The 71,023-nt window shown below is 42.6% G+C and overlaps 2 protein-coding genes across 4 annotated transcripts; one reads left to right on the forward strand and one right to left on the reverse strand.

Annotated features, from left to right (window-relative positions):
* Positions 1-38,275: 38,275 nt before the first annotated feature.
* FLVCR1 (FLVCR choline and heme transporter 1) lies at positions 38,276-60,550 on the reverse strand. Of its 3 annotated transcripts, XM_061625246.1 has the most exons (11): positions 60,235-60,550; positions 59,221-59,530; positions 56,665-56,809; positions 54,421-54,561; positions 51,269-51,336; positions 49,129-49,232; positions 47,014-47,124; positions 46,604-46,709; positions 43,959-44,070; positions 41,990-42,054; positions 38,276-41,397 (listed from the first exon to the last, which is right to left on the reverse strand). In XM_061625246.1, the coding sequence occupies exons 1-11, from the start codon at positions 60,315-60,317 to the stop codon at positions 41,323-41,325; spliced, it is 1,320 nt and encodes a 439-aa protein (XP_061481230.1). In that variant the 5' UTR covers positions 60,318-60,550; the 3' UTR covers positions 38,276-41,322. The 3 variants fall into 3 exon arrangements, with proteins under 3 accessions (XP_061481230.1, XP_061481229.1, XP_061481231.1); XM_061625245.1 differs by lacking the exon at positions 60,235-60,550 and having other exon boundaries at positions 59,221-60,016; XM_061625247.1 differs by lacking the exons at positions 59,221-59,530; positions 60,235-60,550 and adding an exon at positions 59,602-60,010.
* Positions 60,551-65,617: 5,067 nt separating this feature from the next.
* Positions 65,618-69,410, forward strand: SPATA45 (spermatogenesis associated 45). The gene is made up of 2 exons (XM_061626446.1): positions 65,618-65,858; positions 69,341-69,410. The coding sequence occupies exons 1-2, from the start codon at positions 65,618-65,620 to the stop codon at positions 69,358-69,360; spliced, it is 261 nt and encodes an 86-aa protein (XP_061482430.1). The 3' UTR covers positions 69,361-69,410.
* Positions 69,411-71,023: the final 1,613 nt, after the last annotated feature.

Below are 71,023 nucleotides of genomic sequence, written 5' to 3' on the forward strand. Positions count from 1 at the left end.
AAGAGCTTCCTTGACTTTGCTTGTTAACCATGCTGGCATCTTCTTGGCCCTGGCGGTACCTTTTCTGATCTGCGGTATGCTCTCCAGTTGAGCTTCTAATATAGTGTTTTTAAACAACTTCCAAGCATTTTCGAGTGATGTGACCCTCTGGACTTTGTTTTTCAGCTTTCTTTTTACCAATCCCCTCATTTTTGTGAAGTTTCCTCTTTTGAAGTCAAATGTGACCGTGTTGGATTTTCTTGGCAATTGGCCATTTACATGTATGTTTAATTTAATAGCACTGTGGTCACTGCTCCCAATCGGTTCAACAACACTTACATCTCGCACCAGGTCCCGGTCCCCACTGAGGATTAAGTCCAGGGTTGCCGTCCCTTTGGTCGGTTCCATGACCAACTGGTCTAGGGAATAGTCATTTAGAATATCTAGAAACTTTGCTTCTTTGTCATGACTGGAACACATATAATAATAATAATAATTTAATTTGTGTGTCGCCTATCTGGCCTATGGCCACTCTAGGCGACGTACAATTCAGTTGCAAAATGCATCACAATAAAATACAAATAAAATACAACATGACAGTAAAATAGTAACAGTTCAGAGTAATAGGCAATTTGTACTAAAAATTAACCCTCCCCGGAAGTCCCAAAGGCCTGTCTGAAGAGCCAGGTCTTCAAGGCTTTGCGGAATACGTTCAGGGAAGGGGCATGCCGAAGATCGTATGGGAGGGAGTTCCAGAGAGTGGGGGCCGCCACTGAAAATGCCCTCTCCCTAGTCCCCACCAACCTAGCTGCTTTAGTTGGTGGGACTGAGAGAAGGCCCTGAGTGGCTGATCTTATCGGACGGCATAATTGGTGGCACTGGAGGCGCTCCATCAGATAAACTGGGCCGAAACCGTATAGGGATTTAAAGGTTAATACCAACACCTTGAATTGAGCCTGGAAAATAACTGGAAGCCAGTGCAGATCGAACAACACTGGGGTGATGTGTTCCCGGCGGCGACAATTTGTGAGTAGTCGAGCCGCAGCATTTTGTATAAGTTGCAATTTCCGGACCGTTTTCAAGGGTAACCCCACGTAGAGCGCATTACAGTAGTCTAAATGAGAGGTGACCAGGGCATGTACTACTAGTGGGAGCTGATGAACAGGCAGGTAGGGTTGCAGCCTACGAATGAGGTGTAATTGATACCAAGCTGCCCGGCTCATTGCCGAGATCTGAGCCTCCAAGGACAGCTTGGAATCAAGAACAACCCCAAGGCTGCGGACCTGGTCCTTTAGGGGTAATCTCACCCCATTGAACATCAGGTCAACATCACCCAGCCTTCCCTTGTCTCCCACAAGCAGCACCTCAGTCTTATCGGGATTCAGCTTCAACCTGTTCCTTCCCATCCATCCACTCACGGATTCCAGGCACTTGGACATGGTCTCCACAGCCAATTCTGGTGAAGATTTAAATGAGAGATAGAGCTGAGTGTCATCCGCATATTGGTGACACTGCAGCCCAAATCTCCTAATGATTGTCCCCAGCGGCTTCATATAGATATTAAATAGCATGGGAGAGAGGATAGAGCCCTGTGGCACACCACAATTGAGAGGCCAAGTGTCTGAAACCTCCTCCCCCAATTCTACTTGTTGATGCCTATCGGAGAGAAAGGAATGGAACCACCGTAATACAGTGCCTCCTATTCCCAATCCCTCCAGGCTGTCAGGCCCAGGATGTGACTCAGGAACCAGACCAACAATTGTAGTTAATTTGTGTTTTATTAGGGTAATGTCCAAACAAAGACTGCGTTTTCTCATGAAGCAATACAGGGATACAGGTCCTGCGGCATTGGGAGAAAGTTGACAGAGCAAGGGACTTCTTCCCGCCTGTTCTTTAAGAAGGGGCCAAACGGGCGCGCAATCTTTCGCTCCTCCTTAACTGCCCCTTCAGGTACTGCCCGCCTTCCCCCCCTTCTCTCCTGTCTTTTCAGCTGTCTGCGTGTGCGCGGTGAGGGGGGAAGCATCACCCCCTCCTCTTCTGAAGTTTCCGATTCCAGGATGGGGGATAGGGGAGGGGCTGATGGTAAACTGCCTCCCCGCTTTTTGGCTGTGAGCAGCCCTCCCTCTTCCCCCTCTTGCTCTGAGCCTGAAAGAGGGGGAGGCGTGAGAATGTCCAGGGAGGGCTCAGGCTCCCCGTTGCTAAGCGACCTTATCACTGGCAGTTCCTCTGTTTCGTCTTCGCTCCAAAGGGGGGAAGTTCCTCCCCCTTCCCTCTGCCATCCATCCGAATACTCTTATCCCAACTCTCCGGGATCCAGCTCCCCGGAATTGGGACCCCAGCTCTGCCTTCCGACACCATCCCCCCTCCCAGGCTGTGCCCCCCTCCCCTTGTCTGGCTTGGGACGGTGGGGAAAACGCTGATGGAAAAGTTTTACCAATTCTGGAGCATGCACATCAGCTGCATCTTCCCATGATCTGTCAGCCGCCCCATAGCCTTTCCAGTGAATCAAGTACTGCAGCTTGTGGCGTCTGATCCTGGAATCTAAGATCTCCTCAACTTCAAACTCAAGCTGCTCATTTACCAGGAGTGGAGCTCCGGGAGGTTCCTCCAGTTGTAACTCACTGGGAGGGGCAGCTTTCGTTAAGAGGGATCGATGGAACACAGGATGTATTTTAAACGTGTCAGGCAGCTTCAGTCGGTACGCCACGGGATTGATTTGAGTTTCTATTTTGAAAGGACCCACCCTCTTGTCTTGTAATTTTCTACATTTGCCTGGCATCTGGAGGAAGCGGGTGGACAGCCATACCTGGTCTCCCGGTTGAAGGGGGGGGCCCTCCTTCCTGTGCAGGTCAGCAACTCACTTGTACTCCGTTTTGGCTTCGTTTAACTGCTGTTTCAGTGTCTGTTGCGCCGCTTGCAATTCCTTAAGGAAGTTCTCAGCTGCCGGTACCAGCATTCCTTCTGAGCTGCTTGGAAAGACTTTAGGATGGAATCCATAATTAGCAAAGAACGGGGTTTGTTGAGTGCTGGAGTGCAGAGAATTGTTGTAGGCGAACTCTGCAAAATGCAAATATGATACCCAGTCAGTCTGTTGATAGGACACATAACTTCGTAAATATCTTTCCAAAACGGCGTTCAAGCGTTCCGTCTGCCCATCTGTCTGGGGGTGATGGGCGGAGGAGAGTTTTAATTCCGTCTGCAACTGTTTCCACATTGCTCTCCAAAATTTGGCTGTGAACTGAGTTCCTCGGTCTGAGACTACGCTGTTTGGCAATCCATGCAGCCGGTAGACTTCTTTGATGAATAACTTGGCCGTTTCTTTAGCCTCTAAGGCCCCTGCACAAGGAAGAAAGTGTGCCATTTTGGTAAGTAGATCCACCACTACTAAGATGGCTGTCATTCCTTGGGACTTGGGTAGATCAGTTATAAAATCCATGGAGAGGTCCTTCCAGGGTTCGTGTGGGACAGGCAACGGTTGTAACAGTCCTGCTGGTGTCCCTGTTTGTGTTTTTGTCCGCAGACAGACAGAGCAGGACTTTACATAACTCTCAATATCCCGACACATTTTAGGCTACCAGAAGTCCTTGGCCACGTTCTGAATGGTCTTGTAAATCCCAAAGTGTCCCGCTGTGATGGAATCATGACACTGGCGTAGGATTCTGAGCCTTAATTCCCCTTCTGGCACATATCTGGCGGTTTTGAACCATAACAGTCCATTTCTCCAGTGAAAGGTTACTTCTGAGTCTTGACCTTGTCCCGTCTCCTGCTGATATTTTAGCATGTCTGCATCTTCTTGTTGTGCCATTTTGAGTTCCTCTTCCCATGAAGGCTGGCATACTCCCAACGTTAATTTCTCTGGCGGGATTATGTACTGAGGCTGGTCCTCGGATTCACTTTCTTTGTATTGTGGCTGTCTGGATAAGGCATCCGCTCTCTGGTTTTTGGCTTGGGCATGGTAAGTAATCTGGAAGTTAAACCTAGTGAAGAACTGGGACCATCTTATCTGTCTCTGGTTCAGCTTTCTGGCTGTTTGGAGGCTTTCAAGATTCTTGTGGTCGGAGCGCACTTCAATTCGATGAGAGGTCCCCTCTAGGTATTGTCTCCAGTTTTCAAAAGAGTCCTTGATGGCCAGCAGCTCCTTCTCCCAAACTGTGTAGTTCTTCTCTGCAGGCTTTAACTTCTGAGAGAAGTACGCACAGGGGTGCAGCTCCTTCCCTTCTTGGTCTAATTGTAGCAGGACCCCCCCCTGATGGCAAAATCTGAAGCATCTGCTTCCACTACGAAAGGGCGGTTCGGATCAGCAAAGCGCAGAATGGGCTCAGTAGCAAACCTTCTCTTCAGCTCCTCAAAGGCCTTGGTGGCGTTCTCTGTCCATTGAAACTTCTTCTTCCCCCTTAAACAGTCAGTCAGAGGAGCTGTTAATTTGGAAAACCCTGGAATGAACTTTCTGTAATAATTGGCAAACCCCAAAAACCGTTGTACATCCTTTTTGGTGACAGGTTGGCCCCAGTCCAATATGCAGCTTACTTTCCCTGGGTCCAACTCCACGCCTTCCGCTGAGATTCGATATCCAAGGAGTCTAAAGACTTGAGGTCCAATCCACATTTCTCTAATTTAGCATACAGGTGATTTTCTCTCAGTCTCTTCAACACCGTCTTCACATGCTGGTCGTGGTCTTCCTGGTTCTTTGAGAACACCAGGATATCATCTAAGTAACAGATTACATATGTGTCCAACAAGTCTCTAAACACGTCGTTCATGAATTTTTGAAAAATTTCTGGACTTCCACAAAGCCCGAACGGCATGACCAGGTATTCATACTGTCCGTAAGCGGTCAAGAATCCTGTTTTCCATTCATCTCCCTCCTTCATTCTGATCAGATTGTACGCTCCTCTCAAATCCAACTTCGTGAAGATTTTTGCAGAGCACAGTCGGTCCAGCAACTCTGAGATCAGGGGCAGCGGGTAGCTGTTGGGGATGGTGATCTGGTTCAATGCGCGATAGTCGTTACAGGGTCTGAGTTCCCCCCCTTCTTTTTCACAAACAATAGTGGCGCTCCAGCAGGGGATTGTGAGGGGCGTATGAATCCTCGCCTCAGGTTTTTATCCAGGAATTCCTTCAGGGCCTCCCTCTCATTCTCTGTGAGAGAGTAGATTCTCCCTGATGGGATGCTGGCTCCTGGCACTAGATCAATCGCACAGTCGTAAGGGCGGTGGGGGGGTAAAGTCTCTGCCTCTTTTTCATCAAACACATCTTTGAATTCTTCATACTTTGGCGGCAGGGTCACTTGCTCGATCTCTTGCACTGCCCCCGCTAAGGTGTTCTTGATTCCTTCAGGTTGACAGTTCTCCTGGCAATACTGTGAGGTGAACCACACCACCGCCTCCTTCCAACTTATTTTGGGTTCATGCTTTGCTAGCCAGGGCATTCCCAGAATCACCTCAAAGTTCGAGAGATCTGACACGTATAGCGAAATGAACTTTTCGTGCCCAGGGATTTGAAGTTTCACTTCCTCCGTGGCTTGTGTCACCCCTCCTGACTTCAGGGGTCTCCCACCAATAGTCTCCACAGCTAGGGGAGCATCCAGTTTCCACCGGGAAATTCCATGACACTTGACTAACTTTGCATCAATAAAATTTGTGGAGGCTCCACTGTCAATTAAGGCAGTGGAATTAAACACCACTCCTCTGGAAGTTGTAATCCGAATAGGCAAGACCAACACCCCCTTTGAGGGAGGTTGGATCGTTGGGGGGCCTTTATACAACGCTGCCCCCAGTCCACCAGCCTGCACGTGGACTGGGTGTTCTAGTTTCCCAACGGCTCGGCTTTCCCCCCTTTCAGTCCACAGTCTCTGGCCACATGGCCCGGCTTTGAACAATAAAAGCATAAACGTTCCCGGCGTCGTCTTTCCTTTTCTTTTTCCCATTACTACCACATTTCCTAGTTTGGATGCTTCCTCAATTTCATATCTCATCTCAAGGTCTCCCTGAGCATTCTGATCAGGGGAACGATAGATCGTTCCCAGTATTAAGTCCCTCCTGGGGCATGGTATCACCACCCACAACGATTCTGTGGAGGAGTCCGCCTCTTTTGGGGTTTCCAGCTTGCTGGATTCAATGCCTTCTTTCACGTATAGAGCGACTCCGCCACCAATACGTCCTTCCCTGTCCTACCAATATAATTTATATCCAGGGATAACCGTATCCCACTGGTTTTCTCCATTCCACCAGGTCTCCGTTATGCTCACTATATCAATGCTCTCCTCTAAGACCAAGCACTCCAGTTCTCCCATCTTGGTTCGGAGGCTCCTAGCATTAGCATACAGGCACTTGTAAGCAGTGTCTCTCTTCAAGTGTCTTTGGCACTTGTGGTTTGGCCTGTGGTAATTTTGCTCTTCTGAATTTATATCCTGTGCCCCTGCTCTCACAATGCCTACTTCTAGGCCTACCCCTTTTAAAATTTCATCATTTCTTTGGTTTTTATCCCAGGGGGGAGGTTTATTCCGAACCGGACCTTTCTCAGCTCCTGTCGGGTTTTCCCCCTCAGTCAGTTTAAAAGCTGCTCTGCCACCTTTTTAATGTTAAGCGCCAGCAGTCTGGTTCCATTCTGGTTCAAGTGGAGTCCATCCCTTTTGTACAGGCCCGGCTTGTCCCAAAATGTTCCCCAGTGCCTAACAAATCCAAACCCTTCCACCCGACACCATCGTCTCATCCACGCATTGAGACTGCAAAGCTGGTCCTGCCTGGCTGGTCCTGCGCGTGGAACCGGTAGCATTTCAGAGAAAGCCACCTTGGAGGTCCTGGCTTTCAGCATCCTACCTAGCAACCTAAATTTTGCTTCCAGAACCTCACGGCTGCATTTCCCCATGTCATTGGTGCCAACGTGCACCACGACCACTGACTCCTCCCCAGCACTGTCTACCAAACTATCTAAACGACAGGCGATATCCGCAACCTTCGCACCAGGCAGGCAAAACAGTCAACAGCTTTCCTACCTTTTCAGCTTTTTCTCAACTCTCAGATCTCCCAGCTTAGCTAGATCTTTTTTTTTGTCTTAATATTGATTAAATTTCAGTATTTTCAACAACACAGCAAATAAAGCTGACAATCCTAGTAAGATATATAGACCCAATAAGTAAAAACTAAGGTAAAGAATACAGGAGAACTAATTTTTTAAAAAATGCTAATGTTTTAGATTTGGGTAAGGACCATTGCTCAACAGCAGACCTTGTGCTGTGCATGCAAAGGCTCCCATATGCAATTCCTGGCTAGGTAGCCAGGTAGGACTGGGAAAGACTCCTGTCTGAAACCCTAGAGTAGGGTTAAAGAATCTCCAGTCAGTGGGTTGGTCTTGGCCCACCCGGGGGGGGGGGAGTCCCAAGCTGGCTTGCTAGGTCCATTCACCAAATCAAGCCCACTTATCAGCTGACGTCACTGGGTAATGTCAGTTGATGGGTAGAGGGCAGGCTTCAGTCCTGTTGTATATTGATGAGCAGGGCCTTTACCTTCGGTTGGTGTTGCTGCTGTGCCTCGCTGTGCCTCTGGTTGCTGCCGGTTGCTGTTTCCATCGCGGCTTGGGCGGGTGCTGCTGAGGCCGCCGCTGCCTGCCGGGCTGCCTGCGCGGCTCCCGCTGCTTCCAGCGCTGTGTTTCTTTCTGTGGCCTTCGTCGCTGTTGCCGCGGCGTTTTTCGCTGTTGTTGTGCTGTCGTCGGCGCTGTGTTCCTATCGCTCTCCTGTCGTCGCTGTCTCTGTCGCTGGGTTTTGCTTCCGGCTCCGTGGCTTGGGCCGCCTTGTCGCTTGCTGGGGCTGTGGCCGGTCATTGCTGGGTGGCGGGTTCTTTCCCGCTGTCATTGCTGCAGCTGGTGTGTTCTCCATTGTGGGCGTGGCTGTGCCCTGCTGCTGCTGTTGCTGCACTCCCTTCTGTTGTGCTGGTGCTCCATCCTTGCCGCTGCGATCTGTGTCCTGCCTGGCAGTCCTCGCTTCTTCGCCACTGTTAACATCTGGTGACGCTCCTCGTGGAAAGAAGAGAGGCTCAGAGTCGGCGTTTGTGCGCATACCACCTGGATGCAACTAATATGGTTGAATGTGTATTATGTATGAATGATTGAGTTGGTGGTGTATGTGAGTTTTTGTTTGGAAGTTTTGTAGTTATTTTAATATTGTTTGGTTGTATTATATGTATGCTTATTGTAGTGTGTGATTGATTAAGTGCATGTGTGTTTGTGTGTGAATTTTTGTGTGTATTGGTATGAATGTGCATTGTGTGGATGAATGTGACTTGGTGTGTGTGTATATGTGAGTTTTATTTGTTTTAATATGTGCCTGGGAGAGAGTATTATACATCGACCGGGAGACTTTCGGGGGCCCCAATTGGCGTAGTGACGGGTAATGGGAGGTACAGTGTTGTGAGGAGAACGTGCCAGGTAAGGGGAACTCGTCCCAGACAAGTAGTGTCTGTGACTTGTTCCGGTTCTCCTCACATCCCCAGGACTGCTGGTTGTTCCATCAGTCAGCCTTCGGATCTCCATGTGCTGTTGTTAAACGCCAGGTCGGTTCACCATAAGATCTCCCTTGTTCATGATTTAATTGTGGAGGAGGCTGCCGACCTGGCGTGTATAACTGAGACCTGGGTGGGCGATCAGGGAGGAGTTGCTCTTTCCCAGCTCTGCCCACCTGGGTATACGGTTCAGCATCATGGTAGAACCGAAGGACGGGGAGGTGGGGTTGCTGTGGTCTATAGGAGTTCTTTCTCACTCACCAAGCACCCTGTCCAGGTGACGACTGGTCTGGAGTGTCTTCACCTTATGCTGGGCCAGAGAGACAGACTGGGAATTTTGTTGGTGTACCGCCCGCCCTGCTGCCCAATGAATTCCCTAACTGAGCTGACAGAGGTAGTCTCGGAGGTATTGTTGCAGTCCCCTAGACTATTGGTACTGGGGGACTTCAACGTACATGCCGAGACTGCTTTATCTGGGGCAGCTCAGGACTTCATGGCCTCCATGACAACCATGGAGCTGTCTCAGGTTGTTACTGGCCCAACGCATGCGTCGGGACATACTCTTGATTTGATCTTCGCCACTGGGCATGGAGATGGTGATCTGGTGGTTGGGGGTTTTTCATCTACCCCATTGTCATGGACAGATCACTGCTTGCTGAAGTTTAGGCTCACAGCGACCCTTTCCCTCTGCAAGGGTGGGGGACCTATTAAATTGGTCCGCCCCCGGAGACTAATGGATCCTGAGGGTTTCCAAAGGGCTCTGGGGGATTTTCCGACTGAGAAGACTGGCGCTCCTGTCGAAGCCCTGGTTGAATTGTGGAATACGGAGATGACCCGGGCGGTTGACACGATCGCTCCCATGCGCCCCCTCCTATGTAGAGCTCATACAGCTCCATGGTATACCTCGGAGCTGAGAGTGATGAAGCAAGAGAGGAGGAGGCTTGAGTGCAGATGGAGGCGAACTCCCGACGAATGCAATTATGCCTTGGTAAGTGCCTGTTCTAAGCAGTACATAGTAGCGGTGAGGGCAGCAAAAAAGAGATATTTTGCTGCCACAATTAAGGCATCTCTTTCCCGCCCAGCGGAGCTCTTTAAAACTGTACGAGGGCTTTTACATTCTGGCCCTCGGGATATTATAGACTCATCTGTAGCCCGCTGTGAAGAGTTCGCCAGGCACTTCCAAGATAAGATCGCATGCATTCGTCGGGACTTAGACTCCAATATTATAGCAGCTGGTCCTAATGAAGCATCCAGATCATGGTCTTGTCCTCATTTATTGGATGAGTTTCAGTCGGTGCAGCTCGAAAATGTTGACAAGATTCTTGGACTGGTGCGGGCGACCACATCTGTTCTAGATCCTTGTCCCTCTTGGCTGGTGAAAGCTGGCAGGACCGGAACCGCCGGCTGGGCCAAGGAGGTAATAAATGCCTCTTTAAGAGAGGGAGTGGTCCCTGACTGCCTAAAAGAGGCAGTGGTGAGACCACTCCTGAAGAAACCCTCCTTGGACCCAGACAACTTGAACAACTATAGACCTGTGGCGAATGTTCCGTTCCTGGGCAAGATCCTGGAGCGGGTGGTTGCCGGCCAGCTCCAGGGGCTCTTGGATGACACTGATTATCTTGATCCATTTCAATCTGGTTTTAGGCCCGGTTTTGGCACCGAAACAGCCTTGGTCGCCCTGTATGATGACCTTTGTCGGGAGAGGGACAGGGGGAGTGTGACTCTGTTGATTCTCCTTGACCTCTCAGCTGCTTTTGATACCATCGACCATGGTATCCTTCTGGGGAGACTCACGGAGTTGGGAGTTGGGGGTACTGCTTGGCAGTGGCTCCGCTCCTACTTGGTGGGTCGTCACCAGAAGGTAGTGCTTGGGGAACACTGCTCGACACCCTGGACTCTCCATTGTGGAGTCCCGCAGGGATCGGTACTGTCCCCCATGCTTTTCAACATCTACATGCAGCCGCTGGGTGCGGTCATCAGGAGTTTTGGGGTGCGTTGTCATCAGTATGCTGATGACACACAACTCTATTTCTCCTTTTCATCCTCTTCAGGTGAGGCTGTTAACGTGCTAAACCGTTGCCTGACCGTGATAATGGACTGGATGGGGGCTAACAAACTGAAGCTCAATCCAGACAAGACCGAGACGCTGTTGGTGAGTGCCTTCACTGCCCAGATGGAGGATGTTCATCCTGTTCTTGATGGGGTTACACTCCCCTTGAAGGAACAGGTTCGTAGCTTGGGAGTCCTTTTCGATCCTTCCTTGTCTCTCGAGGCCCAGGTGGCCTCGGTGGCACGGAACGCTTTTTACCATCTTCGACTGGTAGCCCAGCTACGTCCCTATCTAGACAGTGATGACCTCGCCTCAGTTGTTCACGCTCTGGTAACTTCTAGGTTGGACTACTGCAATGCGCTCTACGTTGGGCTGCCCTTGAAGATAGTTCGGAAACTACAGCTAGTCCAGAATGCAGCGGCCAGACTACTGACGTGGACCAGAAGGTCCGCTCATATAACACCCGTTCTGGCCGTCTGCACTGGCTTCCTATTTGTTTCCGGGCTAAATTCAAAGTGCTGGTTTTGACCTATAAAGCCCTACATGGCATGGGACCACAATACCTGGTGGAACGCCTCTCCCAATACGAACCTACCCATACACTGCGCTCGACATCTAAGGTCCTCCTCCGAGTGCCATCCCATCAAGAAGCTCGGAGGGTGGTGACCAGAACTAGGGCCTTCTCGGTGGTGGCCCCCGAATTGTGGAATATTCTCCCCGATGAGGTACGCCTGGCGCCGACGCTGCTATCTTTTCGGCGCCAGTTGAAAACCTTTTTATACTCCCAGGCATTTTAAAATGTATCTTAATAATTGTTTTTATCGTGTATTTTAAACAGTATCTTATTATTGTTATATTTTGATGTTGCTTGGTTGTTGTTGTTTGTTGTTTTGACTTTTGATTCTGTTATATTTACTGTATTTATATATTTTGCTTGTTTTATCTTTTATGTACACCGCCCAGAGAGCCTTTTTGGCTTAGGGCGGTATATAAATTAAATTAAATTAAATTAAATTAAATTAAATTAAATTAAATTAAATTAAATTAAATTAAATTAAATTAAATTAAATTAAATTAAATTAAATAAATAAATAAATAATATTGCTTTGCTAGCACATTCTCTGCAGGGAATGCACTGGTGAGGCAGACCCCCTGCAGGCAGCAGGACTGAACTCTCTGCTTATCAGCTGGTAAGTAGAGGCTTTAATTCTGGGTGGTTCAATCCTGCCAGGTGCTGCTCCACTGCCCTTCACTCTATGGGTGAACTTTGACAGGTGGGTGGGACTACCCAGCTATCAATCAACTGATGACATCATGACATCAGATAATGGACAGGTGGGTGATCCCACCCACCTGTCAAAGTTGGCCTGCAGGGATGGGGAGAGATAAAGATCTGGCCCACTAGCCCAAAATAATTCCCCACCAGTGGTCTGCCTCAGTATACAGCAGCTTCCTGTGTTCTAATAGATAGCCCTCAGTCACCTTGAAGAGTATCAAATGATGGTCCATAGATCAGCAGTAGACCACATTCTTGGCATACAGGAGGTCCTAGATTCAACCTCAGGCATCTCCATATAAAAAGATTCAGGTAGCAGGTGATGGGGAAAGACTCTGAGACCTTGGGGAGCCACTGCCAGTCAGAGCAGATTATATTGAGCTTGAAGGACAAATAGTCTGATTTGAGACATAGCTTCTTCCTATGTTTATAAGAAGTGAGTTTACAGTCCAGACCACAACACTTTTAACACTAGACAGAATCAGTCAAGCAATATAACTGATTCAGTAAAGCAATATAATAGTGATTGGGTGGGCTAACTTTCTGGGGAGGGTTGTCTAAGACGTGAAAGACACTAGGTTGTGAGGAAAGGAGAGGGGCCTCTAGATTGGCTTGTGCTTTGCCAAGTGTGGGAACCCTTTGGCCACCCAGATGGTGCTGAACTTCAACTCCCATAATTGGCTATGCTTGCTGGGGCCAATGGGAGTTGTAGTTCAGCAACATCTGGAGGGCCAGTGGGTCCCCACATCTGTGCTATGCTATTCAGGTGAATCAGTTTTCCCATTATTAAAAAGTCCCAGATTCTCCAATACTATGAAGTGTCCGAGCGCAAGGTTGACCCCTCTCAATATGCAATCACATCTATCCTGGCAATAGAGAAGGGTGGGAAACCTGGCCCTCCAGATGTTGCTGGATTCCAGCTCCCACCATCCCAGGCCATTATCCATTCTGGATGATGCTGATGGGAGTCCAGCAACATCTGGAGGGCCACACACGTTCCCTCCACCCCTGCAGTAGAGAACAAATGGGAAACCAAGTCATTGTGGGATGGATCATCCAGGTGCTGGAGAAATATGCAGCAACACTTTGGCAAGGTCTTTAGAGGGCAAAGCTACATTTTACCTCTGTCAGCTCAGGATTAGGAATGTGCATTTGCTGAGATAATGTGAAATTGGAGGCACACTGGTATTTATAAGGGAGGAAGGGAGATGTAAACTTTGTCATACTTCTGCCAACTCTCCCCCTGAAAAGCTCTCTCTCCCCCCCCCCCTTTGGCTGGTTTACTTTAGCTCTTGGAACTCGGCTGGGAAAAATAAGCTTGTGGGCATTTGTGGGGAAAAACTGGCTGGAAGGATTTCTATTGTTCCAGACGGTAGAATCCGTGCCAACCCATTCAGATTACAAGAAGGGAGATTTTGACTAAATGTTAGGAAGAACATCCTGACCATACAAGCTGTAAAACAGCGGAACAGCCTTAGAAGGTGGTGGCTCTCTTTCATTAGAAAATTATAAGCAGAGGCTGCCTGGCCAACTGTAAAAGTTGGCAGACGGTTGGACTAGCTGACTTTAGAGGTCCTTCCAGCTCTACAATTCTATTCTGTGATTATTAAGCAATTCCTGTTCCAGCTATCAGTATTACAAAGCAAACACTGTGAGCTGGATTCCAAGGTTTGCTTTGTCCCGCAGGATGGACAGAGCTTTCTCCAGCACAAGAAGTCCTCCGCCAGAAAGAGTTCTTCCACTGATAGAAGCACTCCTCCCATCAGAGGATGATGATGATGGGAGACTAGTCACCTGGGCAAGATGGGACAACACTCTTCCCATACTTTTACTAATACATTACTTAAGTGTCCACAGTATTTTTGAAAGGGAGGATGAAGAGAAAACCAGAACAAATTGGCCCTATCTCCTACCAGGTCCAGTGGTTACCAGCCGTCACTGCTTTGGTTTCAACGTAGGGTTAGCAACCATGTGGTAGCCACATATGTCATTCTGCTCAAATTCAAGCCCCGTGGTGGTTGGTCATGTCATCACCTACCCTGTTGACATTCGCCATGTTGATCTGAAGCAGGAGCATGGCTTGGCTGTTTTCAGCAGTGGGAGCCCAAAATGGCCATGGTTAAGCAGCACAGGACATGCCTTCAGCACAAGTCCTGTTTTAGGCTTTGAGACATGGAAAGAGCCACTTTGCACAGTGCATGTATTTTACACACACCCTGGTGAGAGAAATGGTCAGCTATACAGATATTACATCTTGCTCTATAGCTATGCACAGCTACATACATTTCTGTGACAGATAAAGGTATTGCCACAACAGCCATGTGGTTCCAGGAGACAGAAAAAGCTTCCCTCCGTGTTGAGCCTCTGAAGCTATTTTCCCAACACTCAGGCATGATTTTGTGTTTTCTGTTTAAATTGAATTCTCCCTACAGCTCCAATCCCACAAGTATAAGAAACTGCTGTGAAAGTGATAGCTGGGTGATTATCATGATCCCCTGACTGGCTAGTGTCTGTGACATCACTGTTACCAAAAGGAACACTTCCCCTTGCCAAGCCCAAACAATTCTTAGCATTTCTGACTTTTTTAAAAGTTCTTCACAAGGTGAACAATTGCCCACTGTAAGCTCATGCAGACCCCTTTTAAACACAAGACAGGGTTATTCACTGCTGTTCCTTGCTAAATGAAAAACATTTTTTAAAAACCAGTTTGCTGGATCTGCCCTTTACATACATTCCCTATTTGCATTTTTTAAATGGGGGTGGGGAGGGTTTTGTTTTTGTAAACTTACTACCAGCTGAGGTTTCGGGCTTTAGCAATGGAAAGGATAGGAGGGAAGCATTCATATTGCTCTTTCAAGATTACCATCCAAAATATAGCCCAATAGCCACCGACCTTCCCCTCTTCATACACTGACATGTATTCACTCCTCAATCTTAGGCCTTGGGATCAGCATTCTTACCACTGCGAAAATGGCTGGACTTGTGAAAGCAATGCAGACTATGATAATTCCAAGAAGATGGCATTGTATGATATGCACAATACAAATTATTTGAATTTTATCTGATTTTTATCCTATTCTACACCACTTTGATGGTTTCATACAATTATGCAGTTTTTAAATTTGTAAAATAAATACAGAATGAACAATGGCATAGAATCATGAAATTGTCCGTAGTTTAGAGCCAAGCTAGACACGCTGTTAAATGTATCTCTTCATTAAGCATGCAGATTAAATGAAAATTGCAGCCAGCTGGGAGGAGGGGAACCTGATAATTATTAGACTCACAGAGGGAGGAGAGAGTTTCACCCTTTTCTCTCCACCTTCAATGCTAAAGAAAATGCTTCCTCTGAAGCTGTGATTCGCATTGAGTAGAAATCCCCCCCTAGTGCCTACAGGAGCTTTTTTCCCAGTGCGAGGAGCAAGGAGCAGCTTTGGATGAGTGACTTTGTCAGGATCGTAGCAAGGGAGGAAAGGGTTAAATACCTCCTCCCTGCCTGCTAGATTGCAGTAATTACCACCCCTGCATATGCAATTGATGTTTTGTAGAAGCCTCCATTCTATCACTTAGAAGCAAAACCTGAGACAATGATCTGCTTATAAAAATGTTTTCATGGGATGAACCGAGCCACCTACTCAGCTTCCAGTCTGCAGAGGCTAAATGTCCATCTCCTCCCACTTGCTTTTTCCCATTAATGCTCTGCTCCAGCAGCTCCTCACTGACGAGAGTTTACTGAATTAGTGAAAGTGGCAAGGCAGCAGCAATTATTTCATTAGCAACTTTCATCTGAGGCTCTCAAAGCACTCTGTAAATACTCATTTCACTTCACCCCACTTACTAGTGTCTGGGCAATGGGTGAGTCAGATTTGCAAAGGCCCATGGAATATCATTACAGCTGCTGAAACTCTTAAGGATGCGGGCAGATCACTTTGCCATCCATGGAAGTTCTTCAGTTTGAATTGATAGCCAAAATACGCCTTGTAATGTACGCATGCACATCTAGTTTATTAAATGCTTGCTGTCCTTTTGGGACTTGAACCAAAGGGTGGGTCCTAATCTGAGTGTGTGCTCCTGCCTCTGAGCCCACAAACAGAGAAAAAGGTGTGCAAGTTACATCCACCCCTGTGATTGTCAGACAGTATGAAGCTTCTGGATTGGACAGGTCTACTACAAGTACTGAGAGACTGACCTCCAACTCCGGACTGGTCAATAGAGCACTGCCAACAATTGCTGCTGGCCACAGGAACTGTGAGTTGTAGGCCACAGTGTCTAGGTCTAGATTCAGGTGCTGTGGGTGTGACAATAGCCCAACACAAACACACTCTTAGACAAGGGTCACATCCACACTGTACTTTTAAAGCACATTCAATGCATGTTTAAAGCACATGGGTTTTCCAAAGAAACCTGGGAACTGTAGTTTGTTAAGGGGGCTCAGAACTGTAGCTCTGTTGAGGGATAAACTACCATTCCCAGGATTATTTGGGAGCAGCCATGTGCTTTAACAGTATGGTGTCCATTTGTGCATTTCACATTAAAATGCATTCTTACCATCACCCATGACTATACAGAGACATGAAATTGTTACACTACTTCATTTTCTGTTCAGAATCACTCTGCCCAGGGGATATAGCAATGGATTTGAAGTTCACCGCTCTATTCAGCCATGGATTCTTTGTCTAACTTCAGCCAAACTACAGACTTGGTTTTCCATCTAGCAAATGGGCATAATCATGAACTACTTCTCAGAGCTCTTGTAAATACAAGATAAAGACTGTTAAGAACTTTGTCCATTAAAGATATAAAAAATGACATTTCTCCTTTTAAATGGTTGAGGGTTTTTTAAAAAAACAATCTGCTGTTTGACCGGGGTGGGAGCACATTCCTGACACTTCGGGTGCTGAATGCAGAAGAGTTTCTCTGTGAGACAGCCTCGTAGCACCCAGTAGATCTGATTTATATGTGGAAAGCTATTTCCACATGCAAATAGTCTTGTCTGGATTGATAACACAAGCTGTCAGAAGGAGATGCTACCACCTACTGAATAAAGTGCCTACATCATTACCCTTCCATGGCCACAGCTTGATTCATCTGGGAAAAGTTGCAATATACAGTCCCAGCACAAGATCAATATAAAAGTCCAGGCTAATGTGCTCCTCCTAACATTAAAGGCACCTCTTCATTTGTGCCACTCCAGTGTGCTGTCAAGTTTTGCTGGAGAATCACCTTGATCCTGTCTGTATGATTTGTTGTTTCCCCCCCATAACCATGAGGACTGGAAAGCTTAGAATCAGCAAACTGTCTACCCAGGCCAGAGCTATCACCTATAAAGAAAGAAATGGAGGTGGTATCCAGCAGCTGGTTGCTGATATTTTTCATCAGAGGTGATACTTACCCGTCAAAGGTAACGAATGTCTCAAAGAAGCCCTGAATGGATGAGTCCTCTGTAATACATATGTGGTTTCACATGCCTACCTTTTCCAAACTGTTTTCCCAAATAGTCAATTTGACTCTTTTTTTTACTAGGGTTCATTAGTACAATTAAGACAACATATGGACAATTGCTTAATTGTTTCATGAAGGAAAATCCAGATTTCATAGTTACGTAATATGGCAATTTTAGTGCATAAATCAAGATGCACAACCCATTAGCAATCCCAGAATTTGGTTCTGAAAAAGGGAATTAAAATCAGCAGGAGAGTAAAGATTAGGAAAAACATACAGCAGCCATAAACATCGTGCCAGCCATTTGCCTCTCTAAATCTGGCATCTTGCCATCACTCTAAGGACTTTGTGGCTAATTTGGTTTGCCAGTCCTTCCTTGAGGTACTTTCTTCATTCTGGAATGTCTGCTCAGAAGTATGTCCCACTGAGTTTAACGGGATTTAGGCTCAGGTAAATGTGTATAGGATTGCAACCTGCAGCAAACGTTTTCTTTTGCATTCACCTATGGTTCCCAATTGTCAGGTTTTGCAATGCTGTTGTCCATACATATCCCAACATTCTTGGGTGGGTGACGCAACATTTATGATAATTTTTCATTTCCCAGCGTACCATAAATGCAGCAGAGAGGACAAGTATCTCCAACACAACAGACACACAGCACCATTCAAGCATCTTTTGATTTAAAAAGTAGATTCATTCCAGATCAACCACCTTTAACCATGAAAGGTACTAGTTTTTAAACGGCAGTACTATGCACACTTACTTACTTCTGAGTAGACAATTCCTGAATGTTTGGATATCCATTAGCATTATCCCAGCCTGTGTCTGTGTTTCAATTGTTTGTTAAGATGCTTTTAAAGCTGTTGTTCTTTTTAAAAAGATGTTTTGTTTCAATATGTTTTTAAAGATGTTTTGTTTGAGTATGTTTTAGTCTTTTGTTTTTAAGATGTTTTAGAGTGTTTTTAGTGTTTTGGTTTGCCACTCTGAGCTCCTTCTGGGAGGAAGGGTGGGATATAAATTAAATACTGTAAATAAATAACAACCCACAGTTTTTCAACCTTGAGTCCCCAGATATTGTTGGACTACACCTCCCATCATCCTTGGTCATTAGCTCAGCTGGCCAGGGCTGATAGGAGTTGTAGTCCGATGACATCTGGGGACCAAAGGCTGAAGAACACTGCATTCCCATTGCTTTGGAAGAAGAATGTATGAGCAGAGATACCCCAAGACCACCCGCATCTTTGTAATGAATTCAGGAGTGCACTTTCCATTCAGAGTGGTAGCCAAGTACACCAGCAGCAGAGTGAGTACTTCTGTGACATTGGGAGCCCTTTCAGTTGTGGTGCTCCAGGTGGCTGCCCACTTAGTCAGATATATATCAAAATGTTAACTGAATTGTGGCGTGGGGTTCATATCACCCCTGTGCTTTACTGACTCCATTGGCTACCAATGTGTTTCCAGGCCCAATTCAAAGTGCTGGTGTTGACCTTTAAAACCCTAAATGGCCTTGGACCAATGTACCTGAGAGACTGCTGATGCCCATATGCACTTGCCCATGATTTAAGATCAGCTGGCTCCGGTCTCCTCTGTGTGCCTGGTATGAAAGATGTTAGACTGGCAGGCCCGCAAGAGAAAACCTTTTCAGCCATGGCCCCTAAGCTTTGGAATACCCTACCCCAAGAAGCCCACTCTGCTCCCTCCCTGCAGAGATTTCTGAAAACCATGTTGTTCTGGAGAGCCTTTGGGAGGGACTGAAGATATAGTCTGAAACTGATTTTATTCCTCCCCCCTTTTATTAGCGTTGCCTTTTTAGCCCCCTTTTAACTGTATTTCTTAACTGTAGTTTATCTATTTTAATGTTTTTGACTTTTTTACTGTGTGTGATCTCATTGTGAGTGCCCTCCTGAAGGGCAGAAGGGTGGGATAGAAATATTTTTAATAAATAAATAAATATCAAAGGCGGTAGGGTTGTCAGGTTCAGGGCCTGAGACTGATCCTGTATCTTTAGGAGAAGAGAAAGTCAGCCAAGTGCAGGTGTTCTTGCAACACTATAATGAGCAAAACCACAAGGTGGAATTCTCCCTTCCCCCTGCACAACTTTTAAAGATACAGAAGACCTCTTGGTTGCCAGGCTCGGCCTCCAAGAGGTCTTCTGTAGCTTTAAAAGTTATGCAGGGGGAAGGGAGAATTCCACCTTGTGGTTTTTCTCATTACTGTGTTGCAAAAACACCTGCACTTGGCTGACTTTCTCTTCTCCTAAAGATACAGGATCAGTCTCAGGCCAGGAACCTGGCAACCCTAGAAGCACTCTACTGTTGGTGCCTCCCAAATGGAGAGTGTTCCAAAGGGTAGGTGCCACCACATAGAAGGCCTGCTCCCATATTGCATGCCAGATGATGCCCTGCAGGTGGCAGCACCATCAGCAAGACCTCCTCTGAAGATCTTAGTGATCTATCAGGCCTGTACAGAGGAAGGTGATGCTTAAACCAATTTAAGGCTGTGTAGAGATTACCGTAGCACATTCCAGAGATTAAACTAAAACTATAGCAAAAAAAAGTAAATACAGGCCTCTCTCAATATATTGTTCACACTTAGGAACAACAACATAGGAAGATGCCTTATACAGACCAATTGGTCAAACTAGTATTGGACCAGTATTATCTACATTGAATAACAGAGGTTGACTCTCCAAGGTTTTTGACAAGGGACATCCCCAGCCCTACCTGGAAATGCCAGGGATCACACCTGGGACCTTCTGCATGCAAAGCAGATGCTCTATTACTGAGCTGCAGCTCTTCCTCGGTGGCTTTGCAGCGTAATGGACATGTAGCTATTACTCTTACAAGGTATTATGAGTGAGACAGTCACTTCTGACTGTGAAACTGTCCAATGCAGCACTGCTGATATTACACAACAAAGAATACCAAGCGGCAATTGTATACTATGAGGTGGCCGTGAAAAAGGGTAAGGAAATGGGGTGCCCAACCAGCGGTATCTTTTCCATCGAGGTGTGTTAACATTAATTGAAGGCCAGCCACTGAACACTTATCTGCACTATACATTTAAAGCAATATTATACCACTTTAAATAGTCATGGCTTTCCCCCCAAATTCTGGGAACTGTAGTTTGTTAAGGGTACTGAGAGTTGTTAAAAGACTGTCGAAGGAAAACTTTCCAGTCAATTTAATGTGCTCCAAAGGACAGAGTTTATTGAGAAATACATATACCAATAGCACAATTGGGAGAGAAGTTCAGCAGAACAACTCTGAAGAAAATCAGGCAATGCATAGCTTTTTATAATGATTATGCAGTAGAGAATGAAGGTTATACTCTTGATATCTGAGAATGTGCATGTGCGAGGTCTTTTAACTGTATAATATTAGCCCTCAGAAGACATATTTACTCATTTGTGGGCCCCAGATACTAAGCTAAAATAGAGGTGGGTGATGGATTGCAGGAGCCCACAAACAAGAATGGTGCACTCAATCTGTCTCTGGCTTCAGGAATGTTATAGTTAATATGTAACTTCTTTTTAAATTTAAAATATTTATATGCTGTCTTCATGCCTGTAAAATACCTTCTTCCCACACCTTTGGGATGTTTCTCTTGGTGCTCTAACTACAAATTAAGGGCTTTACAATGCCACAGGAAAAAATATCTTTTCTCCAGTCTTTTAATACTTCTGTTAAATTGACTCATCAGATGCCCGAGAGGCTATCCTAAGGCAGGAATGTTTAAAACATCTAAAAACAATGTAAAACATCTTAATTGCTGTAAACCACCCAGAGAGCTTCGGCTATGGGGCGGTATATAAATGTAATCAATCAATCAATCAATGATTACACGTCATGCATACATTAATACAGAGTTCACACCTTTCTCAATCAATATGCCCATACCCTCTCACCTAAAGTGGTCACTTGAACGCATTTCAGCCTCGCCCCTCTACGTGTTTACCCAGGAAAGTACCCAAAACCACATAACAGAGTTTATGATCTGTGTTTATCACCCTAAATACATTTCTAACATCTTCTCTCAATGTTATCCTTTAGTTTCCTTCTGCTGTTCATGTAGCTTAACCACAAACTTTCATCATATTACAACATCATGTACTTTTGTTTTTAGGCAGAGCATAGTTCCTCAAAATACAATTGCACTTAAATGCTGTTTTGGATTAAAACTGCAAAGAAATTAATAATGCCAAGCAATGGAATAATATGGAAGCCTTTAAGAATCAGAAATCCTTCCTCAAGACCCTGTTCCCCTTGAGCCAGTGTGGCGTAGTGGTTAAGATGTTGGACTACGACCTGGGAGACCACGGTTCAAATCCCCACACAGTTGTGAAACTAACTAGGTGACCTTGGGCCAGTCACTGCCTCTCAGCCTCATGAAAACCCTATTCACTACAACCCCGAGGTCTCTCTCCTGGTCGGTCACCGCCAGTTCAGACCCCATGAGCGTATATGTGAAATTAAGATTTTTTGCTCCAATATGCATAATTTTACACTTGTTTATATTGAATTGCATTTGCCATTTTTCTGCCCATTCACTCAGTTTGGAGAGGTCTTTTTGGAGCTCTTCGCAATCCCTTTTTGTTTTAACAACCCTGAACAATTTAGTGTCGTCAGCAAACTTGGCCACTTCACTGCTCACTCCTAATTCCAGGTCATTAATGAACAAGTTGAAAAGTACAGGTCCCAATATCGATCCTTGAGGGACTCCACTTTCTACAGCCCTCCATTGGGAGAACTGTCCGTTTATTCCTACTCTCTGCTTTCTGCTTCTTAACCAATTCCTTATCCACAAGAGGACCTCTCCTCTTATTCCATGACTGCTAAGCTTCCTCAGAAGCCTTTGGTGAGGTACCTTGTCAAACGCTTTTTGAAAGTCTAAGTACACTATGTCCACTGGATCACCTCTATCTATATGCTTGTTGACACTCTCAAAGAATTCTAATAGGTTACTGAGACAGGACTTTCCCTTGCAGAAGCCATGCTGGCTCTGCTTCAGCAAGGCTTGTTCTTCTATGTGCTTAGTTAATCTAGCTTTAATGATACTTTCTACCAGTTTTCCAGGGACAGAAGTTAAGCTAACTGGCCTGTAATTTCCGGGATCCCCTCTGGATCCCTTTTTGAAGATTGGTGTTACATTTGCCACTTTCCAGTCCTCAGGCACGGAGGAGGACCCAAGGGACAAGTTACATATTTTAGTTAGCAGATCAGCAATTTCACCTTTGAGTTCTTTGAGAACTCTCGGTGGATGCCATCCGGGCCCGGTGATTTGTCAGTTTTTATATTGTCCATTAAGCTTAGATCTTCCTCTCTCGTTACCACTATTTGTCTCAGTTCCTCAGAATCCCTTCCTGCAAATGTTAGTTCAGGTTCAGGGATCTGCCCTATATCTTCCACTGTGAAGACAGATGCAAAGAATTCATTTAGCTTCTCTGCAATCTCCTTATCGTTCTTTAGTACACCTTTGACTCCCTTATCATCCAAGGGTCCAATTGTCTCCCTAGATGGTCTCCTGCTTTGACTGTATTTATAGAATTTTTTGTTGTTGGTTTTTATGTTCTTAGCAATGTGCTCCTCAAATTCTTTTTTAGCATCCCTTATTGTCTTCTTGCATTTCTTTTGCCAGAGTTTGTGTTCTTTTTTATTTTCTTCATTCGGACAAGACTTCCATTTTCTGAAGGAAGACTTTTTGCCTCTAAGAGCTTCCTTGACTTTGCTTGTTAACCATGCTGGCATCTTCTTGGCCCTGGCGGTACCTTTTCTGATCTGCGGTATGCACTCCAGTTGAGCTTCTAATATAGTGTTTTTAAACAACTTCCAAGCATTTTCGAGTGATGTGACCCTCTGGACTTTGTTTTTCAGCTTTCTTTTTACCAATCCCCTCATTTTTGTGAAGTTTCCTCTTTTGAAGTCAAATGTGACCGTGTTGGGTTTTCTTTTACATATACTTTTTTACATATACACTACATGCTGGTCATTGATCCTTTTATAGGATACATCCTTGTTTATTATATGTTTAGTTGTTTTACAATAAGTTGCCAGCCATGTTCAGGACCTCAGAGATTGCAACATTGTGTGCACTTTGGCTGTCTTCCAGACTTAAAATAAATTGTTTAGAAGCCAACTAACAATATACTTCACTTAACCTGCTACAGTCAAATATTATGGTCTTCAGTCCATTGATTGCATGAAACTAACAGCAGAAATCTCTCTCTACTGAAACTTTAACAAGAGACAGTAATTACATCTAGTTCTCACATTCAGCCATCTCTGAAAAGTCAAAACGACCAACTTCAGCCTAGGACCAGAGCTTGGAAGTAATTAGTTACAAAAAACAAATTACTTGTAATTTATTCCTTTTTTGAGGAACAAGTGGTTAATTTCTTAACATTTTGATTGTAATAGAACGAGGAATAATTGTATTACTTTTGATGAGTAACTGTAATGTTTCCACCATTACTTTTGAGAGTTACTGGGGGGGGAGCAGGGGAAGCCTTCTGCTCCTCTGATTCGTGGATGAAAATCATGTGCCTCAAACTGGGCTTCTGCGCAGCGTCACTCTTCCCTTGTGCTCTGTGGGTGTTTAGGAGGTGACGAGGGAGGAGGTAGAGAGCAAGAAAGGAGTGAAGTGGAAAAAACAACAGTGGTGGAGAACAATGGAATGGAGGGAGAAAGGAGCCGGAGGGTAAGGACGTGGATGAAGGAGAAGGCGGCAGGAGCAGAATGGAGATAAAGAACTGACGAAGTGAGAGACAATGACTTGTGTGTTGTGTATGTGTATACTGTGTTTGCACTTGGCTTGTGAAGTGGCCTCTGACACTCTCCCTGACTACTGTATTGCATTTGTAGTGTTTTAACTTTTTTGCACCCCAGGGGAAAACGTTTGCTTGGGTGGATATGCCTCAGTTGGTGGCAGGGCAGGGTCCGGGAGATGGTTGAGTAAGAGAGATGACGCTTGCTGGTTGAGTGTGTGTATATATGGGGGGGGGGTTGCACTTGGTTTGATGTGCAAAGATCTGAGCCGTGGCCTTTGCCTCCCTCCCCACCTCCCTTACCAGCGGAGAGACCATCACTGCTATCTTATGGATAAAAAGATTTTTTCTACTACCTCTGCATGTGCGTGTGTGTTTATTTTTAATGTTGTTTTAGGCTACTTAGGTGTGCAGCAGCCAAGGCCAGCACCTTGTAGGCACTTTAAAAAAAAAGTAACTTAACTATAATTGTAGCCATTACTTTTGAGTAATGGTAAAGTAATTGATTCCTTTCAGAACAACTGAAATTGTAATGGCAATGTATTCCTTTTTGGGGACATGTAACAGTAATGTATTCATTTTTAAAAGTAATCTTCCAAGCTCTGCCTAGGCCTGAGTCTTAGGAAGACTTCCAGAGAGGGACGGTAAAATCTTTGATCAATAATCTTGCTTCATGTAAAGGCTGGCTCTTCTGACATGTTTCTGTTGAAAGACATCAATAGTTAAGGAGAGAGAAAATGAATATTCAGAAAAGAAAAGTACACTCCAGTGCTGGAGAGAGAAGGCCTGGCTGTGTAACAGTGCAATCTTATGCATAGGATATTAAGAAAGTGCCTTATACAAGTCAGACCATTGGTCATCCAGTTAAGTATAGTCTCATTGACTGGCAGCAAGTCTCCAGGGTTTCAAGCAGGGGACATTCCCAGTCCTTCCTGGAGGTGCTGGGCATTGAAACTGGGACCCTCTGCACACAACACAGATGCTCTACCACTGAGCTGTGGCCCTTCCCCTAAACATCTCCACTCAGAACCAAGCCCCATCGACTTAAGTGATACTTTACTTGGATTAGTTTGTCCAACTAGACCCATTGAAATTAATGTCCATGACTAACTTAGGCCCATGAATTTCAATGGGTCCGAGTAAAAAGGTGATTACAACCCTCAAAAAGCATGAAGGGGCTATCAAATTATTTGTTGCTTTTTCTTTCGTTTTTGCTTTTCAAGAAGCAGAGGCACCACTTATGCATCACCAACAAAGACACAGATTTGTGCTAAATGTGTATATGTATATGTATAGATGGCAATTCCCTCTCACCTAGTGGGGAATAATGTGATCAGATGGCCTGTATGCCTGCTCAGTTTGGTGTCTAAATGGTAGTTCCAATGCCCTCAGAAGCCCAGGGGATGGCAGCCCTTAAGTGTGGAATCTCCCCCCTCAAGGTGCATCTTGCACCTTCACTGTACAGCTGGCATCGTATGATGAAGACATCCCTCTTCACCCTGGCTTTTGACGCTTGAGATATATATATTTTTAGGATCCTCTCTAGCTGTGAATGTAATTTGTTTTAAACTATTCCTAATACTGTATTTTATGTTGTCATGACCCGCCCTGGGGCCCTCTGGTGAAGGATGGGTAATAGATTTAACAACTACTAGTGATGGGCAACTTCAAGGCCACAGCTCTCCCTTCCGAATGGTTCTTTTTCATTAAATCAGACTTCGATTGGACAGCCTTTTGAACTGAGGACCCCTTAAAATAGAATACTGTCCTTTGTAAGAGAGAACACATGGCCATCCTTTTTAGAGGTATTTTAGAGATCTCCGACTCTAAAGTTGTAAAAGGATGTTTTCTAAAAATAAAAAGGGATTTGTTGTTGTTATGTGCCTCCAAGTCAACTGCGACTTATGGCGACCCTATGGATCAGTGACCTCCAAGAGCATCTGTCATGAACCACTCTGTTCAGATCTTGTAAGTTCAGGTCTCTGGCTTCCTTTATGGAATCAATCCATCTCTTGTTTGGCCTTCCTCTTTTTCTACTCCCTTCTGTTTTCCCCAGCATCACTATCTTTTCTAATGAATCATGTCTTCTCATGATGTGTCCAAAGTATGATAATCTCACTTTCATCATTTTAGCTTCTAGTGATAGTTCTGGTTTAATTTGTTCTAACACCCAAATATTTGTCTTTTTCGCAGTCCATGGCATCAGCAAAGCTCTCCTCCAACACCACATTTCAAAGGAGTTGATTAGGATGGGAGAAAAAGGAGAGGATTTGTGCTGGTGGAACTCTCTCCCAAATGATCTCCACCATGCCCCTTCTATGATGAGCTTCCGCCAGGCCTTGAAGACCTGGCTCTTCAGGCAGGCTTTTGGGGTGGGTTAGGTTTTTACGGCTATGGTTTTGGTTTTAAATTTTAACGTTTTAATGTATTGGTTTTTTTTATCTTGTACGTCGCCCAGAGTGGCTGGACAACCAGCCAGATGGGCGACTAATAAATTTAATAAATAAATAAATAAATTAGTGAAGTCACCAGCACTGGCCCAGAGTAATGTGCTGCCTGAGGCAAAGGACAAGATGGCACCCTCCATTTCACGTACAGAAGCCAAAGACTGGCAGTTAAATCTTACTTCAGTATTGGCAATAGGACAGTGTCCTTCATGGCACCTGAGAACACTAGGATAGTTTAGGGGGAGTGCAAGAATAGGCTGTGTGACACACACAGCTCTGTCCTCCATTAGAGGGGAACCCTGCCTGCAAGCATCTGTCACCTCAAGCAATTGCTTCATTCTGCCCTGCCCTGTAACACAAAAGGATATGCCTGAATTCCACACAGTTGTTCACTCTTCTTGCTGCCCCCACCATACCATGGAACAGCCCTCCGATTCTGAGAAAAACATCCCTACAGATAGCAGAGGGCACTACTGTCTCGACACCTAACATCATGAGCAAGATAACAAGAATGTGAACATTAGCCTAATGCTCTCCTTTCTGGCCTACTGAAACTTCAAAATCTCTCTCTTTCATCTCTTCCTATCTCAGGGCAGAGATAACGAGGCCTTATCTGCTATTGTTAATGGTCTCCTCCATGCAACTTTGCATTCTTATTTTACAAACTTTATAATTCTTATACATTATTCCTACTTTAGTTCGAAAGAATGGCCGCTGAGATTGCCCATCTCTGGCAACAAAAGAATTTAAGTCTGTCGTCCTACATTTCACCCACTAGGCCGCATTGGCTCTATCAACTGCCTAGGGTCGGCGCTGATATGCCTCTGAATGGCAACTGCTGAGATTCAGAACTCGAGATAGTACTGTTGCACTCAAATTGGCTTACAGACTTCCCAGAGGTGTCTGGCTGGCCGCTATGAAAGCATGATGCTAGACTAGATGGGCCTTTGATCTGATCCAACAGTGCTCTTCTTGTGATATGTGCCTGCTATACATACACACATATCGGTCCATCTAATTGTTTTTAGAAATTTTAATTGTATTCTATTATTGACATATTGGCTGTCCTCTTCACCAAGGGCTCTAAATTACTCATGTTCCAAAGAAGCATTACCTGCAGATCAGGGGCCTAAGGAAGAAAAGTACAAATGAGAAGAACAAAAAGGAACACAAACTTTGGCAAAAGAAAGACAAGCAGACAATAAGGGATGGAGGAGGAGGGAGCCTTTGGTTTGATCCTGAAGACTCTTCTTACGTTCTTATGATACACTTCCATAGAGAGATCCGTCCCCCAGTTCAAAAACACTGCTTCCAACGAGGAGAGTCCTATATCACCAAAGGCTAACATTTCTTTCTGTATAACTTTTTTGAATTAGAGCCCACTTCAAATGCATGGTGCTATCCTCAGTTAGCAGATTATATATATTTCTATATCTGTCTCATGCATGCAGAAAGGAAATAGTGGTCAAAGGCCATGAAATGCAAGTAGTACAGTGTTGATAGTTCTGTATAAATATAGCATAGGACTGTCACTGACAGTACAACCTGAATTTCATGACCTTCTTTCCAGCAGACATTGATGCAACCCAATAATTGCATGGCACTGGCACGTGCATGTGCACACACACACACAAGGCTTATTTGAAAGTCTGCTACCTCCTTCCACAATCTGCCTTAGGATTTACCAGATGCAGACTAGTGGCATTACCTATCAGCCAAGTTCTGCTCTCTTCCAAGTACTACACAACTGTTGCAGTACATGGGTAGCCAATGTGGTAGCCAACTCCCATCATCTCTGACCACTGACCATGCTGGTTGAGGCTGATGGGAGTTTTAGTGCAACAATATCTGGAGGACACTGTGATGTCCCTGTATATAAATATTACTGTAAATATGGTAAGTGTGGGTTTATTAGAGTAAATGAGGTACGTAGGCAAAGTGAGAGGGGGAGTATATGGGCTAGAATGCTGGAGAATGCTGTGTGATGATTGGCTGAGCGTTTGAGTGGCTGGAGGTATAAATGAGAGGATAACAGTTGAGAAAGGGTCCTGTTGGTTGAGTCGGTTGGGCGGTTGTTGTGGGTTGGAGTTGGGTGTGGGTTGGATTGTATTAGGCTGGTGTCGAGGCAGATTATATATGACTAGAAACAAAGAGTAACGCAATATATGAAACCATACGCTTGTTAAATATACCTTAAGTAATCCTGTTATTTCCTGGTGTTTATAAATAAATATTTTCTTGGTTTACCAAAAGCCTGATCCTTGGCTGGGGCTTTCACAGACCAGAAGGGTGGGCAGGGTATTTACCAAGGTGGAGAAACAGTATCAAATGGTGGCAGCGGTGAAGAGATAGTGTATCATCAAGTATCCAGGGCAACCCAGGGCTGTATGCTTTATTGGCACAAAGATACAGGGGGGTTGTGGCCTGCAAGTGCACCCAGACACAAAGTAATAAGCCAGAAGGAGACTAAGGCAAAGTCTCAAAGCAATATTGTGAAATAGGGAGTGGCTGGTGGTGCTGCCTAGCAGTGGGATCTTGCAAGATCTGTGCTAGAGCCGGTGAGACAACAAATAAAAACTAGGATCCTGACTGGAGGGACCTGACAGGAGGTGGCGGCAGCAGGAGGGATCCTGACAGGCACCACATTGCCAACCCTGCTGTAGTGTTTCCAGCTCTGCAGTCTTCAGGAACATGTATAGTTCAACATCTATCTGATGCACCTCTGTTGAATTTCTAAACAGATATAATTCATGCTACTGGAATAGAGGATCTGAGCTGGATAGTAAGAACAGCGGTCTCTTCAAAACATGTTCCTAACTAGTGCACACTGTTTGGGCCATACACCTGTAAAATCAGTCTAGTGTTTCAAGTAGACACAGCAAAATAATAATGATCCAAGTTCTCTTTCCACAGAACTTTTATTTAGTACTAATACAGTAGGAGTAATAATAAGACACCCAATATAGGCAAATACAAACAGTACAAAAATGGTTTACAGTACTAACACATTCAGAAAGACATGGATTTTTTTTTTCTGCTCACTTGTAACCATCTCCATTATGAAGTTTATGAATCCAGACTTTAAACAAAAGCCTTGCTAGGATAAACAGCCCTGCAATGACATTGTGATGCTTTGGCCTTAACAAGTCTGTGGGAACACTTAGACTTTTTTTAAAATCACAATATATTATTTGTTTTAGAGATCCCACTGCAGGATTGCATTCAGAAACAGAAGAAAATTCTAGCTGCTCCCATCATATAATGTCATTAGAAAAGCAAAATGAAGCTTCAGAGGATCCTTATGATCAATATAGCAGCTCTTAGGTCAGCATTATGAAAATGGATGAAAGTTCATGTTCAGTATGCTGGCCAAAAACTCAACCTCAGATTCATCATTTGTGCATGTCTGTTTCAAGTTTCTAAACATAAAAATATGCCATATTGATTCACTAAGATAGTCGTGGTGTGGGCCTGTTCTGAAAGAGCAAATGCTAAGGTTTGGTCTTTTACCATAGTTAAGCACCTATTAATCTTTCATACCAAACAGATGCAGCTCTCCACATCATCACTCTCTTCATTCACTAGAGAGAAAAGCCTGTTTGTAGAAAGAGCTGTATTACTTTCTGCCACAGAAGTCAATAGAAACTATTAAGTACTATGTAAGAAAGTAGAGGGACAGCAGCTTGCAACACTATTGGCCAAAGGTGAAAACCCAGAAACCAGCGGCCTCCCATGTTCTGTGTCAGATTGTAGCGCCTTTATTTTATCCCACAAAATTGAATGAAAATGTACTGCAGGTGCACATTTATAAAAAAAAGGTTAAGACTATATGAACAATTCCTCCTGGCTATACTTTCCTGGGCGAACGGCTTGAGCAGTTCAGTGTTTTGAATATCCAGACCACAATTACTGTTTTATTTTAAAGATTATTTCTTTAGAGCCTACAGTGTGGGAAGTAATTCATGGACTTTATACCGCTCATCCATTCTCACCACGACACTGTGGGGGAGCAGTCTCTTCTTTCATATACCAGAAAGAAAAGCTGACTGATTGAGACTGATACCAAGGCCACCCACTGAATCCACAACTGGGCAGATACAGAATTTGGGGCTAACAGACCAAATCTTTGACATTAGCACTCTCAGCATTAGCTACATCTTCAAGTAGGTCTGTGACAGTCTGCCCTTAAGATTATGTTGTGAGAGCATGGTTTGTGCATCATGTTGATGAGGAGCATCTAGAAAAGTTCCTAGGTCATTGTGTGCCTGGAAAATAGCAGGTACTGTTGAATGACATGCTTGGCTTCAAAAAGAAACTGAGCAAGGATTATGAGTACAGTATGGGGTGGTTAACACAAGAAGGAGCTATCAAATAGGAGAGGAGAAGATGTGCCTAGTAGCCAGCAATTTTTTTAAAAAAACCTCAGTGGTCATTCTCTAATTGAAACAGAATTGTGCAAAATAATGCCTGGTAGCTCCAGCAGCAGCATGGTAATCGCAAATCCACTGAATATGCAACAGAATAATTAGCGTAGCACCTCTTCACAAGGAGATATTGTTTATGGTCAGTTCAGTATTCATGGTCTCCTGCCTATATCTACTCAAAACACTGAAAACTGTTGAGTGAAGAAATATTTATCACTTCCAGTTTGAAATATTCATGACACACAGGTGGCTAGAGCATGCAATGTTTTTTCAAAATATTAATTGGACCATATCTGTTGTATTGTCCTCTATTAACTACATTGGAAAGCATGTATTGAGTGAGTTTAGGGTTCACTTTTGGATGAATCCTTCATAATCATGATTCAGGGTCAGGATATAGACCAATTTAGGAGTTCATTCTGGTGTCAGAATTCTATGGAGCTTTAAGAAGTTGCCATAATCAGGTAGCTAAATAGGTCCATATCCCAGAAGTAGCACAGATCAGTAACGCTGGAAGGAGAAACGGGGGGGGGGGAGCAGGAATCAAGGGAGCCCTGAAGCAAATGAAGCCAAGCCACAGAAATATCCATGGACAACAAGCTGCTTAGTCTTAAGGCCAGCTGAAAGGCAAGAATGTTTGTCTCTGCAACCATGGCTATACCATGTTAAAGAATACCAATCCACAAACAATCCACAATCTAGAGTCCAGACAGCCTTCACCAGTCTGGTGCCCTCCAGTCGTATTGAACTACAACTCCCATCAGCCTCAGCCAGGATTGCCATGGTGGCTGGGACTAATGACAGTTGTAGTCCATCTGGAGGGCACCAGGCTGGCATATCGACTTTAATATATGCTGTTTCTTGGAGACTGTTGCAAAGGCAGTTCTGTCACACCAGAAGTAGTGACAGCCACAACACAGTTAAGACATTTGCTCTGAAGCTGGACTTCCTTGGGAGAAAAATAAGATTATGACAACAACCAGATCTGTCAAAGAGCACTAGTGCCAGCCTCAGGTTATTTGAGGATATACCACATTAGGGACTTCTATTAATATCTGAACACAATTGCCCAAAGCTATCACAGGATAAAAAGTTCAGTTTTTTACAAAGGTATGATTGCCATAGAAAATTTAAAGATTACAAATGCATTCCTTTAAAGCCATTTGAATGTACACAGTAATTAATTCTAGGAGGATCCAACATATTCCCCCTTTCCCTGGCAGCCCCCAGCCTAATTTCTGAAGCAGATTTTGGGGAGGCATTGGGGGCTACAGGAGGAAAGGGAGAAATAGCCTCTTCCTTTTCCAACCACAGCAGCATCCAGTTAGCAAAGCGCTTCTCCACACTAGGGTTACCAGGCCTCCAGTTTTTGCCCAGAGACTCCAGATTTTTGGGGTGCTCTCTGATCTCTGGTGAGTCACCTAAATCTCTGGACTTTCAGCTTTCATTTAAAAAAATTAAGTTTCTAGGCAATCTGGTTCAAGAGATATACACCAAAACGTCAGCCCCCCCCCCTTCTGTTAAATTAGCTTGTAGGTGGCTGCTCTAGCCCTGCATTTCAGGTTTGTAGCCAATAAGTGAAGTCAGGGTTGCGCTTGACAAGGGATATGTTGACCTCCAGAACCCATTGCAAGGCCAAAAAACTTTTTTCCCTGCTTGTCTAAAAATCTCAGTAAGTTTATAGCTTTCATCAATAGCAAAAGTTTTTCTCTCTTGTGTGCAGGAGATCTTAATGCCATTGCAATGTGTTGTGCTTTTCTAATTATGAGGGGTCAAACAAGTTTAAATTCTCATGGGTTGTTGAAGATGGTAGTGTTTTGAAAATGTTCCTAATATAAAGCTTTAATCCTATACTCGCCTTTCTGGGAGTAAAGCTGCAATGCTAATCCCATGTACTGGGAGTAAACCCCACTGAATTCCAGACATGGTTAGGATTGTGCTGTAAATTAATGGGACTTTTGAGTGAACATAGCAATGCATTGTGTTACAGATGTAAAGATTTACATCTTTCTCTTCCCCTCCAATTCTATTTTTAAAGCAATTACGCAGGGCTTACTTAGGTGTTACTGCTTTTACTATGTAGGAAACGAATACTGATTTTATTTTATTTTGAAAACGATCTGCAATGACCAACTGGTTTTCACAATAAATTATATAGGGTGTGTGTATTTTACATCTCCAATGTGTGTATATGGAATCTTTCCAACATTCCTGTGAGGTATGGTTGCCGTTTGGAAACCAAGGCAGCTCACAATAAAAAATAAATCCCTTTAAAATCCAATAACCATAAAAACAAGTATAAAACAGTTGCAAAACAGCTTAAAGTGTCTTGATTCTGAATTTTGGGATGAGTGAGGTTGCAGTCCTGTGCACGCTTCCCTGTTTGAGTAATCCCCATTGAATGCATTGGGACTTGCTTCTGAGTAAACATGCATAGGAATGCACTATAAATATTGTTATAGATTGTGTAAATAAACATCTTTGATAGTCATGCTTATATAAACATTTCTTCATACTATGTCCTGATAAGTATCTGATTTCACAGTATGGTTGTACATTATTATTTCCTCTACATTTTAAGTGTGCCCTTCCTCCTTGGGGTGGTCATGGTTCCATTCTGTTGTTTTCACCTGAAGGGCAGATTAAGCTAAGAGATGGTGGGTAGCCCATGGTCACTCAGTATACTTTATAGCTCATTTCCATTAAAAAAATTAATTAAAACAATTTACATGCAGTCAAAGTTTATGAAGTCGATCCACACAATACATTTAAAGCACATCCCACTTGCATTTAAAAGACATGATTTCCCCCAAAGAATCCTGGGAAGTGTAGTTTCCCCCTCAGTTATAGCTCCCATCACCCTTAAACTACAGTTCCCATGATTCTGTGTTGGAATTCATGTGCTTCAAATGTGTGTTGAATGTGCTTTAAATGAATGGAATAGATCTGCCCTAGTATGCTGTGCATTCATTAGTGAATTGAAAAGAACCATTTTAAAATATTTTTTTTAAAAACGGGAAGGGCTGTAGCTCAGTGGTAGGGCATATGCTTTGCATGCAAAGGTCCAAAATTCAATCTCTGGAAAAGACTATTGCCTGGAATCCTGGGGAGCCTATGCTAGTCCATGTCATCAGTACTGAACCAGATGATCCCAAATGGCCTGTGTTGGTATAAGGCAGATTGTTCCTAAAAGTGCAAAGAGACCCAAGGGCCACAGTGACTCAATTTATTTATGTGTCTTATTTGCAATATTTAAATATTGCTTTATTGTAAAAAAAACCCCTCAAAGTGGTTTACAGAAGGAATTAAAACAATGAAATTATCGGCAAAAACTGTTTAAGACAGGTATTTAAACACATTTAAAATAATAAAACCAATAATGAGTTAAAAACAGATAAAAAACATAATAGCTTCTATATGCCTGGGTAGGCTTCCCTGAACAAAAACTATTTTAGCAGGTGCCGAAAAGAGTATAATGAAGGTGTCTACCTAATGTCAATGGGGAGTTCCAAAGCATAGGTGCTGCCATACTATAGGACTGATTTCTTACAAGAGCAGTAAAAGCAGAGCTTGGAAAAGTTACTTTTTTGAACTACAACTCCCATCAGCCCCAGCCAGCATGGTGCTGGCTGGGGCTGATGGGAGTTGTAGTTCAAAAAAGTAACTTTTCCAAGCTCTGAGTAAAAGTACTATATGGCACCCATGTAACATGGAAAGCACACTATGAGCTTGGCTTGGTAGCAAATTATGTTCACCGCCCAGAGAGCTATTGCTAGTCAGGCGGTATATAAATTTAATAAATAAATAAAATAAATAAAAATCAGCAACCAGTGCAGATTTCAGAACAGAGGTATTATGTGCTGATATGGTCTCACTCATGTCAGCAATCATGCCGCAGCATTCTGTACTAACTGCAGCCCCCAGGTAAGGTTGTGCTGCATGTGGATTTCTGTGACCTTTGCTAACTGGCTGCCAGGATTTTTTTTAGTTTGGGGTTTTGATTAGGAATCCTGACTGGTTGTGGGATGCAGAGTTTTCTGCCTTACTCATATGAATCTTGTTGTGGGTATAGTATTGCATTTAGGAAATAATCACTCTTTTTCTTTTTCTTTTCCTATTTGCATTTCATTTACCTTTAAACTCATTCTCTTATATCCATAGAAGCAACAACAGTGGTTCCAAGCACTCAGCTCAACCCCTGTAAACCTACTGATGATGCACCTTGTTTGCATGAGAGTTTGTTTCTTGCCCAATAGTGGACGTTCCAGGCAGGGGGTTGCCAACCCTGCTTGAATATCGGTATCTTGCAGAGGATCCCTAGTCAAGCCTTACAAAAGAACAATCCTAACAATATGTACTCAGAAGTAAGTCCTGTTGAGTTCTATGGGGCTTAGTAAGTGTGTTTAGAATTGCAACCTTTGGGACCATCCATCTTTACTCCTGAGTGCTCCCATCTAACATCTCCACAACACTAGGCTCCTTTCTTCCTACAATGGCCTTCTGGTGACTGGTCTGGCCTGAGGGCACTTGCCAGGAACAAGTAGGCTAGATTAAATGTTCCCTACCCAGGCTCCCTAAGCAGGTGAGAAGGAATGATCCCATCACTTCATCTGGACCTGGGAATACCTTCATTTAGCTAAGATTTCTATCTTAATTTCCAATCAGAGAAATGTCTTTGTTTGAACTGTATGCGCCAAGTAACTGTGGTGCTTAATGTATCATGTGTAATGACATCAATAGGGCCCACCCCTGAAATCTCACAGTTTGGGATAGTTCTGGCCTGGCAATCCTAGTCCACAATCAACCCAAATGAAACACTAAAAATCCAACCACTCACACTCCAATGGATCATATAGACTCGCATTTGAGAAGGACCAAACTTGAAATGATGTGAATTCCACACAGAGTGAGAATAAAAGACAACCTCCCAGCAGAGACCAGAATTCACAAGTGGAGACCCTCAGTAAGATTTGGATCCACTATTTTGTTGAAATGACTTCACCCAGTACTTGAAAACTGGCACTTTTTAGGGAAGCTAAGTTTAGTTATCCAACCAACAGCACAACCATGAGTCAGAGTAATTAGAATAATCAAAGTAATAATTGCACAACGGCCAAGGTTCTGAGAACCATGCAATTAGCTGTGTGAGCCAAGGAAGCTTTATACTTGTTTTTCTCAAACAGCAGAAACCCAGAAGGGAATTTCAAAAGCTATTTGAGAAAACTAATGAAGGTCAAAAGAAGAAGAAACCACTGGGCTAGTACAACCCCCTTGCGTTAGACTTTAGGTCCCCATAAGGAAATATAAGCTTTGTTTTTCTAAGCTAATACAAGGTGATTTGCCTTTAGATTCTCTAAAGATCTGAAATGATACATAATCCAGTACTGAGGGTATACTAGCAATGTGAAGTTGTTGTTATGTGCCTTCAAGTCGATTACGACTTATGGCAACCCTATAAATCAGTGACCTCCAAGAGCATCTGTCATGAACCACCCTGTTTAGATCTTGTAAGTTCAGGTCTGTGGCTTCCTTTATGGAATCAATCCATCTCTTGTTTGGCCTTCCTCGTTTTCTACTCCCTTCTGTTTTTCCCAGCATTATTGTCTTTTCTAGTGAATCATGTCTTCTCATGATGTATCCAAAGTAGGATAACCTCAGTTTCACCATTTTAGCGTCTAGTGACAGTTCTGGTTTAATTTGTTCTGACACCCAATTATTTGTCTTTTTCGCAGTCCATGGTATGCGCAAAGATCTCCTCCAACCCCACATTTCATATAAGTTTATTTTTCTCTTATCCGCTTTTTTCACTGTCCAACTTTCACATCCATACATAGTGATTGGGAATACCATGGTCTGAATGATCCTGACTTTGATGTTCAGTGATACATCTTTGCATTTGAGGACCTTTTCCAGTTCTCTCATAGCTGCCCTCCCCAGTCCTAGCCTTCTTCTGATTTCTTGACTATTGTCTCCATTTTGGTTAAGGACTGTGCCAAGGTATTGATAATCCTTGACAAGTTCAATGTCTTCATTGTCAACTTTAAAGTTACATAAATCTGTTGTCATTACTTTAGTCTTCTTGATGTTCAGCTATAGTCCTGCTTTTGTGCTTTCCTCATTAACTTTCATCAGCATTTGTTTCAAACCATTACTGGTTTCTGCTAGTAGTATGGTTTCATTTGCATATCTTAAATTGATATTTCGCCCTCCAGTTTTCACACTTCCTTCATCTTGGTCCAATCCCGCTTTCTGTATGATATCTTCTGCATATAGATTAAATAAATAGGGTGACAAAATACACCCGTCTCACACCCCTTCCGATTGGGAACCAATCGGTTTCTCCTTATTTTGTCCTTACAGTAGCCTCTTGTCCAGAGCATAGGTTGCGCATCAGGACAGTCAGATGCTGTGGCACCCCCATGTCTTTTAAAGCATTTCATAGTTTTTCATGATCTACACAGTCAAAGGGTTTGCTGTAATCTATAAAGCACACGGTGATTTTCTTCTGAAATTCCTTGGTCCGTTCCATTATCCAACGTATGTTTGCGATATGATCTCTGGTGCCTCTTCCCTTCTAAATCCAGCTTGGACATCTGGCACTTCTCGCTCCGTATATGGCAACAGCCTTTATTGTAGAATCTTGAGCATTGCTTTACTTGCATGGGATATTAAGGCAATAGTTTGATAATTACTGCATTCCCTGGGATCCCTTCTTTGTAATTGGGATGTATATTGAACGCTTCCAGTCTGTGGGCCATTGTTTAGTTTTCCGTATTTCTTGACAAATTTTTCTCAAAATTTGGACAGATTCAGTCTCAGTAGTTTGTAGCAATTCTATTGATATGCCATCTGTTCCTGGTGATTTGTTTCTTCCAAATAATGTGCAGTTAGTTCCTCATTATTTAGATAGCAAGTCAGTGTGCTCATTTAAACTCTATGCAATGAATTTCTCCATATTTTTAATGTGATCAGTAATATAATTTGCCTATGCACACCTGAAGCCCCATGGAGAAACTTGCAGAGTCCTATTTGGGAAACATTGTCTTAGCTGCAATTAAGCACTCATTACCTGGAACAAAAGCTCCACAGGCTTGCTGCCATGTCAAACTTTTTAGAGATTTGCATAAGGTAATCATGCAATTTGGCAAAAGACACAGCCCAGGAAACTCAGCATGATTAAGGTTTCAAAATTAATTTTGAAAGGAAAGGAAACTTAACTTCTTTTAAGCCCCAAAGGTCATACTAAATGTATGATGAAGAATGGAGGTGAGGAGGAGTAAGCATTTGTCCTTTTAGATTTACACAGCAAGCCTAGATGTAAAACTGTCTCTCTTATTAAAGATATTCAAAGGAAGTTACGGTCAAGAGCTGATTGTGTTTTCTTAAAAAAAACCCTAGATTTAGGAAATATATGTTTTATTGATGGCATTCTACAGCACAAGGAACTACAGGTACAGACAATGCTTGCATGTTGATACATGCCTATAAAAGAAGACAATGGGTTTTTATCCAATTCCATTCTACTCAGTACAGCCACTGAAATTAATAGGCCTAAGCTAGTCATGCCCATTCTTTTAAATGGGTCTTCGAGTAGAATTTAATAGGATACTCAGTGCATTCGTGTTCCCTCTGTCAAGGCTAGCAGAAGCGAACAAAAATGTAATGGAATCCTCCAACATATCAGAGGAGGTTGATATACTAGAAAAGGTGGTTTACCTGTAAGTTCTACAACAGTAGGCTTTTGCACTGACACAAAGCATCCACAGAAGTTTCTACAGCTCTGCTCCAAGAGCTACAGCTTATGCCCTTACCTGACCCTTGAGTAAACCAATCCTTTTTCTCTGTACATGCTGAGTGATAGGACAAGCACCTTTCCACTTTCAACCCAGTGGCACAAATATCCAGAGACACACACAAGACAGCAGCAGCAGCTATAGAAGGTTGGATGTGTGACTGTACAGATGACCATTCAAAGAACACTAGTGACAGGTAAGGCGCCGCCTTTCTTCTTCATAGTCTCTGTGCAAGCCAGCAGTTAAGTGACTGAAGCATTCAGCACACTGGATCACTGAATAATCAAACAGCAGCCCCTTCCAACAAGGTATCATAACAACCTTTCAAATCCAGAGCATAATGGTTAATGAATATAAATTGGGTAGCTCAAATGTGAACCTCACAAAATCCTGCCATGGAGCCACCCCTGCAGAATGCCAAGGAAGTTGCAATCCTGCCAGCAGAACATCTCCTGACACTTGTGGTCACACCAAGGCATCTGAAGACCTGCCCGAACTCATTATCTTAAAATAAAAAAAGCAGCCACCAACAGAGGCTTATTGAAAAAGCGACTGGGAAACATATGGAGCTGCTCTTTATAATGATTTATACATATTATTCATATGGTGCCGTTATTCAATGACTGCTGTTAAAATGAGGTATTTATGTCAAGGATTATGCTAACAGGACAAGACAAGGGTACTGTTCCTTTCTCACCAAGGTAATGAAAGAAAGACAGTTGGGTTTAGCAACCAACTACATGGCATGCTGGACAGCTATCTAATTTTTCCTACTGATGGGGACAAGAGTGACTTTAGAACGCAAGTACTAACAGCACTGTTTACATAAAATGGATATAGTTTGATGCCTTTCATTTTTATAAGCATTCCTGAATTAACTCAGGAACGGGAGGCATGATTCAGTCAGAGTTGAGCACTTTTATATTCCACTGATTTCAAAGGGAGAGAAGGGTGTGCTTAACTTTTGGAATCCCACTGGAATCAGTGAGACTTGAGGACTATTTTAGCTGGATTATGCATCTTACCTTTAAATTACTGGACACAGGTGCTATGAAATAAATGTACATATGCTATCACATCAGATGCCTTTACAAAACATGTCCCTCATGTCAAGATGACAAGATTGTTACTGAAACCATCCTTGTATATTTGAGAATCAAAAGTAGCAGCATCTGTGCGGTTTTCACTTTCATCCCTGCTTTAAAGCCAAGAAAGATCTAAAGGTAACCATTATTTACTACCAGGCAAGTCGCATACAAGTGACGTGATGGAAGAACATTTAACACAAAAAACATTTCTCCAACAGACACATTAGAACAACTGATAAATTTCCATCAAATCAGCAACCAGCAGAGGCCAAGTATATGCACTCATGTTTTCCCTTAACATCACAAGAGGGCACAAATAAAGTGTAAGACTGAGCTCAGATTCTTTTGTTACATCATTCAGTAGGAAAAGGCGCAGTATTCTTGTAAACCTGCACACATCCCTGACCAGATGAAGCAGCAGATAAGCTCCCATTGTGTGCTCTTGCAGTACTTTTTTTTTTAATTTGCCCAAAGTCCCTTTCTACATTTATTTTTCACTAACACTAACAAACATACAGAAACACAAGTAAAAAACGTCTGCATGTATGTGTGTATAGATCTGGCAATGCTCTTTTGCCATTCATACACTAAGATAACATGGCTGCATTTTCAAAATGCAAAGGAAAAATTCAGGATAGATGACGATCTAGGAGTTTTGTAGCTAAGAAATCCAGAATGCCTTTATCTCCAAAAACTTAGAACATAAAATATTTCCAGAAAATATGAGATTCTGCAATTTCCTCATCTGTATTTAAGCACAAGAGTTTTCATGAACTATAATCCTTTCAAAGCCAATAGAAATGGCAAACAGAATCTACAGCATAACACATTCAAAATATGAATTAAGTATACTGTGTGTTGTGCTAGAGGAAGGAATGTCGTTTAAAATTTCCACAATATTTACAGTAAACAAATTTAAAAACACTCCTTTATGCTAATCTGCTCAGTGTACACCTTCCATATAAAGGATGCATGGATTAATTTGATGTGCTAATTTTCATTAGAAATTATTAGTATCTGCCACAGCACTTCAGTTCCTTTACTGCAGGGATAAGAAGCCTGTGGCCCTCCAGATGATGCTGGTATCCAACCCCAGTATGGCCAATGGTCAGGAACTATGGATGTTGTAGTCCAACAGCATCTGGGAGGGTCACAGTCTCCCTATCCCTACTTTACAATGTAGTACTATGCTTACTTACTTGGAAACAAGTCTGACTGCATTCATTCAATGGTGCTTACTCCACAGTAAGCATGTTTAGGATTGCAGCGTAACTATATTTTCTGAAAGTGCATAGTTTCCAGAAAGGAATGGCAGACTGCTGGAAATCTTAATCCATGCAACTGAAAAACTGCTTACGATTGCCACCCACTATAAATAACTCATAGGAAAATTAACACGTATCTTCAGCAGAGTGCATGTGTAACTTTAGTTCATATGTAAGCAATACTGCATGATTATCACTGGTAGCACATAACTATTACTTTCAGACAGTTCTTGTGTTTATCTGTCAAGTTGCTTCTGCTTGGTATAACTTGACAATTCTCTGGCATTTCTCTCTTCTGTTTTAAATTTTTAATTCAGACTGGCTTTTTGGTGCAGTTTTATTCAGTTCATCTTCTGTAGGACTGTCAACTGACATCTGTAAAATAAAATTTCTTGGCTGATTCAATCAATTCTTGATAGGGTTGCCTTGAATGCAATTCAGGACATTCCCATTGACTTCAAGTCAGGAGGCTACAATAATCATAATGTCAGAATGAGATAACACACACTAGCTAGGAGAGAAAATTAGCAGGGGGTGGGAAAGACAGGTTCCTCTACAACTTCCAGTTAGACATTCGAAAGAATGGAGATGCAAGTAAAAACAAACAAGTATCTTACTTGAGTTACTAATTATTCCAACTCCTCAAATCAGCATTGTTAACTGATGTTCCAGTTGGAGAATGGGCATCAAAGCAAGGCCATTAAGATGAAAGTGTCATATTTTGCAGCTTACTTGTTGAGCAAGTTTGGGAGTTCTCTAATTAAACAAGATGTGAACTCTTCTTCTGAAGAAATATTTAAAAGGCAAGTACATCTGCAAAGTTCCATTAAATAATGGCAAACTGAACTTGAAATCTGTTACTTGAAGCAATCAGAGATCCAATAACATTGTGCTCAACAGTCTTATGCCAAGTGCCAGGTATTAGTAGCCAATGATGCCAGCAAATTAAAAGATTAAAACTACTTACAGATTTAATGTCAATGCTTATCCCTGAATTCACACTGTGTCTCCGTAAATCTGACTTGATTAAAGCTACAAAAAGAAAGAAAAAAGGTCTATGAATACCAGCACATTCACTACAGTGCGTATTTCTGCAGGACAAGTTTTGTTGGTCTTTAAGGTGCTACAAAAGACTACTATTTTGGCAGCAACAGACTAACATCATGATCCCTCTCTGCAGACTATATGATATCTGCCTTATTGCTAGTTTCCTATCTACAACAATGATTTTCAGAGACGTTCGGGATTGAAACAAGTAGCTACATAGTCCTGGATACTAAAAGACATTTATCAGAAGTGTGACAAGTATAAAATTTGACAATGGCAAAGGATTCAGCATTTTAAAAACTTCAGCTTCCTTTAAAAAAAAAAATCACGTTTCTAGAAACTACTCTGCTGGGGACACCAAAAGGAGGAGCAACAAGAACATATTGTCTATATCCTTGATATTAAACACTAAGTTTGCATATTCAGTGTGATAATATGTTGCATTTTTGTTGCTTTTCCTTATAAGCCACATTGGGTACAGTAGGGCCCCACTCATATGGCAGGTTAGGTTCCAGACCCCTGCCGGAAAGTGAAAACTGCCGAGAAGTGGATCAGCTGTAGCGTGGTGGTCTGAAACTTAACCCACTGATCGCACCAGAGGAGGAGAAGATCAGATCTTCCCCTCCTTGGGCACGTTCACCTCGAGCGGGGGAGTCTAATCGCGCCAGAAGAGGAGAAGATAGGTTGGGAGGACTTTCCAGAGCAAATTTTGGGGTGCTGCAGGAGGGAGGGAGAGGGTGAAGTCTGTTGGATTCTTCCCATAGCTAAAGTACCTAAGGTAATGTCTAGTCAGGACAGCAAACCACCTCTACAGCCATGACAGGGTACAGCCTGATTTGGATATGCAAATGAAACCAGGATTCAACATCAAGAAAGGGCTTATTGCACCCAGGTTCCAAGTCTGGGATCATACCTACTTTCATTTTAATCCAGACTGGCGATAGTCACAGACAACACTAAGAACAGGGTCAAGTAAACAGAGAAAATCCTTGGGAAAAGATAATGTGTAAACAGCCTACTCCATAAATCTTCGTGCCATAAATATCCAAAGTGGGCCTTATTCTAGCTCTTCAGAGGGCACTGTTTAATTTCTAGTTTCAAACTGATTTAATCAATCTACCAATTTACACACACCCAAGGAATTATAACTAACCTATAGAGGGCAGTTCATGAAAGTAGTAAAGATGGATTCAACTTACACAGCAATCCTAAACACCTCTATTTAAGCCTACTGCTTTCAATGACGGTTATTTCCAATTAATATTGGAACATGCTAGAAATGTTAACTCAGATACAAGTACCACGGAGGCCCAGGTGTTTTGGACCGCAACCTGTGATGCATCACAGCCCAACCTCCATGCTCTTCCAACAGTGCCTTGCTCCCACAACTATTTAATAACTTTGCTTGCATTTCATTTCTTAGTGTAGAGTTCTGCTGCCATCAAGAAACATTTAATTTTCCTTAGTGGCACATAATTTCAATAATAGCCTGCAATCTTGATGAGATTTTTGTATTAACATCCTCCTCTTCAATCTAACAGGATATTTAAAAAGAGCTACCTGCATGCTATTTCCTCCTCACCCACCCTTCTTCATCTTTTAAGGTAGACAATGCCAAACAACCTGCTGTTTTATTGCTGCTTTTATTGAATTGCCCGCTTGTAATTATTTTTATTTGTCTTGCTTGGTTTTATGGAAGTTTTTATGATACACTATGAATGTTCTAATTTTAGTGAGCCACTATGAATGTATTTCATAGAAATATTTTATATTAATAAAAACAGAAATAAAACATGAAGGATTCAAACCTTTGGGAGGGACTACACGTTATTCCTGTAAGAACAAAATAGGCTTATACATTAATTTGAGGTAGAAAACCAACCGATTACCTGTTAAAATGATACCTATAAACATCCACACAAAGAGGAAAATGTTTCCTGCACGAGGATTGTAAACAGTTGTGAGTTTTCCTTGAATCAGTGTAAAGATAATCCCAAATATCTGTAAATTGATCATAAGAAGGAATTTCATATTATTTCTCATTAAAGCATACCTTCACTTTTCTGCAGTAAAGCTTATCACAGTTAAAACTTGCAAGGCGGTTCACAGTGCTTATGTTGCAGGAGAAGGAGAAATGGGAAACGGAGCCAGTCCATCAGCTCTGCTGAGAGACTAACTCCATTTGGCTTCCTTCATTGCATTCAAGCTGTTCACTGTAAGAACTTCATACTCCTACAGACTGGTGCTTAAGTTTACTTGTTTTCCTCTTCACATATTTCCTGCTGTGTTGTGTCTTTTAGATTGTAAACCTAAAGGCAGGCCTGCCTTGTCTGTTATTGATCTTATGTAGGATCCTTTTTGCCTAAAGAGCCTAGCAAAAACGATTTAAATTAAGTGTGTTATTTCTCCGTTCTGTATGTATACTATCTAGAAACACTGCAGTTCCATTATCCAATATCACATGAGCTATTCCCTGATCTTTGTCAATTGTGTTTTCTTCCATTTTTTTATTATTATTACATTTATATCCCACCTTTCCTCCAAGGAGCTCAAGGTGATGTCCATGGTTCTCCTCCCTCTCAATTTTATCCTCACAACAACCCTGTGAGGTAGGTTAGGCTGAGAGGCTAAGAGACTGTGACTAATCCAAGATCAGTCAGCAAGCTTCATTGCCGAGTGGGGTTCTGAACCCTGGTCTCCCAGGTCCTAATCCAGCATTCTAACCACTACACCACACTGGCTGTCTATGCAACATTGGTTGGTTTTTACCCAACAGTCTCAGATTATTCTGTTTATCTCACTGTACAAAAGGGAGCACAGCTCTCCTCTTATCTCTTCTGCAGATATGTGCAATCACCTTGCAATACAAGTAGAAAGGGCAGAGACATTGCAACAGGGATGCTAAAACAGAATGGGGGAAGACAACACTGAGCTGGATGGATCAATGATAAGGCCTAACCAGCTTCCTATGATCCTGTTGAAATAAACTGGTAGGGTACTGAGCTGACTTCACCGCCTTCACACATTATCAGTTTGAAGTTTCAAACAATTTTGATGAGGTGCAAATATTCCATCAAATTGTGCTCAAACAACATGCATGGCTTCTGAGCATTTTCAGCAGCAATATAGTAGGCTGTGATACTGTTATTAGGAAAGATGCAGCAGTTTTTGAAACTTTGAAAATTAGCCAGCTTGCTAATCAGAATATCATGAAGCACTTGGTCAAAAGCTTTGCTGAAGTCAAGATATATTATGTCCACAGCATAACCTCTCTGGTAGACTGTAGGAACACTGTGGACATAATATATTTCAACTTCATCAAGCCTTTGACAAAGCGCCCTGTGATATTCTGATCAGCAAGCTAGATAAATGTGGGCTGGATGGAACAACTATCAGGTGGATCCACAACTGGCTACAGAATCGTGCTTGTCAATGGTTCCTTTTCAAACTGGGGGGAGGTAACGAGTGGGGTACCACAGGGCTCTTCAACATTTTTATTAATGACTTGGATGAGGAGGTGCAGGGAACGCTTATCAAATTTGCAGATGATACAAAATTGGGAGAAATAGCTAATATCCTGGAGGACAGAAATAAAATACAAAGTGGTCTTGATAGGCTGAAGCATTGGCCTGAAAACAACAGAATGAAATTTAACAGGGATAAGTGCAAAGTTCTACACCTAGGAAAAAGAAACCAAATGTGTAGTTATAAGATGAGGAATACTTGGCTCAACAATATTACATGCAAGAAGGATCCTGGAATTGCTGTTGGTCACAAGCTGAATATGAGCCAAAAGTGCAATGTGGCTGCAAAAAAGGCAAATGCTACTTTAGGTGGCATTAACAGAAGTATGGTTTCCAAACTGCATGAAGTACAAGTTCCCCTCTATTTGGCACTGGTTAGGCATCTTGAATACTGAGTCCAGTTCTGAACACCACAATTTAAGAAAAATGCAGACAAACTGGAACAGGTTCAGAGGAGGATGATCAGGGGACTGGAAACAAAGGCCTATGAAGAGAGACTGAAAGAATTGGGCATGTTTAGCCTTGAGAAGACCAAGCAGAGATCTACTAGCACCTCTTGAAGTACTTGAAAGGTTGTCACACAGAGGAGGGCTAGGATCTTCTCAATCATCCCAGAGTACAAGACACATAATAATGAACTCAAGTTACAGGAAGTCATATTTCGAATGAACATCAGGAAAAACATCCTAACTGTTAGAGCGGTAGAAAAATGGAACCATTACCTAGGGAACACTGGAGGCATTCAAGAAGCAGCTGGACAGTCATCTGTCAGGTATGCTTTACACTGGATTCCTGTATTGAGCATTGGGATGGACTCGATGGCCTTACAGGCCCCTTCCAGCTCTACTATTCTCTTATTCTATTCTATGAAAGTAGTACTTTAAATACTAGCCATGAGAGTTTACATAAGTAGATGCATCCTGACCGATTTCAAACTGAGAGCTGCCAGTGCTCAAAATAAAACACTAATTATTTTAGCAAATTAGTTTTACAAAACGTCCTCTTGTTACCTGTGCTGAAGCATTCAGAAGCCCCGATGAGGTGCCTTCTGACTCTGGGTATGTAATTTCCACAGCAAATTCAAAACCAAGAGGGAGGTAACCAGTCATGAAGAAACTGTCATAAAAATCCATAGTTCAAATTAGCAACAGTTATAAAGACTGTTTATGAAAAGCAAGTATTTTTACCTAAAGTAAATGTATCTTCCACTGGAAAGCTCACAGCTCTTTTAAACAAAAGGCTATACACTAAGGGTAGATATCCAATGTCAGTCCTACTCAAATTAGACCCACTGAAATGAATAGACTTAAGTAACTTAAGTCCACTGGGTATCTTACATCAGTATCACCCTAAGAAATTAAATTTAATCTACACCATAATACATCAGTATATTTTAATAATAGACTCTGTGCATCCTTACCCAAGTACTCCACCAGTCAGAAATACAACGATGAGGTGCCTACAATCCAAGGTGAATGTGAATACAACCATTCCAACAAATGAGAGGATGTACACAACTAACGTGGTCTGCCTACAGAGTACAAGGTTAACATAAGAAATCAAAACTTTGTCAAATTCAGATCACATATTTTTGCTACAGTTTAAACTACTTTGCAGTTCAAACACAAGTGCATAGTACTACATCTCAGTGACAGCCAGGATCAATTGGCATAATCTGTTACCTGATTAAAATATTTTTAACATGCCTTGCCATCTCTCAGGATTCAGAAGGAACTTAACACTATAAACACACAATGAATGTCAACATCATAACATTAGCAGCAGCGCGGGAATGAAATACAATTAGACAGGGCATCAGAACAACTATCTATTGTTATAAATGCCCTCTCAAAACAGCCATCTTGACTTGTCATCTGAACGTTATTAATGAGAGAGCCTGGCAAGTCTCTTTTGGAAGAGAGCGGAATACTTTGGGTTATCATCATTTATTATTATTAAATTTATTATGTATTAACCGTGCAAAAATGAACTCAATATAAAAGAAAAAGCATAAACTATATGTGTCGTACCAATTGACAAGCCCACATACAAAAATATCTTACTCTTACTACAACCTAGGTTGCTCCATTTGAATTTTAAGCACTTATTTGTATACAATTATTCAAAACTGAAAATTTTCCTATAATGTATAATCTGTAGAAATTTGAACTTGAAATATTTCATCTACTATTTTCTTTACCATTCTCTGGAATACTTGTGCTTAGCCACAATTCCATCATAGGCTCTCTTATGTAGCTGCCACCCATCACTGAGACAGCAGAGGGATACACAATAAGGAGAGCTCAATAAGGAGAGCTCAGAAGGTGATCCAACTGAGCCAGTAGTTCATTAACTCATTTCCCTTTCCTAATGATGGGAATTTCAAGGGGGCTTTTCTAGAGTCTGGTTTTTTGTTGTTATTTGCCTTCAAGTTGATTACGACTTATGGCGACCCTATGAATCAGCGATCTCCAAGAGCATCTCTCGTGAACCGCCCTGTTCAGATTTTGTAACTTCAGGTCTGTGGCTTCCTTGATGGAATCAATCCATCTCTTGTTTGGCCTTCCTCTTTTTCTACTCCCTTCTGTTTTTCCCAGCATTATTGTCTTTTCTAGTGAATCATGTCTTCTCATGATGTATCCAAAGTAGGATAACCAGTTTCATCATTTTAGCTTCTAGTGACAGTTCTGGTTTAACTTGTTGACACCCAAGTATTTGTCTTTTTCGCGGTCCATGGTATGCACAAAGATCTCCTCCAACACCACATTTCAAATGTGCTGTTTTTTCTCTTATCAGCTTTTTTCACTGTCCAACTTTCACATCCATACATAGAGATTGGGAATACCATGGTCTGAATGATCCTGACTTTGGTGTTCAGTGATACATCTTTGCATTTGAGGACCTTTTCTAGTTCTCTCATAGCTGCCCTCCCCAGTCCAAGCCTTCTTCTGATTTCTTGACTGTTAAATCCATTTTGATTAAGGACTGTCCCGAGGTAGTGATAATCCTTGACAAGTTCAATGTCCTCATTGTCAACTTTAAACTTACATAAATCTTCTGTTGTCATTACTTTAGTCTTTTTGTCATTCAGCTGTAGTCCTGCTTTTGTGCTTTCCTCTTTAACTTTCATCAGCATTCGTTTCAAATCATTACTGGCTTCTGCTAATAGTATGGTATCATCTGCATATCTTAAATTTCTCCCTCCAATTTTCACATCTCCTTCATCTTGGTCCAATCCCACTTTTTGTATATGTTCTGTGTTTACTTTGGTGAAAAGAAGCACTAGAGATCTCTAGTATTTTTGTAATAACAAATCCAACAAAAACCCATATTCATTTAAAATACATTGAGTTATGAAGGAATAATAGAATATAGCAGCCACCTGATGTAGCGCCAATTCTAAATCTGCATCAGCTCAAGCTCCAGAATTCAGGATGTTCCAAAGTAACTAAGCCCATATCACTTACCCCATAATTATGGCAAATAATACAACTAAGCTACAGTATATCATTTGCTTTTCCACTCACACACTTACTTGTATGTTTTGGTGTGATCCAGCCATAAGCCACAAATAACTGAGCCCACCATTCCAGCTACCACAAGAGTCAGGCCAATCCTTCCTGCATTCAGTTCTTCCCCCTTTGAATAATGTTGTCATGTAAGTAGCTACAAACAACACCCTCTTTACTACAGTGAATATGTGCACACAACAATACACACCCCTTAGGAAAGCCAAAATCTAAGTAAACATCAGTTCTGTACCTAAGTGTCAAAGACTAAATCTAAGCAGCCCATGCCGAAGTTAATACGTGTATGTTGGTATATATTTTTATGTCTTTTGGTCTATGACCGTAATAATAAACTGAACTGAACGCTAAGTAGATGTTTTTGTAGATGGGTTAATCCACACTAGGAAGACATTTCAATTTACTTCACTCAATGAAATAAATGTTGCTGGCAAGACGCCATGGCTTTCATTCTGCAGTTTTAAAATTTTGACATGCTTTTCAGTTCCTACGAAACTCCAGGCAGCATTAAAATCAGGCTATTTGCTTATAAATACTAGTTTTATTTATTGTTACTTATTATTTATATCATTTATATACCATTTAATAGTCAGAATTTCTAAACACAAAATGTTAAAAACTACACAAAGAACAATTAAAATTAACCATGAAGCAGAAAACTACCTTAAGATTCCTGCTGAAATAGGAAAGTTTAAATTACATACTGTCAAGAACACCTGGTCTGAAATGGTTCTGAGGCAAGGAATTGTAGGGGAAACATCTTGCCTGAAATGGGGCCTCTCAGACAACCATGAGTTTGCAGTTCTCACAACTGAAGACAGTTAATTAGGGTACAAACAAAAACACCTACTTATCAGTGGAGACTGGTACTTCAAGGCCAATAGGCCTGGAAAGGTTGGTGTGTGCGTGACCGTTGGGTGCGAAAGCTCCAGATGATTTTGTCATCAGAAAGCCCTCTGACTGGCTAATTGATTCCTGGCTGTTGCTGGGCATTTTTCCATAAGAATTCAAGGATTCAGCCCTTAACCTTTGTTCCCCAATGTTCTCCTAAGGTAGCTGATGCTACCTAGGTAGGGTTCCATCTGCTATCCAGGCTATCTGGGGAGATGTGGAACCATGAGGTGGTTTGCTGTTTGCCTCTACTGTAAGTATAGATTAGGCTAGACAGTTTTGTTATTTCTGTCTGTGACTGTAACTCTCTGGATTTTAAAGAACTATTTTGCTGCTATACTTGTGCACTTATATTTCATTTAATAAAGCTACTTCTTATTTACCAGTGTCTGTTCATTGCAGGGGAGATTTGGCTCTAAATACAACACCTTGGCCAGTTAGCCATGGACTGCTGTATATTTGGGTCTTTTTTGCCTAAAGCCTCTAGGACAGCCACCAGGTGTTGTTGGACCACAACTCCCATCAGCCTCAGCCAGCATTGCCAATGGTCAGGAAAGATGGGAATTGTGGTCCAACAACATCTGGTAGCCCACTAGTTGGGAAAGGCTGCTCTAGGACAAGGAGTGTACCTTTGGCTCTTGTCTTTGGAAACCTTGGCAGGTCTTTTTCTGGCACTTTGGGTTTCCCCTTAGCACAGAGTGGGTGACCATGATTAAGGGATGGTGGCAGTCTACCTACCTTGCAGGGTTGTTGTTGGTTTACTCAACCCTGGTAAGGGAGGCACAGGTTGTGCCTTACCAGAATCAACTGCCCTGGGTTTGGGAATTGGGTCCTGGGACTGAACTGGTGGCAGAGGTTCATGACACATACAAGACAAGTACAAGAACAAAAAGTAAAAAGCAGGTGCTACCCTGTAGCCTAAACTGCAGATGATGTTCTCAGAGACCAGAAGGTGGACTACTTGTTAACTCTTCAATGCTTTCTCAAGAGCCCCAATGCCCTCTTTCATGCCTACCAATATCAGCGAGCTTCAATCCTTCTCATGTTTGCTATTCCACTATCACTCCAGTTTGCAACCAGAACATTGCATCATGGCATGATGCACACATCTAATCACAGAACTCCTAGGTCAGATATGTCCTGGCCCTGAGCAAAATGACACCCCCAAGCCTAATTCAACAAGGATAAACAAAACAAGCATGACCTGAGATCCTTTAAAAGACACTGTACACCAACAGAAATTCTAGAGAGACTTACCTTATAATGAAATACTATCATTTGGTTTAGGAGAGTTGAGACTGAATAAAATGCCCCAGTCATAATTCCTACAATAAGAATGAAAACAAGCAAAACAGATTCAAAAAAAGAACAAAACATCTTTCAGCAGATTTAGTGACTTGAAAAAGATATGAAAATGCACTACCTCCAACATCCAAATTTTAATTCATCCTTCAGTCATGAGAAAAAGGTGTGGGAAATGTTAAGGTCACTGAAGAAAATTGGCCGCAAATGGGCCCCATGGTGTACTCAGTCAGACTCAGCTTGATTTTTTTTTTACCACCATCACTCAAGCCATCTCCCAATTGGAGCTCCTCAGAAAATGAAAGAGTTGGGTTTCTAAGAAATGGGGAGTGGGAAAAGGGCACCAGGGAATTATCTTATCAATAGCCCTTGTCATCCTTCTTGTCCTGCCCGGACCAAGTGAAGTCAGACACAGATATGGAGGTGTGCTTTTCTTTAGTAGATTTAATAGAACGTTTCAGTTCAGAGCACGTCATTAATCAGCTTACAGGCTACACAAGATTCAACATCATTACAAGGAATAACAAGGCATGTCTAACACTGCACTAAGATATTGTCACAGCAACAAGACATGCCTCCTTACCCACCTTAAGTAAGCCGGCACTCTTCTTGCGTGAACTAAGTGTCACTGTAGAGAGTGCACACGCAGACAAGCTCTCCTCCTCAGTGGGACAGTAGAAAGTCATTCAGCCTGCCTGTCAAGAACAGCTAAGGCTGGCCAAAGTAAAACAGCTTAGCCTGGAGAAATTGTGAGGAATATCTTGCATAGATTTCTGGGATGCTTTAAACTGGCAAAACATAGGGCGTCTCATACAGTCCAGCTGCAGCTTGTTAGTCTAAAGGAGAGGCAGCTGTATCTTATCGTACTGCCTGGTAGCAAGGTCAGGAGGCCTGAGTAACCGTAAATTGGTAGGCCTGCCCTTGCAATGAACTTCTGGACTATTCCATCATCAAGAGGTGTCATGATTGGCTAATTGGCCCTCTCACTGTTGCTGGGCAAATTCCCATAAAAGAGGGGTGAACATTTAGCTAGTGGCCCCATTTCATCTTGACTTACTTGTGTGATATCTATTGGTATAAGGGACCAAGGGGACTGGTTCTTATACCTTACTATTTGTGAGTATTTAGCTTAGGTTAGGAAAGCTTTGTTATTTTATATCTGTGTGGAACTTTCTCATTGTATTTCTATGTAGGTGTTGACTATGTCTAACTCTGTTTAGGATTGTTTGGCTTAAAGGAATTACATGCTGCTTTTTATATGCATTTATATTTTAGCTAATAAACTACTTCATATTAACTGGTGTATGTTACTGGGGAACTGTGGCTCTGAAGCCAGTACTTTAACCACTAAGCTACTGACTACTGAACTAGGCTGGGTTGAGGCTCCGGAGCAGTGGATGTATGGTTTGGTCCTTGCTCTTGGCCCTTGCACTTGGGAATCTCTACCAGATCATTGGTACTGTGGGTTCCCCTTGACTCAGAATAGGACATCAAGTTAAGGGGTGGTGGCAGTCTATCTACCCTACAGGGTTTTTATTTGGTCTAACACAACCCTGGTAAGTAGGGTTGCCAGGTTCATGGCCTGAGATTGATCCTGTATCTTTAGGAGAAGAGAAAGTCAGCCAAGTGCAGGTGTTCTTGCAATACTTTAATGAGAAAAAACACAAGGTGGCATTCTCCCTTCCCCCTGCACAACTTTTAAAGATACAGAAGATTTCTTGGTTGCCAGGCCCAGCCTCCAAGAAGTCTTCTGCATCTTTAAAAGTTGTGCAGGGGGAAGGGAGAATTCCACCTTGTATTTTTCTCATTATAGTGTTGCAAGAACACCTGCACTTGGCTGCCTTTCTCTTCTCCCAAAGATACAGGATCAGTCTCAGGCCAGAAACCTGGCAACTCTACTGGTAAGGGAGGCACAAGGCATGCCTGGCCGGAATCAATTGCCCTAGGGTTAGGGAACTGGACCCCAGGTCTTTGACACTGCAGATGACACAGCCTATGTGTCTGAGATGAAGACGGCTGGACCCATTCCACAACACTCCACTTAGGAGGGGACCTGTTTGGCAGCAGCGGGGGAAGGGAAGGGGGAGAGAAAGCTTCCTGATTCGGCAGTGTCTCCCTGGTAGTAACTGGAGCTATTGGGGTAAAGCTATCACTATCAGAAGCATGGCAGCCTTCAAGCTCACCCACATCCAGAAGCACATAACTGGCACCTTCCTGTTGGTCCAAGCCTGTCTCTTCTTCCTCCTCATTGCTCCATTGCCAACCCATGAGACTCATGACACTCCTATTCCAAACTCCCATCAGGGAAACATCAGGTAATCCCTTATGGAAGATTGCCCAAAAGAGATCTGAAAACCAAGTGTATCCATCATTTTACAGGATGGGAGATCCTGTTAGGGTTCCCTCCTTTGCAGTGGAGGATGGTCAGTTTCACATGTGCCTTGTCCAGGTAGGAATCTGACCATAACAATGACTGGATATTACCCTCAGTTACCAGAGCACCAAAATCCTGCCAGTACAAAAAACCCTAATCTAGCATTTGCTCTTCTACATACAGAGGGGCCAATAAAATGTGGGATAGCTGCATGAAAAATTGACTTCAGCATGAAAATTGACACCCTAAGTTATGATGAGATGCAATATTCTATTGAACTTTTAAAGAATAAAATTATATTGAACAAGAAATCTTTGCTGCAGAAGGTAGGCTACATATTTTGTATACATATGCTTTTGATTTTACTGAAGTTTCAAAAAAATAGGAAAAAAGATTTGTGAAACCACTTTGTTTTGGAACTGTTAAAGTATGAGATATTGCAGAAATGTATTCAACAATATGAATATAGAATCTGAATGGAATTGATTGTATATTTAAATTAAGAGATCTTGTTGATAAATAGAATGAATTATATAAATGTTGTTTTATTGTTAAAGTTGAGGATGTATGGATTTATCAGTAGTTGCTTATTATTGATTTATTTAACAAACAACAGAAACATAGCAGCATAATTAGTTACTTCCTAATATGTGAATCGATGGGGAAGTCAGTGTTATGGCAATTATATTATACTAAACATATGATTAAATAAGATGTTCAAATAAATACTCACCATAACTGATCAGCAAAAGAATAAAAGGTACATTTCTGAACAGGTTGATTATTGACTGTTTATAGGAATAATCCTCAGGAGATACATCCAGAAGAACAGCCTGAGACTGACTTGGAGGATATTTAGGTTTTTTCTTAAACACTAGGAAGATAAAACAAACAAATGTTTTGCCATCCATCTATTGTTATTCCATATAGTAATTAATATTATATTCGCTAATAGGCAAAACCCCTTGTGGTTTAAGAATGTACCTATAGCCAACAGGTAATTCTATCAAACTTTAAAAAGCAGGGAAACTGGGCAGCTATAGTGAACACACCAGGGGAGCAGGAGACCTGACCTCCTCTCTGAGATATTGTACCGCTCTACAAATTTGTAAAAATGCAAACACAATTTGGGTTGGTCTTTCACAGTCCAATCCACTTCCTGTGTAGCTTGGAAGAATTTGCTAACATATGCCTCTGAGGTAAGAAATGAGATCCTGTGCAAGTTTGCTGAGAATGGATTGATCATTTGCATGCTTATTGAATTCAGTGGGGTTTACTCCCCTGCAATCATGCTTGGGATAGGTAAAACTGACCACAGGGGATGGGGGAGGGGCAGAGAGCAGGTGGGGGAGGGGAGGAGGAGGGCAGGCTTGATCAATTTCATGCTTATTGAGTTCAGTGGGATTTAGTCCCGTGCAATCATGCTTAGGATAGGTAAAACTGACCGGGGGGGGGGATGCTGGAGTGGGCAGGGGAGGAGGAAGAAGGAAGGGGAGGGAGGAAGGAGGGGAAAGGCAGGTCTGATCATTTGCATGCTTGAGTTCAGTGGGATTTACTCCCATGCAATCATGCATAACATAGGTAAACCTGACCATGGGAGTAGAGGAGAGGGGACGGAAGGGGCAAAAGGGAGGTGATGGGAGGGAGGAGGAGAGGAGGGCAGTTTTGATCATTTGCATGCTTTTTGAGTTCACTGGGATTTACTCCTGTGCAATCATGCTTAGGATAGGTGAAACTGACCTAGGGGAGGGAAGGAGATTGGGGGGGAGAGGCACTGGTCAAAGGGGGAAGCCCCTTTCCTTTCTAAAAGGAAAATATTGTGAACACTACCATTCTTTTTCAGGGTTTCCCCCACCTTTTTACTCCACAGCAGGCACTGTGTTGGAATTGCTTTTTAATATGCTTTTAAACCTTTTTTTAAACAATATGTTTTTTAACCTTTTTTAAAAAAAGTCTTCAAAGCTTTCAAAAAGAGTTTTTAAAAGTTGTTTTGTTTTAATGTATTTTAATGTCTGTTTTTATTATTTTAAAGTGTTTTTAGTGCTTTTGTTTGCAGCTCTGGACTCCTACTGGGAGGAAGGGCAGGATATAAATCAAATAAATAAATAAATGTAGTCTCCCACCCAAATTTAAACCAATGCTGTCACTGGCCACATCTGAGAGTTGCTAGGAGATGCCCTGTTCCCCTCACAGAGCTTCAATCAGAGCAGCTGACTGTTAAATCACTCTGGCTACTGGAGCTCTGTCAAGGGAATAGCAGTCTCCTCTCAGCACCCTTCACAAATGACACTTCCCAGGATTCTTTGGGGGAAGCCATGACTATCTAAAGTGAAATAAAGGTCTGGAGTGGGTGTGACTCCCTGATTAGGCAAGCCCAGCAGCTGTGAGTCTGGCTTTTACAACACTGACAGTTGGTTCTTACTGAGTATGCTCAAGCTTATCACTTCAATGCTAAATTTCTTAAATTAATTAAAAATCAGCTAGGCATTTTTTTAACTTTAAACTGCAGAAGATGAAGGTCAGAGTATGGGACAAGGTCAGCAATAGGATTACAGATACTCTGTGAAGATGGCTCATTTTTAATTAATTTCAACAAATTATGAGAACCCTGATAGAAAGAAGTCCAAAAGGGGTCTGGTTTCTCTCTCTCTCTCTTTTTACACTTTGAACTCTCCATTCTCTCTGTGTTTTGTGTATCGTCATGAAAATTTAGAGGGTTGTTACGCAAGCGTTTCTGAATTCAGGACCATGTGTTTTGTAAGGGTTTGTTCTGAAATGAGCTTATGGGAAGCATCAGAATGGCATTGGGGGTATTTTCAATTTAACATTGCAAAATGCAAAAAATTCACGCTGGCTATGGTACACAGCCACTGTTGCGTTTGATAGAGTATTCAGAAGGTTTATGACTTAGAATTACATTATTTGCACAGTCTCTTCAGTTTTGACTAAACTGTTTACTAGTATATGTTTTACTTACCAAGAGCTGTTAGTATAAAAAGGAGTGTAGATACTGCTGCTGTGCCATAGAACATAGTACGGATGTTATGCCCCATGAGGTCCAGGTCATCAGCTGTGTTCGGAACTAAAACTGGAGGCAATAAGAAGCCAATTGCTACGCCTAGCTGTAAAGAAAAAACACCTATTTAAGAACTTCACATAATATCCAGGTTAAAAAAAGAATGTTTGAAAGGAAAGTGTTACTTTTTTAACCTGGAGGGCAACAGGTTCAAATAGCCCAGTCTTATTCAGAATTGATGGCAAGAAAATATTTGGGATAGAGGAAATTCCCATCAGACTCTTATTATATGACTATGGCTATGACAGCAAGATTATTATGGAATACTGATAATGGAAGATTGGACACTGAAATTACTGGACTTAACAGGACTATTGAAGATGGAAGATGGAATTAATATGGATAATGGAATAATGGCTATTGAAATTATTGGACCTAACAGATTTTGATGAGATGGATTAATCGATATGTTTATTTGGACTACGGTTATGACAATAAGATTATTATTATTATTAACGAGATGGGTTAATCGACATGTTTATTTGGAGAAAAATTGATAGATATATTTCTTAAAGAATTGAAACCTCTCTTTGACTTTTTGTGGAAAGAATAAAGTAATGTTTATGAGATTTGATGATTAATTAAGATAACTACTGGAGGAAAGTGATTTTATAATATAATTTAAGAGACAGGATTGTTATATATTGTAGACCTATAACTGATCTGCGACAAATGGGAAGTCAACATTTTATTTTTTTGTTTAATCATTTTTGTTTTGTTTTGTTTTTTGTCTTTGAATGTTTTATTATTTTGTTTTGTTTGTTTTATGAAAATTTGAATAAAAATTGTAAAAAAAAAAACAAATAGCCCAGTCTTCTTGAATTAAAACTTAAGGCTATATACATTTAGCTCATCCATCAATGAGTTCTATATAATGCTACCCTATTTAAGCATTTCTATAAGACAGCTCTCTGAATATTGAAGTTGCTTATCTTGAAATATACCACCATCTCCATTTTATTGATCCTACAATCATTAGAAGTATACAACTGAATTTCTTTAGCATCCTTGTGACGATCCCACCTTTGGCTCCACCTGTCAGGTTCCCACCTGCTTGGGGCTACCACCTTTCACTAGGCACCACCTCAGGACACCACCAGTCAGGATCATCATTTTTATTTTTTCTCACTCTGCTCTAGCACAGATCTCTCAAGATCCCACTGCTAGGCAGCACCACCAGCCACTCCCTGTAAACAATACTACTAGAGACTTCGCCTTAGTCTCCCTATGGCTTGTTACTTTGTGTCTGGGTGCCCTTGCTGTCCACATCCCCCCTGTATCTTTGTCTATAAAGCATACAATCCTGGGTTGCTCTGGATACTTGACGATGTTACAATTTCTTCCTTCACCACTGCCACCATTAGATACAGTTTCCCTTCAGCCTTGGTAATTACCCTGCCCTCCCTTCTGGTTTGTATATCCCCAGCCAATGATCAGGCTTTTGGTAAACCAATAAAAGTATTTATTTGATAACACTAAGAAATAACAAGATTACTTTAGGAATGTTTAACAAGCGTATGGTTTCATATAGTGTCACTCTTATGTTTCCAGTTATATATATTCTGTCCAAATATCAGCCTAATAGAATCCAAACCTCCCTCAGAACTCCATCAACTCAATCCCAACTGCCTCCCACTTCAACTCCTTTCCAATCACTCTCCTCTCAACTCCCCCCAACAACCTCTCCAACTCAACTGTCATCCTCTCATTTATACCTTCAGCCATTCAAACACTCTGCCAATCATCATCCAACATTCTCTAGCATTCTCGTCCATGTACTTTCCCCCCTTACTCAATTCACTTACCATATATCCCTATATAAACCCGCACTCACCATATTTACAGTTTTTAACATATGAGGACATCACAATCCTCTCCCAGCAGAATTAACTGAAGCACATGGTTTAATTACAAAAAACATTGGAGATGCTTTCTGCCTTTAGTGTGGAAAACCTATAGGCACACATGGAAGCTTTATAATCAACACTCATTTAAGATCTTACCTCAGTCCTTTGCTGTTAAATGTTTTACCTTTATATTATTAAAAAATATGCTAGATGAAGCTGCATAGGTTACTCTAATATCCCCATTGTTGGAGTGGTAGGCAAACTAAGAGAAATAAGATTACTACTGCATTTAGCTTTAAAGTCTTTCACATTCCATGGAGGAATTTAGTAAGTTACAATTATCTTGAAACAATCCTTGCCTTCTCCACAGAGGAAGCTGCTTTGAAGCATCAATACAGACAAGGGTTTGCCATGATCATCCTGCAACTAACTATATGGTACACAAGAAATACATTGTTAGGCTTCCCCAACCTACCCTCACCACAAATATTCCAGCTCTTTTCACTTAAGATTCCCCTCTCCTTCCGAAACATAATTTCTCCAAATATTCCCCCCATGAGCATCCCTCCCTAATCCTAACCCAAGCATCTTCCATTTTTTATCCCCTTACCTGGTTGCCCAGAACAGCTACAGCACAAGCAGTGGACACTTCTTTGGGCCCAAACCAGACAGAGGCAATGCGGGAGGGCAGCCCCAAAATAAAGACCTGGGCTATGGAACACACAACCTGAGCCAACAAAGTCACTACATAGAGGTTTTGCTGGACGCTGGTACATTTAATCCAGGCACCCAGGCAGTTGAGTCCAGATCCCAGCAAGGCAGTGATGAGCAGGCCTTGAGTGTCCAGCAGCCAAGTGGCAGGAAAGATGAGAGGCACATATGTCACCATATAGGTCATGGAGAGCCAGTCTATTTCAGAACTGGAAACGTTATAGTAACATGTAAAGACGTTGGTCAATATACTATACTGGATCCACTGAAAGGCATTCACCAGTGAGTACAAGCTGAAGATGATCAGCACTACCAGCCTGCGCTTGGACAGCCGAGGGACCAGCTTCACTCCTGATGCAGAAGGGGACAGCATGGCCTCTGCCTCAGGATGCTCCTCAGGATTAAGAAACGACACAACACTTCTTCCGATCTCTACATCGCTCTCTGCTACCAAAGGTACAGAGCTGCGGCTGCGTTCAGTCTCACTGCGTGGGAGGCACCAGTTTTGGTGGAAGGGAGGCATCGAGGCTTCCTCCACAATCTCACCACCCTCTACCTTCTCGCTGCCTTCCCGTCTCTGCCATATCAGTGCCATCCCTACCCATCCTCAAGCGTGGGTCACTCCCCTTCAAATGGGTGCCCCCTCCCCCCCAAAAGTTGCACTCACAGGTTACCTACTGGAGGCCTCCTCCCCACTTCTATCCTTTACTACAGCCTTTCCCCCACAGAAGGCCCCTCCCCTCAATTACCCACAGCCCCCAAAGCACAAGCCTTGCAAGGCTGCTGCCTTTTCACCTACACATACACCTCCACCCCCTTCACAACTGACTAGCTCCTTTCCTCGCCTCTGTTCTCCCTCCCCGGCCTCACATGCGCACACCCTCAGCCCGTCCCTTTGACCTTACCGACCCACCTGGCGTTCGCCTTCAGGTTCTCCAACCTGGCGTTCCCCTTCCCAACCTCCAGCACAGGAGCGTCGCCACCCCGCTCACTCATTCCTCCAGGTCATCCCCCCCTCTCCTGCTGTCTCTGAGGCCTCACTTTCTTCCTCCACTGCAGTAGCTTTAAACTGCAAATAATGTGGGGGGGGGAGGGAGGAGAGAGCCTAAGCAACGGCCGCAGAATCCCTCCTCACGCTACAATTCTTTCCGCCCCTATGATGGGTCGCTGCCGGCTCTCGTATGCGCACACAGCGCTCTTCGCTCGGCCGATACTCCGAAGTCGCTTCCTCAGCCAATGAGGGTGCGTGGAAGAATAGGCGCCTTTGCGGACTCCGCCAATCACGGAGAAGACAGGCGGGGCTTGGTTCTGCGTCAACCAATCGCTGACTGGTTCTCCCTTCACTAGCGGGGAACCGGCGCGGGGAAGGACGTTCTTCTATCCCGTCTCTTTCTTCCGCTTCTTTGGAAGCCACGTGGAACTGTCTGCTGCCCTCCGCCCGCGGCAATTGATTGGATTCTCACCTTTCACCCGCAAGAGAGATATTCCTGATCATGCTTCTTACCCATGAATCCATCCATGCAATCATTTATTTGTGCTTTCCATGCATCCGTAAGAGGCAGATGCTACAAAAGGCATCCTAGCTGCTTCTGGAAATCAGTGGGGACGATATAAATGTAAATGCACTGCCTTCAAGTCAATTCCGACTTATGGCGACCCTGTGAATAGGGTTTTCATGAGGCTGAGAGGCAGTGACTGGCCCAAGGTCACCTAGTGAGCTTCATGGCTATGTGGGGATTTGAACCCTGGTCTCCCAAGTCCTAGTCCAACACCTTAACCACTACATACCGATCCAAAAATAAAATTAAAATATCTACGGAGATTATTATTATTACTACAGCTAGGACTCCCCTCTCTCTGCATAACATTTTATAAAAGCAACTGTTAGTGTACACACAGAAACAGGAATCATTACTTTCATTGCAATGGAATAGGTACTGTATAAAACGTTCAATCACAACATGCTGTTTCTCAGGACCGATGTTAAGAGCGAAAGAGACAGAAAATGGTATTATGGTTAGTCACTTTAAGAGCAGCCAAACACAGGTTCAGATCACCCCTTCTTCAGAGTCAAATTAAATGTGGTATGAGAGATCCATGAATGTATTTAATGACAATTTTTCTCTCTTTCTGTTGCTAGAAGCATCCCTACTTTAGATCAGGACTCTAGCACTTGAAGGAAGGGGGCACCTAACCCCTGTTGACCCACTTATTTATAACAGTATTCTATATCACCCTCTCTTAAAATAACAGTGTAGGCAGGGCTGGATTAAGCTGAGGAGGGCCCCTAGGCTGATTGGTGTTTGGGGGGCCCTTCTCCTCTTAGGCAGATCCGCAGAAACAGCAGCAGGATGGATCACAGGACAGAAGCTTCTGAGCCGCCTGCCATCCCGTCCCAGCCCATCCCCCCGCTTCACCTACCTTTCTGCTTTTTTTTGTGGCTGCGCGCACTGTGCACGCAGGTTTGCCATCAATCAGGATGGAGGCCGAGGTTTCCCTAAGGGGCTGAAGCTTCTGCCGCCATCTTGGTTGATGGCAGCAATGAGCGCATGTAGCACATATGCGTGTCATCAACCAAGATGGTAGCAGAGGCTTCAGCCCCTTAGGGAAACCTCAGCCGCCATCTTGATTGATGGCAAACCGCAAGAAAACAGCGGAGAAAAAGGTAAGTGAAGCAGGGGGATGGCGGGCAGTTCAGAAGCTCTTGCACGGGCCCCCAAGAGCTCCGGGCCCCTAGGCTTCAGCCTACTAAGCCTAATGGATAATCCGGCCTTGAGTGTAGGACAATATAAAACATTTTAAAAACCATTAACAGCAGTAAAAAACAATCATTAAAACAACTGGCTGCTCAAGAACATTTTAAACAACTGCATTGTTATGTCTGTCAACATAAAAAAAAAGTCTTCAAGAAACGTCTAAAAGTCAAAAGTGAGGGTGCCTGGTGGATCTCTACTGGAAGAGTGTTCCACAGCATGGGACCAGCAAAACTAAGTGCCTGACGTTTGGGTGAGGCCAGTCAGGCCTCTATAACACAGAGGCAGCTCCCCTGGATGATTTCAGTAATAGAGCTGGAAGTAGGGTTGCCAGGTTCAGGGCCTGAGACTGATCCTGTATGCTTAAGAAAAGAGAAAGTCAGCCAAGCACAGGTGTTCTTGCAACACTGTAATGGGAAAAACCACAAGGTGGAATTCTCCCTTCCCCCTGCACACCTTTTAAATGTACAGAAGACCTCTTGGTTGCCAGGCCCAGCCTCCAAGAGGTCTTCTGCATCTTTAAAAGTTGTGCAGGGGGAAGGGAGAATTCCACCTTGTGGTTTTCCCATTACAGTGTTGCAAGAACACCTGAACTTTCTCTTCTCCCAAAGATACAGGATCAGTCTCAGGCCCTGAACCTGGCAACCCTAATGGGGGTGATCTTTAGCTGGCCCTTTACACCCAGGAGACACAAAGGGGATTTGAACTCTCAGACTCTGGACTCCCAGCCAGGCTCTCCTCCCCACTGTGCTAAAATGCCATTTGGAAATTAACCGTCCCTCACCCCCCCCAGTTTGGAAGCACCCTAAAAGTCTGGTGTGATATTCTTTGTCCTTATTTTATTGTACAACATTATGTTCAGAGAAACTCCACACCCTTATCTGCAAGATTTAGAGGCCTTGCCACAACAACAAAAAGAAGGGCTCTCTTCCCTGCCAAGACACTAAGGTTGGGCAGGCAGACTGAAGCATTAATACTAGGGGGGGTCATGATGGTTTGATTTGCCAGTTGCTAAGCATTTTTAGAACCTCCCAAGGTTCTTAGTGTAACAGTTCCCTGTTTTCCATCAGCTGTTGACATCTAAGTTGGGACTGGGAGCCCCACTCAAGCACCTCTTAAGAAATCTGAGCACTGTAGACGTAGGTATGCGTTGCTTAAAGGTTGAACTGAAATAGGAGGCTTCCATCTCTAGTTCTATTATATTAGGAAAAATATGGTAGCACTTTGACAGTCATGCACTGTAAGAAACAATGATTTAATGAAGTTACATAGCTGCATATGAATCATAACTTTCTAGAGCAGCCTTCCCCAGCCTGGTGCCCTCCAGATATTTTGGACTATCGTTCCTATCATCTTTGGCCATCGGATATGCTGGGTGGGGCTGATGTAAAATGCAGTCCAAAACATCTGGAGGGGGAAAGCTGTTCTGTAGACCTAGGCTGTATACAGATTTATCATTTCTATATTGAATCAGCTGTAAATCAAATGGTGCCTCAAGCAAAGAGCATCTACAGCACCCCTTCTTTACTCAACCTCTGAGTACCTTATTTCTTGTTCATTTAATGTCTAGCCCTCTTCACTTTGATGCATCATCTGCATTAATTCCCATGATTTATTTTTTTTAAGATAATGCAACAAAGATGTATCACTAAACACTAAAGTCAGGATCATTCAGACCATGATATTTCCGATCTCTATGTATGAATGTGAAAGTTGGACAGTGAAAAAAGTGGACAAGAGAAAAATCAACTCATTTGAAACGTGGTGTTGGAGGAGAGCTTTGCGCATACTATGGACCGCAAAGAAGACAAATAATTGGGAGTTATAACAAATTAAACCAGAACTATCACTAGAAGCTAAAATGATGAAACTGAGGTTATCATACTTTGGACACATAATGAGAAGATATGATTCACTAGAAAAGACAATAATGCTGAGAAAAACAAGGGAGTAGAAAAAGAGGAAGGCCAAGCAAGAGATGGATTGATTCCATAAAGGAAGCCACAGACCTGAACTTACAAGATCTGAACAGGGTGGTTCGTGACAGATGCTCTTGGAGGTCACTGATTCATAGGGTCGCCATAAGTCGCAGTCAACTTGGAGGCACATAACAAAATGCAACACTGGCCACACAAGAGAGACTGTATATACAACACCATATGTTTAAAGTATATGACGTTCCTCCAAGAATCCTGGGAACTGCAGTTCACCCCTCACAAAGCTGTAATTCCCAGCACCCGCCATAACAAGCTACAGTTGCCAGGATTCTTTGGGGGAGATATACTTTAAATGAGCTTTAACTGTATGGCGTGTACATAGCCACACTGTTGCCAGCTTTACAAGTGATGAGGAACTGTTTGTATTATTTGTGAACATGTGACTCCATGTGCCCAGCATCCCATCACAAGTCTGGCACCTCAGGTTATCAGTCACTTGCCCCTATACCTGGCCCTGTTTCTATACAGCAACAAATACTTAATATCCCCATTAGCTCTACTGTTCTTATCATATATATCATAATAGCAAACTCATTCTCTGAGTGCTGATCCTTGTGTAATCAGAATGGCAGCATCCACACACAAGAGGAAGCTATCAAAAGACTTGGGAGAACCCCACGAATTGCAGAAGTGTAAAACACTTTAGGGAACCCTCCCTCAAAAATCAGTCTAATTAGGACTGAGCATGCTCAGTGGCCACAAAACACAGGGGGGATGGAAAACCAGGGAGTGGAGAGGAATGGAATGGAGTATCCTGGAAAATGCTATGGCTGGCTAACTAGAACCCTGAACAGGAGCACTCCCTATTCCAATGTTTTGTTGAATGTCTCACTTATGTACTTATATTGTCCTTGGGAATTGTTGTGATTGAGAGCAGGATATGTATATTTTGCCCTTGAGTGTTTTTGTCTGGCTGAAATGTGATCTTGAACTCTGACAATGCCTTTTGCTTGTCTGAATGGAAGACAGAAACATAGGAAGTGCCTTATACTGAATCAGACCATTGAACCCTCTCTATTGTCTACACTGACCAGCAGCAATTATCCAGGGTTTCAGGTAAGGGACATTCCCAGCCCTACCTGGAGATGCTGGGGATTGAACCTGGGACCCTCTGCATGCAAAGCAGATGTTCTACCACTGACGCTATGGTCCTTACCCCAAGATAGAGATAGGTGCAGAAGTGTCATTGCTCCAATCACTAGTCCCTCTGGTCCTGCCCACCACTAGCACATGGCCCCCAGAAGGTCGCCCAGAAGGGAAGGAGGCCCTTGGGCTGGAAAAGTTTTTTCATCCTCGCTTCAAAGCATCCTTATTCTTTGATTTCAGGAACATTAATACTGATCAACATTAGGGGGAAAAGAGAGTCACTTGTACCATCTTCTGGTGTGTGAGTACAGTAATATTAGGTTTCATTTCTATAGCAGCCAAACAGGATCATATTGTCTTCTTTTTACACTGCTGAAAAACCTGAGGCCTGCTTGATTATTGTTTTCTTTTTTAAAGCAGGAATTTATCTCGCGATTAAGGAGAAGTAGGTTTGATTACCATGGCTGCTGATGAGAAAAAGCTCTTGATCGAATATAATAAGATGAGAGAATCTGGCTGCTTGTTGGAAGGAAAGAGCGAAACAGCCTGGCTGAGGCCACAAAGGAGACATTATCCTCAATCTAATCGCACCTCGGTAGAGAATTATGGAGAAGAAAAGCATGAATACGTCAGTGGCAGGACCTCTTGGATAACAATCTTCCCTCCTGAACATAAGGAAAAGAGGCATTTTCCAGAAAAAAGTAAGTTTGCATTTATTACATTGCCAGTAAGTATTGAATTACATAGGTCTGTATTTTTTTTCTCTCTATTCCAGTGGTTCCTATACTTTTTTCCCCATGGACCACTTGAAAATTGCTAAGGGTCTTGGTGGAGCATATAATGATTTTTCTGCATGTTGTAGCAATTGTAATGTGCTGTGCTAGATGCTGTATGATTTTTCTCTGCATTTGTATTGCATTTATTTCTTATGTTTTATTTTCTTGTATTATTCCATAGAATTCAAATTATAATACAATAAAATACAATATAAGAAATAAAAGAAGCAATACAAATACAATTAAAAATCATTATAAATACCTAATGTGATGGATGTGTCATCTCCCATCTTCAACCACAAATCTACAGACATGCCATGGACCATCTGAATGAAACTCATGGACCACTGGTGGTCTGCAGACCACAGCTGGGGAAACCCTGTTCTACATGCCAGCTTTGGAGGAGTAAATAGGGACACTTACACACAACATATTTTTTTTGCGGATTTGGTGCTGCTCATGCATGCAGGTTTTCACAGCATCTGCATGATATTACCCCTCATCAAAATGCCATCCCATATTTTTCCGTTTCCACAAACAACAAATAGAAAAATGTAAATCCAGATGAAATGATGAAATAATATGCAACAGCATTTTTATGTAGTTGATGTCATGTAGTTACTGTGCAAAATTTGGTGTGCATGAGCATCACCAAGACCACAGTAAATTGCCGTGTCAGAGCCCCCTAAGTTGTGATGGGCCCACTTCTGGCTGTTGTGGTGTAGGCCTTGGGAGATGCCCAATAATACTGACTTCTGATGTTGGCCCAGGGGAAAGTGTCTAGTCTGTGATCTACTGTCAGCTGCCCTATAGGAAGGATTCCACAAGAGGATGGGAGACAGGCAGAGACCAGCTCAAGGCCTACCCACTGCCAATCCCCAGAGCCCACTGACTCTGCTAGTCCCCTTGCTTTTGCTGTCTCTTCACCTGCCCTTTTCAAGTGAGAGTTGTGACACAAGCAGAGAGAAGGATCAAGACAGGAGCCTCCCCTCACCTTGGAGTGATAGGGATTGAGCTCACAAGGGCAGGGCAAATGATTGCAAGAACTTGTGCTTTACTTTGCTTTCCCCTCTTTCCTCCCATTTATTTTTCCTCCTGTGTCTTGTCTTTTTAGATTGTGAAGCTGAGAGCAGAGGTCCTCTTAGAATAGTAAAGAGCTCTGAGAGCCTTTTTGGCTAAAGGGTGGGGTATAAATGCTGTAAAGAAACAGTGACAAGGAAGAGGTGGGGCTGTTCAGGAAGAAGAATCTCCTGAGGGCATCTTTCCCAAGCCTGCCCCCATCCCCATTTCTAGAACCAACACTGCCCTTAATCCTAGTTATGTGGAGAGTGATTGTTCCTGCTCAGTCGTGAAGAAATGGCAGTCAGCTCAGAGACACTCTCTCCTTTAGTATGGGGCAGCCTTTCCCAACCTTTGGGTCCCCAGATGTTGTTGGACTACAACTCCCATTAGCCCCAGCCAGCATGGCCAATGGTCAGAAATGATGGAAATTGTAGGCCAGCAACGTCTGGGGACTCAAAGGTTGGGAAAAGCTGGTATGGGGTATATTTCATGGCTGAGCTTTGCTACTCCAAACAGGTATTGGGGGTTGATCACCACCAGTGAGCCTCCTGACTCAACCTTCAACTAATTCCTTGTAAAAAAGCTGATGTTGAGCATGAGCTGAACCCAACAGCACAGGGTGTTACACCATCACCACTGAATTTATTTTAGCCTCTGCTTTCAAAACAATGAGGAGAAAGGTCATGCTTATTTATCTAGCTATTGCCTTATCTCAAGTGGCCAACAGTTACATGCTTGATTAACTTGGAGATGGAAGAAATGTGACTAAAGTAGAGCAAAAACAATTTTGCTCCAAAGAAGTTCTCTCTAGAGCAGCAGGGTCTCCCCCCGCTCCAATTTTTAACTATCCTTTGCCAACACACTCCCAATTGCTTCTTTAAAAATGCCAGATGTAAATCCGTGAGTGCCTCCAGACTGTCGGTATTTTGCAGGAGGGATTCAAGTACATACTGGGACTTGAGGTTTGTTCAATTCAAGTGGACCAAACTGATCTCTTGCCCTAGCACAACAAACCCACTTTAAAAAAGAATCAGACTTTTTGCAGTTTGGAAAATGAAAGTGAAATGGATTGAAAAGTGGGAAGGGGCCCAGAGCTTGGAAAAGTTACTCTTTTTGAACTACAACTCCCATCAGCCCCAGCCAGCATGGCCACTGGACTGGGCTGATGGGAGCTGTAGTTCAAAAAAAGTAACTTTTCCAAGCTCATAGCTCAGTGGTAGAGCATCTGCCTTGCATGCAGAAGGACCCAAATCCAATCCCTAGCATCTCCAGGTAGGGCTAGAAGAGAACCCTGCCTGAAATCCCAGAGAGCTGCTGCCAGTCAGTGTAGACAATGCTGATCTTGATGGACCAATGGTCTGATTCAGGATAAGGCAGTTTCCTGACATCTAACTGGAGAACGTATAAATATCTCACAAGGAAATTTGGATGAATGCAGAACAAATACTCATTATCATATAACTGCCCAGCAAACAAATCAGAAGGAATGCTCAATAAACACGGAATATAATCTAACCTCCATGTAAGCTTTGTGTAAGCAAATCAGGATGAAGGCTCAATAAATAGGTTGTCTGGAGGAATCTTATATCTACCAACCATTTATACTGCTTTTGAGTTTGAGGACCCTAAACATGAGCTCACCGATTGTGTCTTGTCTTCCTATTGAATTGATGTTCTTTCAGATGGCCTAAAATAAATTTCAAAATCCCTTACCAAAGTAAAAGTCAATTTAGAACATAGAAACTCCCCAGCTGGAGCCATCTAGTTCAGCAATCTCTTTTCCAACAGTAGCAAGACAGTAAGGATGGGGAATAAATTCAGTTTGGTTTGCATATCCTGAAATAATATGTAAGCCAAAGTGCAGCTTTACACTTCTCCACATTTTGTGATTCAGTTCTCCAACCAAAAATGCATATATTAAGGCAAGGATGCATAAAATGCCTATATTCATGAAAATAACATACAAAAATGCATTATATTAGAAAAATGACTTGCAAAAATGTTTATTTTGGGCAAAGTTGCCTGCCAGAATGTATATATTAGGAGAAATGTGCACTAAAATGCTGATGAATTTTCACAAGGACTGATTCAACAGATGCAGAAATGTGGCAAACTGAACTTAACAGAACAGATGCAGAATGTGGCAGACTGAACTTAAGAGTGGAAAAAATGAGAAACTGAAACTGGGAGATTGTCCATCCCTACCTGTTAATTGCTTCTGGGCAGCGATCATCCTTGCTCATTGGCCATGCTGGCTGGGGCTGATGGGACTGGTAGTCCACAACTTCTGAAAGTTGTTATATCCAAATGATTCTATTTTACTCTTTTAATTTTGTATCTTGCAGACAACGCAATATTTGGATGACCTGCCTCTCAAATGTTGTTTCTGCTGGAGTATGGGGCGTTTTCCATGAGTGAATAAACAATTGTTATACTGTTTGTGTTTGAATTAAATTGGTTACAGCTCTTAATAGTTTAAAGATAACTAAGTTATGGAAAATATGCTACTGAAATTATTTTTCTTAAATGTATCTATTTCCTTGGTCCAGTCTAAGTGAATAAGAAATAAAGTTAATATACTTTAAGATAATATGTTACTTAACGGAATGTTTCTTGTCCATTATTTCAGTAATCCTGACAAAAACCCTGTAGGTGTTCCCCTATATTAGGAATGGGGGAGAAACCGAGTTCACATTTAAAGACAAATTTATCAAATTTGCCCTTTCTGAAGCAATATGAGAACACAGCCATCTTCAAAATTGACACACATCTGAATTTTGCAATGCAGTTCTCCAACCAAAGAATGTTTACAAAAATGCATATATTAGGGGAAGATGTGCATAAAAATGAATGGAATATGTTGAAAGGTTACCCAAGAGGAAAAACAACAGCATAAGGCACTAAAAAAGAAAAACAAAACAACTGATAGAAAGAGAAGCTCAACTCAAACAGGCCCTAACAACCTACCATGCCAATCCAACCCCGACCAACTACTCCAAAGTCCTTAAACCACAGTAGGAAGTAAATACAATACTGTACATGGAAGGCAAGCACATATCCTGCTGACATGCACTAAGCTAAGCTACTGGGAATCAGGGGAAAAAGCAGATAAATTACTAGCCTAAAGGCTGAAATGAATAAAGAACAGATCTAACAGTAGGGATTAGAGAGAGACAAGGCAAACTACAAAGAGACCCCCAAAAACGTAAACCTGCTGTTTCACAACTTTTATTCAGAACTATATAATGACCACAGTCCCCCAAGTAGGCAGGCCATAGACAGGAAAAGAAGACGCCTCAGTAGGCTCTAGAGATGCAGGAGATATTTTATTCAGTTTGCATTTAAAGTCAAGTCTATCAAATTCATATTTTCTAAAACAATGTGAGAACTGAAACACAGCCATCCTTTGAAATTTGCAGTAATCTGAATTTTGCAATGCAGTTCTCCAACCAATGTTTACAAAAGTTCACACATTAGGGATAAGTGTGCATAAAAACAAATATATTAGTGAAAATAACATACAAATATGCATTATATTAGGGGAAATTGCTTGCAAAATTGTGTACATTAGTCAAAACTGCCTACAAAAATGTGTTTCTTAGGAGAAATTTGCACTAAAATGCTGGTGAATTTTCATAAGGATTTTTTTTTAATGGTAAATTGCTGCAGAAATATGGAGAACTGAATTTAAGATTGGAAAAATGAGAAATTGAGAGAACCAAAACTGACAGATCCTTCCATCCCTAGTAGGCACAAAAGGAGAACAGATATGATGCCTGTCTGATGTGTAACAGGAAGAAGCTCCAAAGGTTGCCCAATACTAAATGCCCAATTCCTACATGATACCAATTGACTTCCTGATAATATGATATCTGTAGGAGATCCACTGCACTGCAGAGTGCAGTGATCGGTTGGGTATTTTTTATTACATGCAAAATTTAGTTATTATATACCTGTTACATTCAAAATTAAAAATAGATATATAATATTAAAACATGGGGCAATTTATTTTATTGCTTTTTTATTGC

This window comes from Rhineura floridana, chromosome 4 (assembly GCF_030035675.1).
Source record: "Rhineura floridana isolate rRhiFlo1 chromosome 4, rRhiFlo1.hap2, whole genome shotgun sequence".
NCBI lineage: Eukaryota > Metazoa > Chordata > Lepidosauria > Squamata > Rhineuridae > Rhineura > Rhineura floridana.

What these genes read in the sequence shown, in the direction of transcription:
- FLVCR1 (XM_061625245.1), bottom strand. Translation starts at nt 59,916, where the DNA reads ATGGCACTGATATGGCAGAGACGGGAAGGCAGCGAGAAGGTAGAGGGT. An exon ending in GATCACACCAAAACATACAA is followed by an intron (nt 47,125 to 49,128) that starts GTAAGTGTGTGA and finishes TGTACTCTGTAG; the next exon opens with GCAGACCACGTTAGTTGTGT. An exon ending in TAAGCATTGACATTAAATCT is followed by an intron (nt 41,398 to 41,989) that starts GTAAGTAGTTTT and finishes TTTATTTTACAG; the next exon opens with ATGTCAGTTGACAGTCCTAC.
- SPATA45 (XM_061626446.1), top strand. Translation starts at nt 65,618, where the DNA reads ATGGCTGCTGATGAGAAAAAGCTCTTGATCGAATATAATAAGATGAGA. An exon ending in GAGGCATTTTCCAGAAAAAA is followed by an intron (nt 65,859 to 69,340) that starts GTAAGTTTGCAT and finishes TGTATCTTGCAG; the next exon opens with ACAACGCAATATTTGGATGA.